This window comes from Melospiza melodia, chromosome 9, assembly GCF_035770615.1.
Source record: "Melospiza melodia melodia isolate bMelMel2 chromosome 9, bMelMel2.pri, whole genome shotgun sequence".
Taxonomy (NCBI): Eukaryota; Metazoa; Chordata; class Aves; order Passeriformes; family Passerellidae; genus Melospiza; species Melospiza melodia.
Genome location: NC_086202.1, coordinates 6,329,491 through 6,401,579, shown reverse-complemented (window position 1 = coordinate 6,401,579; position 72,089 = coordinate 6,329,491). Strand labels below are relative to the sequence as shown.

At 38.5% G+C, this 72,089-nt stretch overlaps 1 protein-coding gene across 1 annotated transcript; it reads right to left on the bottom strand.

Moving 5' to 3' along the window:
- Window positions 1-34,139: 34,139 nt before the first annotated feature.
- RAB11FIP2 (RAB11 family interacting protein 2) lies at window positions 34,140-66,572 on the bottom strand. Its single transcript, XM_063163124.1, has 5 exons — window positions 66,047-66,572; window positions 54,826-55,268; window positions 53,691-54,150; window positions 42,287-42,332; window positions 34,140-38,737 (listed from the first exon to the last, which is right to left on the bottom strand). The coding sequence occupies exons 1-5, from the start codon at window positions 66,397-66,399 to the stop codon at window positions 38,510-38,512; spliced, it is 1,530 nt and encodes a 509-aa protein (XP_063019194.1). The 5' UTR covers window positions 66,400-66,572; the 3' UTR covers window positions 34,140-38,509.
- Window positions 66,573-72,089: the final 5,517 nt, after the last annotated feature.

Genomic DNA, 72,089 nt, shown 5'->3' with positions numbered 1-72,089 from the left:
GTGTAATTAAAACTTCCATATAATATTTTTAACACTTTTTACTAATCCTTCAGCTTTGATTGGCTGTATTTCCACTGTGTTTAGGTGAGCTTTAATTTTTGTTCTTCCACAATGTGAAGCTAAATTCAGGACTAAACATAATTTCTATCATTTCCTCCTCTTGAACCTTCTTAGGAAATTAAAAGAGCATGAATATGGTATTCACCAACACACCCCCATTTGTGACACATGGAAACATCTTCCACTTGGAGCTGTCATGGCAGGACTTCCCATCATTGTGTAACAGCTGAAGGGGCAAGACAGCTGAAAAAGGGATTTTCACTGTCCTGTTTCATTACAACAGCTGGAATTTTATCTAAAATATCAAAGTATATTTTTGAACTTTAAAAAGTTCATACACTTCTAGTCAGAAAAAAAAAAAAAACAAAACAAAAACAACCCAAAACCACAAAACCAAATATATTTAAAGCTGTTGTTAAAATTTAAAATGAAGTTTTCCCTTGGATAGATCTAGACTTCTGGATTTTTAGAAGAGGTAAAACAGATGTAAATATATGGGAACCTGGTCTTCTAATAATGGAAAAAAAATTGTTTCCTTGTGAAAGAAAATGACTTTGGACACAAAGTTTGGCCAAAAGCGGGTATGGCCACTGTCCTGGGTGGGAGTTAGCAGTGACAGGACTGGCATTTCAATGATGTGTTTGAGTTTTGAAATCCCAGGATTTGAAATTCCAGGATTTCTCACATGGTGAAAATTCCATCCTCAGGGAAGTTTTGATATTTGTAGCCATGAGATGATGATCCTCAGACCTTTCTGATTAACTTGTTTCTGGGATTTAATTTCAATTGTATTGAAAGCAAGAAGCAGGGTCATATCACTCAGTCATTAAATCAGTTTTTATTCGCACCTTTAAACACCACATGGACAATATAAAGGAAAAAAAAAAAAAGATAAAAGTCAGCTTGTATTTTGAGACTTTGATTAGAGAAGCATAATTTTCCTTTCAGGATACTACAAGATGCTAGAAGGTTTCTCTGTGCCCCTCACAGTCAAACTGGATTTGTTACATGGAGGGTTATTCTTGAAGTGTTGCACCCTTGGCTCTCAGTCTCCATCTGAAATTACCAAAGAGAAAGGATTATCTTTCCTGTGGAACTCCTCTTAACTTGGCCCTGGGCACACAGCATTAGCAGGGCTGGAAACTGGGTGCTGGCTGGGGAAAGAGAAAGGGCTTCACCTATTTTAGACCTGGATATTACCTGGGGGTCATGAGATTACTGTGAGAAGGGGCAGAATGTATGAGTCTGGCAACAAAAAGAGGCATCAAGAGCTGAAAGAGAATATTTATGGGAAAAAAACCCCCATGTGATAGCAACAAATAAAGCAGACTGAAAGAAAGGGAGAAAGGACAGATAGGAAGAGCACAGGAACAACACACAACTGTCCCTTTGGAACGAGATGGGCCATGATTAGAGAGGCTCAGGTGTCATCTTGACCCCCAGAGAAAAGTCAGTGCAGGAGGAGGGCACAGGGAGGGAGGATGGAGGCACACAAAGGTGGGAGCCTCACCTGGGAGCACTCACCAGAGGGTGAACCCTGGGTCTGCTCTGGTACAACCCAGTGGGGACATTTCCAGGAGCCAGAGCACTGGGCTCTGCTCAGGGTGCTCCAGAGCCTCCTCTGACTGTGAGAAAGGGATTTCAGTGAGATTCCAGAGTCCTGCTGCAGCAGGGATGGGGATGGAAATCACCAGCTGGAGCTGATGCTGTGGCACCTGCATTTCAGGGCTCACCCACAGCCAGGGTGAACAATTTCCTCTGTGCCAGTGATGTTCTCATCAACCCTCAGTGCACTCTTTAGACAGTCTCATTTCTGGGTGTATTTATAGACATTCTCTTTCATGCTGTCTGCAGCATAATTCAAGTACTTTTGTTTCCTTTGTTTCTGACTCCACTTTTTTTCTGCCATCATTTAATAACACAGTTTTCTCTCAACATAAAAACACTGAGCTGCATATTTAAATGTGAAACACTGATCAAATAAATACACCTGGGAAAATGAGATGGGAGAAGAGTTTTGCAGTCCTTGTTACTTCCTACCAGCAGGCAGAGCTCTCTAGAATAAAGGCTCAAAATCTCTGCAAATATTCTACTATTAAACCCATCTCATTCTCCTGAATTTGGAGGAAATATTTCTGTTTTCTGCCATGGAAAAGACAATCTTCCATCAGGAAGGACTGTTTGCTGTCTGTTTACTTCTCCAGGAGGATTTTTGAGGGTAGCATGGCTGATTAATTGAAGCACACATTATTCACTGAACTAAAATAAAAGATTTCAGATGATTGAGGTGGAAGTGGTGAAGTGATTAAATAGACTGAGAGCTGTCAGCTCCATCAATTAGGATCAGCATCAGCCATAACCTTGAATCTCTTGGCTTTACTAGGTGCAACAATATCATGGGTCCTTCAAGATAATTTTTGGGGGGTTTTTTTGACATGAAGCATAATAAAAATACTTCAGAGACACTGCTTTGCAGTCCTGGGCAAACACATGCAAACAGTTTTTAAAGGGTTTGTTATTCCCCCATTAGGCTGTCAGAGCTCTCTAAGGATAAACACTGATTTATAAAATTTATTGCAACTCTGTATAATTTTCCCGAGAAGCCACAATAGGTCCCGCCGCTCCAGACAGCCACATCCATAATTTCCAAGAGAGCAGCCACATATCAGAAAATCATCTGAATGTTGGTAAATGTGTAAACGTACCACATATGTTTCTCAGTGCAGTAACTCAGCTGTTTCATTTCTCCCTTTTGCTCAATATTCAGCCCCTTGAGAGCTCCGACCCTGGCTCCACTTTGGCAGTTTCACACACATAAAAGTCTTCTTCGTGCAACTTTTGTGAGCCACCAGACAAAAATAAGATTATTTTTTTTTTGCTGATTTTTGTTTTTCTTTTTTTTTTTTTTTTTTTTTGCACTGCAAGGATAAATCAGAAAACCACAATTGTGTATGCAAAACATAATCAGGCCCAGCAGCACCCAGGAGGAAAATTTAGGATGTCTCTTTTCCTAAAGGATCTTCCCCTCTAAAATCTAAGGTCAGTTAGAATTAATCAGTTTAATAATTTCATCACACCTAACAGTTTTATTTTATGGAAACACTGAAGCCAAAGATTTCAGAATTATTTACAATAGCAGCACCTTTTTAGACCTGCCTAATATTTCTACACTGTCCCATCTTAAGAATTAAACATTTCAATTTAAGCACATTTTACAAGTGCTACTCAGACTGACCCTAATTTCTTTTTCACTATATTTTATTTATTGGTTGTTGACAGAGTAATCCAAATTTACTAATTGACACATTTAAAATAAGAACTGCTCCAGATCATTTTTTCAGGCCTGTGAACAGATTCCCAAAATTTTGCTTTGTAAAACATTCGAAGTCACAGGCAGTTGCCTCTCAATTCTTTTAATAACTTCAGAGCCCAAACTGAATGACAATCTGATTCTTTATGTATTGCTTGCTGAGTGATCCTCATTTGAGGATTGTTACTGGGCAGAAATTGTTTTCTTCACTTGGTTTATCCGTAGAAAGTAATTACAAAACAAAAGGGGAAAAAAAAGGAAAACGAAAAGGAAAATAATAATAATAATAATAATAATAATAATAATAATAATAATAATAATAATAATAATAATAATAATAATAATAATAGTAAAAACTCAATTATGAGGAATTATATAAATTATAGCAACAGTCTCTGGATGAGTCTGCAAAATTCAAAGGACAAGAGGAAAAGATGCAGCAAAGTCACCAAAGTAGTCCAGACATCAGATGCTGCCCAAAACAGGTTCTCACACAGAAATGGATGTAACTAAATCTCACAAGGAGTTGCACAGTTGCAGCAAATGAAAATTTTCTAGAAAAAATCGTGCAAATTGTGTAAAATTAATTATATCAGACTGTCCCAACAACTGTGAGAGCTCCCCATCTCCTGCTCACTGTGTGTTTTAATGAATTAAGCTCTGAGCTTATGCCAGTCCATGCACATCCAGCCCTTCTCCCTTTCCAGCATTAAAACCTTCCAAAAAGAGGTTGAGAATCAGGGATGCACACTGTCCTCACCTAGAGACCTCACTGTTTTACTGACTCCTTCCTTCAGTTTGCTGGGAATTTAATTGCAGGGAAAAAAATAGTAAGAAATTGACCCATGAAGAAAAGAAACCAACATGAAAAATACAGGGCCTGATTCCTGACACATCAAATTTCACTGCAAATTCAGGGGCACAAGGAATGTGTAAGAGCAGCAAAAAAGGTGAATTTCCTTCTGCTCCATGGGAGATTTATCTGCTGGTACATGCAATGCCTTGAAAAATTAGCGTACCAAGGGCTGCCTTCAAAAGGACAGTGCAAAAGTGAAGGAAAAGTCAAACTAACAAAAACTGCTGTGTAGGAGGTGGCTGAACACTTTTGCCATCCATCTGTTCACAAATAATTCCCCTTACCTGGGGGCATTTTCCTGTGCACCTCTCCTTGCCCTGCTCCTGCAGCCACTGTGAGCAGATCGCTGGGGAGGGGAAATCAGAGTGTTCCCCATCATGAGCAGAAATCAGAGAGGGTACAAAGTTTCACTCAGCTTTAGATTAGTCTAAATTAAAGAGAGTGGCCTGGGGAGGGGTCCCAGCCTGCGGGGCAACCTGATAGTGGAGCTAGAATCACAGTCTATCTATGTTCTAAATTGATGGCAATGAAAATAATACTCCCCAGACACAAAAGTACACTTGTTTTCAGATTAATGCATCCTGAATGTGAGCTTTTCATCTCCTTTCTGAATGACTTAACGTGTGCTCGTTCGCCTCGGCCAGAGGCTGAACTGCGGGTTCATTATTTGGAAACTGATTTGTGCTCAAGTCCATCAGGCCAGTGGCTTTGGAAGATGAAAACTGCTTTCCACAGGCTCTCATTTTGGGAAAAGCTGGTTGCCCTGGGCTGCCAAATGCATTCCCAATGAGCTCCTCCATGTGAAATGGAGACAGCAAATACCAAACTGCTGCCAGGCCTGATCCAAGGACCTCCAGTGGCTCCTTGTGAGGGCAAATGATGAGTATGAAAAACAATTCCCTGCATGTTCCCTCTTCTCAGAGAAGAGCATTCCTATCTGCCAGAACTGCCAGATCCCAGGCTCAGATCAATTAATTCCTGGAGTGCACTGTCAATTAATATGTGTAATGGATGATAATTTCACAAATGCTCTAGCTTCATTTTGTGTTTTCCAAACTGCTATTAGTACAGAATTACATTGTTCTTTGATTAATAAAGCAGCACATTTTTTTTTTGTGCTTTCAGATGTTGCCATTACAATAGTGCAACTCTGTATTTTTCTCACTTATCTATTGATAGAAGATGTAAGATAGAAGAAAGTTGTAAAATACATCTGACAAGATGTGTTCAAAGTTACTGTCCTTTCTGTAAATGAAGAATTATTACACTAATTCAGACACAAATGCTTTGCTAGATTTAGCTTCAGTTCAACTTGCAATGGAATGGGATGCTGAAAAAAAAAAATAGAAGTGGAATTGAAAAGACAAAAAACATCATCAGTTCATTCCAAAAGATAGATTTGGTACTGTCATAACATTTTCAGACATTCTGGCAACACCTGACTTTGCAAAGCGTTTCACTTCTGATAAATGATGTGTTCTGAGAGAGCACATGGTCTCTTAAAAGCTCCTCCAGTCAGATGTCATTTCACATTTCTCTTTAACAATAGACTATACAAATAATTGGGATTTAATTGCAATATGTTTTTCCCTGCTATTATAACCCTGCACGAGTGGCTGCATTAGTTTTGGCTGACAGAAACTCCCCCAGCACATCCGGAATCAGCTCCGTCAAACCAGACCTGCTGTCCCTGGCCTTGTTCATTCACATTCCTTGGTCAAGCCACCTTCTTTTCCCCAGCATTAGCTCATTATCTCCCTGCTATCTGTGCCTGTGGCTGTAACTCCATCCTGGACAACACTAACTCCCCATACTGAGAGCCAAAGGAAAGCCCCACAAGTTCTTTTTCAGAGCCCTGGACAAATGGCAGCTGATTCACTGATTCCTGCCCACCCAAAATGTTCTTTATACTCCATATTTTCCCTGCAAGTTCCACTCCTGGGTGTGCAAGATTGCTGTGCCATTTCCACAACCAGCTGGCTTTTGGAAATCCTGGCTTTTCAAACTCACAAGGTCACTTTGACACATGGAGAAAGCTCCTGAGTGATTTTTATTTTTCCCCTACAGTGATGATAGAGTAAATTGAAGATAATTTGAAGAACTGAGAAAAAAACTCTTTTTCAGTTTGTGAATTCTCCCTCCCACACTGGCATTGGTGTTCAGTCAAGGAGCTGAAATCTGGGCTTGCATCAGTGGAACCCTTGCTAGCAGAAAGAACATCATGCTGCAGGACAGGAACTCAATGGCACAATTCAAATTCCTTCACTGGTAAATCACAGAATATCATATTTTAGGATCCCAAACTCTTCACAAATAAATGAGCTTAGAATATTTTATGAAGTTTCTGTAAGCTATTAATTTATTGTGGTCTATTTAGTGATTGCCCTTTATTACAGGGCACATTTCACAGTTGTCTTGACTACAGAAAAACCAGGAAAAATAAACAGACCTATTTTCATGCATTCATAAATAGAGCAGATCTAAATTTAGCTTAATAAGAGCTGTTTATTCAAGTACTAAAATGCTTAGAATGGAACACTTATAACCTAATAATCACGTAAAACTGTAGACTTCAAGGTTGCCTTGGCACGGCTCTGGTTCACCGCTCACTTTTGACTTTGCAAAGTGAGGTAAATTCACTCTGTTTCTCATCTGTGTCGCTGAAACCCTCTGCCCAGAGCACAGGACCACATCTAAACCAAGGCTTTTATGCTAAAGGCAAAAATATGTAATACAAAATTAGCCAAAACTGGTGAAAAATAAACATAAACAAACCAAAACCACTTCATTTCCATTGGTATTTTAGCTCTGACTTGGGGAAAATGAAGGTGTGTATCTCCCTCTCTTTGTGGGATTTTTTTGTCTGCATTCCAGCATGGGCACTGGAGAGCCACTGTGAACTGAATGATCTTATCCAGTTAATTCTTTTAGACTTCATTTTAGCTAAATTTAAAATTAAAATTAGTCTCACAAATAAAAATGTTGGGATATTTGATTCACTGGAGCTTTTGAACACTGGTTAAATTTTAAAATCGATGCTGGTTAAACATGAATTATCATTTTACTTATGAATTACTTTTTAAAAATATTACAATATAGAAGAACTGTAGAGCTACACAGCCACCCACTAAAATGAGATTTCCCAATCTAATAATTATTTGACTGAGCTAATATTGAAACACTTAATAGCACTTAAACAAAAAATGTTCAAATTTCTTTAAAAAGTAGTACTCTGATCATGAGATTTAAATTATCATATTCATTAGAGAAATCCTGTGCTGCGAGCGAAACTGTAACATTGTAGTGAACCAAATTGACACACAGAAATATATTTGCCTTAAAAAGAAGATAGACACTAATGTGGGGTATATTGGCACATGGAAATATTCTCTGTCAGGGCTACTGTATTTTTTTTTTTTTTCCCAAGTTATCATTTAACTTTTCCCCCTTTATTTTTTAAATTGAAAATACAACATTTTGAAAGAATGAAATAGCAGCTTCAAACAGGAGCGGGCAGCGAAGAAACGCATCTTCATTTCCACCCAAACCAAAACACCGGACGTTTATTTTATTTTTTTTAGCCCGCAGACCAGAGCATCGAATTGATCCTACCTGGGAGACAGGTAAGGCAGAATAAAGGGCCTTTATGCTGGGATGGGCTCTGGAATTGCCTTGAACTTGCCAGCAGTTCAGGTGTGGCGTCCCCGCGGCCCCGGCCCCGCAGGAATGCCGCTCCCGCTCCGGCCTCGTGCGGCCCGTGTAGGCCCCGGCTCCATTTCACCGGAATAACCTGCCCATTCATCCACGGCCAGCTTCAAATTGTACTTTCTCTTAACACAACATTAACTCTCAAAGGGCTGGGAATTCAGTATTCTGTTCCCCGAGCTTGGATTCCAAGTCAGTCACTGAGAACATTATATGAGCAGTAATCCCATTAAATATATCATCTTGCAAATATCTAAATCCAGTTAATTAACTTGTATTGCAAAAGAACTCCAAGATATAGTTTTCACTGAGCGAACTTACATTTTAGGTTTCTAATTATGTCAAAAATAACTTTCCTATCTCCTTTTCACTCAAAAAAATAAAGTCAACTACCAATCCATAAGCATCAGCAAAACAGGTGTCACACAAAAGTTTTTAAAATCTGAATGTTCCTCATTAAACTCTATTTTTGTGGATAGATTTTATACTCTAGAATAGAGGACCCATAAATGTTGACAAAGACTGTCTAAGAAATTTGAAAACATTTTGTACTTATTAACTAAACAGGAACAAATGACTGGACAGGAGAAAACTGAGGTCATTTTGTTTGAATGCAGTATTGCAATTCCTCCACTTGGAAATCTGTTTACTAAAGGCTAGAACTGGAGTAAGTTTCCCAGATTTTTTTATTCTTTTAATGATTCTTGACAAGGTCCTTTTCTCTACATGCCAGGCAATGTTGCAACATCACTTAAACCAGTACTGCTTTATGTCCATAAATAAAGTCACACATGATTTTAAACAGAACTCCCACCAGTTTCAGGCATAAAGGACCAGGCCCTTTATTTTCAAGTTGTGGATAATGGCAAAGATTTAAAAAATGGGGCAGAAGGGATAAACCCTGCTGTCTTGAAAAGATTGACCACAACAAACGACATATTTTCCTATTAAAATAGAAAAGAGGATATTTTAGAAACAAATCAGCCACAGTATGTGGTTGGTGTATTATTAATTGAATTCTGCCCATATTAACAAGTATTACTACTTTTTTTCCTTCAAATTATTCCTATTATGATTTCTCTTATGAAAATAATGATTCATGTTTCAGACTGGGCTGTGTGAACATGAAACAAAAGCAGTATGGAGTAAAACTGAAAAGAATTCTGAATTATTTCCCTCCAGTTTATCAGTACTTCAGGTCACAGTCCACTCACCAATTATCCAGATGGTACCCAGTCTCAAAAGAGCTAATAACTATTTATTCATCAAAGAGAAGCTTCTGGGATTCACAAAACCTCTGTAGCCACATCCTCATTTTAAACTGCCATGAGCTGTAACATGGAGCTGCAGCGTTGCTGGCTGAGCATCACAAAAAGTCAGGGATGCATGAACAGTGTTATTTACCCCCCATTTTGTGGAAATTTATCTCCCTTCCTGGCTGCCCAATCTCCTTTTGCCTTTATGGGTTTGGCTGTTGTGGTTTCTGATCTGCTGGCCTTGCTCAATTCCTTCTGCTGGGAACTCTCATTTCTCCCAGCATTTAGGACCTCTGCCTCAGGGATAATTCAGAGCTCCAGGATTCCTTCCTCTAGGAACCTCTCCCTTTGATTTGATGAAAGGTTTCTAATTTTGGGTGTCCTGGAGCATCCAATGACTGGGGACTCTGATGGCAGAGCTCCAGCCTACCTAACCCTCTGAGTAACTCTGTACATGTGCAACCCAAAAGGTTCAAGTCCCCTTCCCTGGTTACCTTGAAGATGGCATGATTTTGTTCCAAACTGCCAGAACAGGCTATCTGCTCCTGAAGAACAAAACATGAGCTAAAACCCATCCAGAACAGTGAGAAATCCACGGTCTGCCCTGGACAGAGCAAGTTTTAGACAGGGATGCTGAGTCAACTTGGACCTGAGATCCAAAGTCTTGGACCATTTAGGCACTGATGAAAACATCAAAGAGAATCTAATCTTTAGCACCTCCAGCTGTAGCTGCTTGTGATTTTGTATCCATTTTGTATATGGGGAATGAACATCCAGTCCTCCGAAGTAAAGAGAAAGCCTTGAGGTTATGTTACAGCATCATCTGCGGATTGCAAGTTATAAAAAAATGCAAGTATTTTTCACCTCATTGATTAAACAGCTGCTTCATGATTTGAAAGTGACCTTGAACAGCTCTGCTGTCTGCAGCCCAGTGTTGTTATCTGCTCTTGGCTCCTTTCAATGATTTGGACAACTCAGTGCCAGAAACTTCACCTCACATTTTCCAGTCAAGCAACAATTAGATCCACCATAAGGCACATTTTCATTCCCTTTTGGCTACCTTGAGAAACACACATCATCATTCCTTCATCTTTGGCCTCTGACAAGAATGCACAGTAGCCAGGTAATTTATTGTTCAGTATTGTTTACTACTTGAATTTAAAACAAGCAAGAAAAACCCTTGTGAATTTTCCAGAAATATCGATGATATTATGACTTGACTATGAAATAAAATTTGTTCTTTCAGCTTGCCTAAATATCCAGCTGTGTTCCCAGTGAAAGGGTTAATACCTGTATTTTACCCTTTTTGGATCAAGTTGTTGAAAGAGGGAAAGCTTCATGCACCGCAGGAACCTGCACTAGCACCCTAATGACAGTATAATTAGAAGTATCATTGTGGTAATGATTCTTTTCATCTGGCAAGAGGCCTCCACTAAAAAAGATCTCTTATTCACTTCGTTTCACCTGCCCATTTGCTTACCTCTGCAGCACTCCTTTTCTAGGTCAGCACCAGAAGTTAATACTGGGTGTTTGACAAGGCTTCGGATTTTGTGCTCATCAAACTAATTAAAGAGAAACACATCCAAAGCCGAGTGAATTATTTTACTTTTTAAAAATGCTGCCCATTCATCTTGTTTAAAGATTTACCTGGCTCAGTGGGTTTGATTAATGAAAAGGACAATGGGGCTCTTGTCAGGGTAACCTGCAGTCACTTGGTTCAGGGTCAGCAGGTTGAGGGAGAGGCCTCCATGTCTATATTTAGTCTCTCTCTACTTTAAAAATCCAAAGAATTGAAACGTTGCTGATTTTATCATTATGCCACCGTTTGGAGGAAAAGACGAGAATTGCCTCGGTCTCAAACTCCATTCAACTTTTTTGTTTGTTTCAGTTAAATAGCACAGAGCAGGTTGTTCTGGCTGTGGATAGGTAGGATGGTTTTATGACAACACCAAAACCAAGTCTAAAAGTGGGGTATGGGATTCAAGTGAGCTTAAAATATAAATTCTTTTAAATTGCTACTGGGAAAAATTTACAATAATATATATGTTTTGCATAAACTCTGAAGGAACAAAGCAAAAACAAACCAAAAGGAGGAGATATTATTATTTTATTTTTTAAAAATGCTGCCTATTCATCTTGTTTAAAGATTTACCTGGCTCAGTGGGATATTTAAATGACAGTGAGGTTATAAAATAATCAGGAATGCCTTGATCCTGTGAACATTTTGATATACAATTAGCAATAGTATCACAAATACTCCTATTAATAGATTGGAGCTTTGATTCTGCCATAAATTGGAAACCAGATAAAAAGCCACGTTCCTATACTTCCAGAAACAGCAAAAACCATGATTTCTGCTAAAAGCCTGAGCGTTCCCCTTTGTTTCAAGGGAAGGATGCAGCTCCACCTGCCTGCCTGGCCTCTGGCTGTGTGTCCCTGTCCCTGCTCTCTGCTGATGGTTTGGCAGGGCGGAGTTTGCCCCTCTGCTCCCCACCTGCTGCTGGGAGCTGCTGCCTCCCCGTGCCACAGGCAGCCAGCAGGGATTATAATCTGCCCTCTAGTGATTCATACAGCTCACATTTGGCAACATTTAATGTTATTTATGCATTACATAATGACACCATCATTACATAATGGCTTCATTACGCAACAGTGGCTGCGCCTCCTGCTTTACACCTTTCCAAGAGGATCTTGAAGGCAATCAGTGGACTGAGCATCCAGCAGATTGCTGATAATGGTGGCTCGTGATCATTAATAACTCCTTCTAGTGATGGGTTTATAGGCACAGAAGACACAAATCATGCCTATCGTCCTGGGACAGCTCCTGTTGCACAAAGCCATCTGCAAGCACAGGCTGAGCTGGTGCAAAACATCATCCAGTTGCTTCACTCCTGTGCCTGGGGCCAGAGTTTTCAGTTGTGCTATTATTGAGCAATAATGCTTAGATCCTCTCCTGAGAGGCTGAGTGAGATTTCTCTGACCAATTTAATAGACCAGGGCTGAAACACACCTTGGCATCTTTGGCCACAAAGATGTTTGTGGTTTGGAGGGAAGGGAGTGGTCCCCAAGTTTTAGTCTTGCAAGTACTTTTTGACAACTAAAAGGCTTTGTAATGTGTTGCTGTACCTTGATTTTGAAAGTCTTTGAGGTTCTTTATTAGAATTAATTGCTCCGTGCCAGAAAAACCCAACAGGGCATCCTGGCAGAGATCTCCTGCCCCATGAAGAGCTTCCACTGTGATGCTGCTCATTCAGCTGGGCAGAACCAGCAGGTAAAGGCTCGTGGGGGCCTCAGTCCTTAGTTCTGTCTGTGATGGACACAGGCCCCTGAGTAGAAATAGAACAAATCCTTCAGGAGCACAACCAAAAGGAGCATTTTCCACTGCCACCTGCGCCCAGAGGAGCCGTGTGTGCTTTGGTCAGGTTCCATCTCCCCCAGTCAGCTCTGACTGCAGTGTCTCAGCACAGCTCTGCAAACCCACCCTCATTCAACAGGCACTTTTTATTCTTGAAAATAAAACACTTCTGGGCTGGCTTGATAATTTTATCATCCCTATCATCTGGGAAATGCATTCGGATAAAGGGGCATTTATTGAACTGTCTTTTATCACACAAGTATTTCTACCAAAGAAAGATTTCTGAGATTCAACTCTGTGTATTTAAAATGCAAAATTCAAAGAAGTTTTATTGCCAGACTTTCACTTCTCAATAATTATGTCTTAATTGTTCTGCAAGTTTACATTATAATTTGTCATACATTCTATGAATTAGCATTAAAAATCCACATTCCTTCTGCTTAATAAATTGAGAAGTTGTATTTTAAATGCTACTTTTTAAATGCTGCTTTTTAAATGCAGCCATGCTCTAGCATTCTCCCTTGGTTTTTTAAATAGGTAAACACTACACTGGGCTGTTTGCAAGGGAAAAAAGATTAAAGAGAGATGAGATTGTTGAGGGAAAGAAAAGTGTCATCTTTTCCACATAGCAAGTCAGATAGCAAATATAGACAGCTAAGTGAAAGGAGATCAGACACTGAACTCAATTTTTATTGTATTACATTTGAAATACCACTTCACTTCATTCCCATGAGAGAATTTCATGCAATCTTTCACACTGTACTTCTGCAAGAGCCATTTGCAACCTTCCTGCCTATGGCTTTTCAAGGCCTAAATTTCTAGCATAGGGAGGTAAATTTTTCCAGTATGTCATCAGTCAGAGTGCACCCACCCACTGAATCCTGAACATTTCCTGCAGCAGCTTTGAGATAAAGATTTCCTGATATCTGCAAGCCCTGTAAGAATAATGCTGTTTACAAATGACAAATTCTGGTGCCTGATATTCCAGGCAATGCAAAGTGTTCAAACTTCCTTCTTGACATAGTTCCATGTTTCCAGGTGTTAGGCTTTCCATTATTTAAAACAGGTAGGAAAGCAAGACAATAAATATTCATAAAATATTTAAGACATTCTCCAAAGGGCTGTTTGAGTTAACACAGGCCATAAAGCTCTCCCTTTTACTAGGTTTAAAAATGATAGTTATTTGAAGGAAATTATGTCACCACTTAAAATATTTTACCAGAAGAAGCTGCTTAGCAGCATATCTTTAAACCACCAAGAAAGAAATTCCAGAGTTTCCACTTGTCCACAGTCTCCTGACAATTCTTGTTGGTGTTGCAAAGCAATGCAGACAAAATAAGGAGTAATCTTCCCACTCTGGGTCAAGAACACCAAGGCCATTAACATTGTTTTTGCTTCACCCTGACATAAATAGATGTAACTTACCTGTATGGCTTTCCAACACCATCAAGGACTGCTCTCCTCTTGGTGGAGGAATCTTGCTATTTGTACATGTGCATTTTAGAATAGGATGAACAAATAAATGGCACCAAAATGCACTGCTATCCCTGTTTCTGACCTCTCAGGATAGGGTCAGGAATCAGCTACACTGCATAGGATATTAGCTAATTAAGAGGTGGAAATGGACATTCATTCTGTGTGGTACATTATAATGCATATTTTCTGAGCAGGGACAGTCTAAGAGAACCTCTTTTTGTGTTATTATAAAATACTCTAAGTTAGCAAATACATTGTGCAACAGAGCACATTTGCAGCATGTCTGTTGAATTATACCATCAAAATTGTTGGTGACACAGTGGTTGTGGCAGAGCTGATGGTTTGCCTTTCTGACTTTTGCTGGTTCCTTCAGCACAGCCATTCTGAAGGCCCCAGATGTTCAGTCTAACAACCCACAGGCCTTATTTTTGTTACAGGCCCCTCACTCTTCAGGACGGCTGTGCTTATTCCTGTAACGACAAAGTAGGTATTTCTTTCAATAACATTCACTTGCCATTAGAAAAATACCCTAATTATGAATTCAGAAGTGACAGATTGTGAGATTCAGTTTGCAAAGATGATGTCACTGGTGGGGAATTGGTGGGTAACCTCCAATTACCTCCTTGAATAAAGACATCAGTGTTGTATCTCGAGAAATAATGGCTAATGATATGTCTTCCAAAAGGAAATAGTGTTATTAATTACCTTACTGTGAACACACCACTTATTGACAGCTTTGAAGGCCATTCATCCAATTAAGTATAATGACTAAAAGCTTCATTTGGCCTTCATGGTTATACAGATGGGCTAAGAACAGAGAGCAAGATTCTGATTTCATTTATAACCTTCATAAATATTCAGAGAAAGTCACAAACACCCATGGAGCTCCCCTGGTTTCTATTGCTGTGATTAGAGTCAGACTGTGGCAGGTAATGATGGCATAGAAAGTGCTGTAAATTGATACCTCTAATACCTTGAAGACTTATTGTTGTGCAATAATACAATCTGTCATCTCTTCTGATTGTTACTAAGCACTTTGCTTCCAAGTACTTTCCTATCAACATTTAGAGGGTTTTGCTTTCCCCAGCTATCGTCCAGGCCTGCTTACATTTCAGTGACAGATGATTTAGGTGCAAACACCTCCCTGTATAAGTCACTGACGGCAATTTCCACATTTTTCCCCTCCCTCAGATAAATCTAACAATAATTTTAAACAAACCTTCATTCACATTATACTTTCCCTCATTTCTACAGATCAGCTTCTGACTGTGTTCACGCGCTGTTGTTAAGAGTAACGCAACTGGAGCCAACAGAATTTCTTTGGAGAACAGAATCTGGCCTCACGTATAAAGGATCATTTTCATGGACCCATCTAGGCATCTCTAAAGTCCTCATTAACGTGGCACTTTGCTGATTAATTATTCCAATGGGTGGCAGGACAAATCCCTGTGCACAGCAGAGCTCAGGTAACTGTGTCTGGGACAGCAGAGTGCCTGTTCATGTTCCTTCTGCCACCCCTGGCTTTTATCTTTGAGCAGCAACAGGCTGCTAATGACACGTGGTTATCATTTTCACATTTTGGAACATCAAAAATGCTGACAGACTAAGGTGGCAACAGTTTGCAAGCACTCAGGTAGAACATCAAAGACCTTACCAAAGGTTTAATACACACCAGCACCAGCAACAGTTTTAGATCTACCTGTACCACGGGTCTAATCTCTCAGAAATCTGATACTGATGCTCACATGACATCCAAGAATTGCTTTTTTTGTTAAGTGGAAAGCAACATTACAGCCCAATGGCAAAGTGTCTGCAAGTGCTTTGTTTCTATGCAACACTGAGGAGCCAAGAAAGTCACAACCTTGTAACAGCTGACATTGTAGAATAACTTAATGCTGCCAACAGGTCTTGAGAGAATGCAGAATTATATGTAAATATATCAAGTAAATGTTTTTAAGCAATAGGTCTTCACCTTGTGCAAACAAGTTGCAGCAGCAGTATTTATCAAAAGTGTGCCTGATGCAAAGAAGTCAGATTAATTGTTGATGCAGAAAAGCATTCAGTCTGCATTGCAATGAGTACAGGCACAGAAAAGGAATGTTTCTAGAAACCACCTCCTTCACAGGAACAACTGTGAATGAGGTAAACATGGTGGCAGCAATTTTAAGCATGATTTTAATGCCTTCTGCCCCTTTGCATTGGCTGTGTTCATAAGTATTGGGTACACTTAAAGCTGACATGAGGAAGGGAGAATAATTGCTACTAAGCAGGTCAGAAATGTGACCACTTTGTCGATAAATCTCACACAAGAAGGTACCAAATTGTGCAAAAACACACACTTGCATGAGTAGGCCTTGAAACCCATCAACTCAGGGACGAAATTCTTGTTTTGAGCTTGAAGCCAGTAGATATTAATCTATTTATGCTATGTTAAATTATTTCTACTACTAAGGTCTCATACTACTAATGCTGCCTGCAAGATGGGCAGAGGGTCCCAGGGACTGGCCCACTTTGCTATTCCTGGTTTTTCCTCAGAAGCTGCATCTGGCCCCAAAATTTCCAGGGCAGGGCAACCATTTCTGCCAGTAAGAAAATGGGATGTGGGGATGGAGAGTCAAAACACAAATAAGCCACAAAGGAAGCAGATGGAGCCAAGTGAGAGTCTGGATGTTGGAACCTTGCAGTGCTGCAGGGCTGGTTCCACAGCAGGGCTTTGCAACCAGCCTGGATGGAGATTCACACTCAGCTGTGGTGCCAGAACTCAGGGTTTGTTTGTCTGAGACATCCTCATTTATGAGAGCAGGACAGAATGTCTGCCCTGGAACCTTCTCTGAGATTTGAATCTAATTAAGCAAGGCCTGTCAAGTGACTTCAGTGCCACCACACCTTGTGCCAAACACCAGCAAAGCACAGTGGCTGCACAAGAGTGGTGAGACATCTTCCAGCGCTGTGTGCAGCTCCATGATGGATCTCTGACACCAAAACCAGCCAGGGACAAATGAGACATCCCCTTACCTCGGCTGGTTGACACTGAAAGCTGAAAAACAAGTCTGAGCTGCATGGCTGGCCCCCCAGGGCAGACAGAAATGTCCTGACCTCTCCATGTGTTATCCTCTTTCCACTCAGAGGAAACTGAGGAAAGCAACAATGGCATTTTTTTTGTGTCAGACAGCTTTTATAAAAAATCCTTTCCTTAGGATTTTTTCCTCCTGAGAAGCTGAGAGGCCTCAGGAACAAAATGTAAGCAATGGTTATCTGCTGCTGTGGAATGCAACAGGTGCATCTGGGATTGGTCTTGTGTGGTTGTTTCTAATTAGTGGCCAATCACAGTCAGCTGGCACGGACTGTCAGAGACACAAACCTTTGTCATCATTCTTTCCTTTCTATTCTTAGCCAGCCTTCTGATGAAACCATTTCTTCTATTCTTTCAGTATAGTTTTAATGTAATATATATCATAAAATAATAAATCAGCCTTCTGGAACATGGAGTCAGATCCTCGTCTCTTCCCTCAACATAAAACCCCTGTGAACACCGTCACAATTTTTTCAACACTTTGCCACCTTCAGCATTTCCTTCTCTGGTTCTCTTGTTTAATCCAGAGTAAAATAAAACCAATGAAACCATTCCTCATCTTAAATATCACTGGATGGCAAAGCTCACACTTGAACTGCCCTAAGCTGGGAGATGAAAATTTTAATCCCCTAGAGAAAACTTGAAAGGACAAGGTTGCTGTGCTCCATAACGCAGCAAAACTGTCTCTTGATCCTGAAATTGCTTACATGTCACTAGCTACACATAATGAGGACAAAAGCCCCCAAAAATCACTAGGGGAACCACTTTGAATGGATCATGTCACATAAAAAGAAAATCAAAACTTATTCACCAAGTGTAAACAAAAATATTTTCCAACAAGGTCTCTAGTTATGACAGCTACCATGATGAGTAAAATGAAAGAACATTGTGAATTAAAATCTAATTTCTCTACAGTATCTTAATACAGGGCCTCATTTTATAAACTTTTTAAATACTGAAATAGTAGTGCCAATTTCATGTTTTCTTTTTTTGTTATTAAAAGTAATCATAAATACAAGCTTTTTCAAGAGTAGAATTTATAGTTAGCAAATGCATGATGAAATTTAGGGCTGTCTCCACAGCACAAAAAGAAGAGTGTAATAACTGTTTACCTTCCACCGTCCACAGTATTAAGGCAAGTTTTATGTAGGCTTTCAATTTCCTAAACCAACTCACTATCAAAGTGCCTTTGTAGCAAAAAGGGATGGATTTGAAGAAAATATTTTAAGTGCCAATGTGCATGAAGAAGAAATCATTGATAACAGCAATGTTGCCAACCAAAAATTATTCAATTCAGTCTCTATGCACAAAGACCTTCATCTAAAAATAAAGTTAGAAGCAAAGCACAGGAGAAAGAATCACATTTCATGTTATACCAGTGCATGGCATATTTATCATCCATGGCAGGTGTTAAAGCGTGGCTGAAACAATAGTGTTGAAAATATATTCCAATAAATTATCTCCACTGCATCACTGAGGCAGAAATTAAAATGAAAAAAGAGAGGCAGAATTAAAAAATTTGTCAGAAACACATTAAAAATAAAATAAAATCAGTGTTGTGTTTAATGTTTTTTGCCCTGAGAAAATCTCCCAGTGGAGTCAATGAGACATTATCTTGGGAAGGGAGTACTGAGCTGGCCTTAACACATTAAAAGATAAATCATATGTAACTGATGCAAGTCGGGGGGAAAAAACGTTATGGGAAATGTTTATCTTTTCCAAATCTTTCTTGAGGGCAGTGTTAAAAAGAGGTTGATGTGATTGAAGCATAATGTCATTACTTGCCAGAGGAAATACAGGATGTTAAGATGCTGATTAACCTGCCTTCACAGCACAGGCACGGGGCCCTAAATTTGTATTGCATTAACTTTTTGTCTCCTGAAGTTCTCCAAGTGCAAACACACAGGGAAACTCAGAAGGTGCAGCCACTGCAGGCAGAGGGTGGGATGGGAGCTGTGGGACACATTGGAGCTCAGCTGAACTTTCTGCAAACACAAGGAGGGTCAGCTCCAGGAATTTCACTTAGATCCATGCTTAGCTAAAGGTAACTGAGGGCAAATTATGGCTCCTTCAGTCAGAGACTTCAGAGTAATATTGCTTCTGTCAGCATTGCTTGGGCTTGCACTGAACTTCTTGATGTGAAGAACAGAAGCTGATCCAAAACATGCACATTTGTAATCTGCTCTCTATGAACTCTGCGTATAAATTTTTTTTTTATGCTCCAGGATAGACCTACTGCTAAATAACTCATTTTCTGCTTTGTAGCTGACGCTTTTCTTTGGTTTACAAAACAAAGTTCTCTCCCTTGGTTGTCAGTGATTCTATTTCAGGCTGGGGCAGCACTCCTGGAATGCAGCAGAGCACGATTGGGTGCTGCACCTTTGCTCCATGCAGGGCAGAGTTTCACAGGAGCAGCACCCAAAGGTTTGAGGAGAGCCCAACTGCTCCAGCACAAAGCACCAGAGGCAAATACATGCTTGCCAGCTCATGCCTCTTGAAACTGTAAGAACAGGCTGTTCCAGACATATATCATGAGATTCCCAACCTTGCTGACACCTCAGTGCCTGTTGGAACACCAATGAATAGCATCATTACTCTTAAATTCGTTAATAAGCTCACTCACTCTCAGGTGAGTGAAAAGCTGTGAGCTTACCCACCTGCATTAGAGAGAGTCCATAACTCCTCCCAGCGCCAGGAAGAAACAAAAACATTATGGCAAAATTATATCAAATTTTTGATTAAGCAATGTTAAGAATAGAAGTTTATAAAGTCAAATGCTCCAAAACTGAGAAATAACAGAATTAGTGTTGCCTTATTATTTACATCTGATTTTTTTCCACAAGATGTACTGTGGAATTAGGAGCTGAAGTTACACTTCTTACCCCACCCCTCTAAGCTGGCAGGAGGAGATGAGCTTTAAAGATTCAATTCTCAGAGACATTTACAGGCTCTGGGCTGTCCCAGTGTTTCATGCTTAACTCTCTTTGTTACAACATCCACATGAGTTCAGTCGGTGCCTTTGCCTCAGCAGTGGATGAGGAAACTCAAAGCCCACAGTGGATGGATGGATGGATGGATGGATGGATGGATGGATGGATGGATGGATGGATGGATGGATGGATGGATGGATGGATGGATGGATGGATGGATGGATGAGGGATGGATGGATGGATAAACAGATTTTGCAGGGAAAGGAAAAAGGTGTGACACATATTTGAAGACTGCCACACTGGGAGAGCCAGGTGGCTCAGACTGCAGAGCACATTGGAGTTTTATTTTAGTTTTCCCAGTCCCCATGGCTATAACCTCTCCAAGACAGCTGGCAGTGTCCCTGCAGGCTTCTCTGCCCCTTGGACTTGCAGATTCTCACCACACCCATTTATAAACACCTGCTTGGGCACACCAGTGGCTCCTAATTAAGCCTTTTCAAGTTCTCCACTGCGGAGTCCCTGAGATCTGTGATGGAGATGATCACTTACAAACAAACCTGATCCTCTTCACAGGGACCTTCCAGAACAGAACAGCAGGGCCAGAGGATGATTTGTTAATTACATCCCCAGCCTGAAAGATGGTGGCTTTGACTCAGTTTTCCTTCCTCATTACAGCTTTCTGCATCATTGTGGCAAATCCCCAAAGCCATCACCTGCCAAAGGATGCAAGTGCAAAAAGCAAGAGAAGGATAAAATGCAGGCCCTGGGGCACAGGAGTGACTCCTCAGGTCATTCACCCATCTTTTCAATAGTGAGAAATCCTCAGTGTTTTAACCCAGCACCACCATCACCCTCTTGGGGTTCAGTCCCAGCTCTAACACTCAGCCAAAACAGCAGTGCCATTGCCTTTAGCACTCTTGAACACACTTCAGCATTCAGCAGCAGCTCTTGCAGCTGGGAGGCATCAAACATGATCATCCCTGCATTAGAGAGCTGGGATCCTGCCTTCACCAGCTCTGCACTTTGTGTGCTTTCTGCAGAGCTGGAAAAGCTTTAGCTACAAGGTGGAGTGTCCTTGTGCCCAGGACTACAACAGCCAGGGGAAAAAGGCTCCTCCTGGGAAGCAGATGGCTTGGACCCCAACACAGTCATGCAGAGAACCTGAATTTCTTACAGCTTGGCCAAGCCTTCTAATCACTAATGTGGTTTTTATCCTCCTCACATTCCCCTTTCCCTTCATTAAAATTAAATTTTTAAAAGGCCAGTATAATTTTAATTTTTATAAGGAAATACAGAATCGTCTTAATTAGAGAAGAGAGTCTAGCTGCATTACTATTTTGTGTTTGTGTAATCATACACAAAATAGTAATACACACACACATTGTTTTGGCCAAATCAATCAAAATACCAGCTTCAACATCTCATCTTGTCCTTAGATTAATTTGCATCAATCATCAGTCTGCAGTGTATTGCAAAAGCAATTTTCCACATATGCCAGTGAATGTAAGAAAACTCAATAACCACAAAGTGTGCGGTGCCAATGAAATATTTTTAAAGTGAATCTGGAGAAACAGAAGTGGTGTAATTTTCCAGCTACAGGGTGCATTTATGTCACTTGATTATCAAACCCTTTATTCCATTTGCTGTAACAAAGGTTCCAAAATTGGAGTGCACCCATGGGAGCACCATTTACAAGATTCATTCAGAGATGTATCAACAGTTCAAGTCCACGAGGTACAGGAGAACATTGTAGAACATTCACAGTTCATAAACCCCAATGTAACAACTGCCAAGCCCTATAATATCTTGCTTTCAGAAGAACAATTCACCCCTTTATACATCAAACAGCAATTTTCCTAACTGCAGTAATTTTATATGCAATGATAAATTCGTGTGGAAATTAACCTGATAGTTTCTCAGGAAATGTAATGCAAAGAAACTCCCCAAACTTACTGCACCTTTTTCAATATGCATGTATTATTTAAATACTCAACTATAATTGCATTTCTTTGGAAAAACTGGGTACCTGTGCTCTTGACACCAGCACAGGTCTTTTTCTCCCAGGATTAGTCTCAGTGTGGTTTGAAGGATTTACCATGACTACTTATAATCACTGGTTGAAAAACTGACAGGCAAAGTATTTTTCCAAGGAAAGTACTTTGTAGGGCTTAAGAAACATATATCTTGGTAATCGAATTCAGAAAGGGAATGCTCATACATGCAAAGAGAGGTCATTGTTGGCTGAAGTGTGACAGACCCAGTCTGCATTAATTTATAACGACTTGATGAAAATCCATGACTTCCCTGAATTTTGGGCTGACTCCTGACAATTGCAGATCCCAGCCAAATATAACAAGCTTTTACTACTGTGACTTTCAGGCTGACCCACTTGGGACAAAAAGCTTCACAAAAAGGGAGAGTGTAAAACTCAGCAGTTCTTCCTGTGGCTTGAACAGCTCCAAGGAATGGGACCAGCAGCAATTTGAACTCTGATTTGCATAAGACTTTGTGATATCTTGCAGCATCAAAATAAATCCTCAATTTTTTAATTACTTTAACTCTAAGTGCCCTAAGTCTTCCTTAGGAAAAAAAAATTAGTCCATCAAAATCAAGTTACAGTCCATTTCAGAAAGAGACAATTTTTACTGGACTTAAATGATTAAGGAATGCCCCAAAAGCTGGCTTGCATATCTTAAATTTCATATTCTTTGTTTTGTTTCCCACTTACCCACTGTAAATTGGGATGAGTAACAGAAGTAATTTAAAAATGTTAGATTTTTAGAAAAGTCTTCCAAAAATAGTTACATTTACTAAATTCACAATATTTGTAAAATTTAAAATTAGGAAATAGTCACACAAGTTTTTCTTTAACTTTAAAAAAGTTAAGTTACTAAGTTATTTGAAGTCCTGGCTAAATATCAGTATCAGTTAGTCAAAGTCTAATCCACATTTAAACAACACTATCCTTTTCTATTGTATAAAAATGCCTTCCTTTTACCTCAGTTTATTCCACTAGTTCTGATTAGTAATTAACTCATCCACAGCTGAGAAAAAAAAAAATCAAACAGGAACTACAAAATGGAAGAGATATTATTTTCTTCTTTCTGTCTGTGTATAACAATACAGTGTAAGAGGGAGAGATTTATCATCTCTAAAATTATGACAGATAAGGATGAATGTAAGTAAATTGATTCAATTTTCTAATTAAATACAATATTCACTTTGTTTAATAATTGAATTTAGATGAATTTATATTGTTTTCTTATATATCTAGCCTACCCAGGATAATTGATTTCAGTAGCATTAAGATTAATTCCTAGATTTTATAGCCACTGGAATTATAATTTATACATAAATGAGGATATAAACATAATCCAGCCCATAATAAATGCAAATAGAAACAAATCTATACAAGAGCCTAAATAATAAACACAAGATAAAATGTGGCCTATATATAAGCAAGTTATTGCAGCCTCAAAGGTGTTCTGCTTGTTTATCAATATTATTTCAATTACTTTTTTATTATTTTGGTTTAAATCAACTCAACATGGCTTGGTTTTTGCAGGCTGCATTGCAAGCCTCTGACAGCACATCTCCACTTTTACCAGATTGGACTGGAGGAACCTCAGTGCTCCCAGTGTGCTGAACTCCCCATTTTGCTTCTGTTTCTGGGGCAGAATTTTCCCTTTTTCCCTCCTTAACCTCATTATCTATCATACTTTAACTTTGTGCCATTCACACTTTGAATGTGAAGCATTTGTACTTCAAATTTGGGGATTGGTTCATAGAGCTCATTAATAATATTTCCATATAAATGTTATATGTCTATGATTTTTGCTCATCTTACACTACACCCAGAGCTTTAGGGAATACCAGAATATGATTGTCCAGCTTGCCTCCTGAATTTCCTCACTTGTGCTCAAACAGATCTTAGTTCAGTCAGCCCAGCTCCCTTTGTATCCTCTGACTCTTGGGTGAACACCAATTAAATGCTAACCGCACAACATTGTAATTATTTCCCAAATTCCCAATTATTATAATTTTTATCAGTCTAATATCACTAGGTCAATCAATAAATTCAATATTCCATGTTGTATTCTACAATTAAATCTATTTATAGGTCCCAGGTGACTTTTAATTGTTTTCTCCCTTATTGTTAATGAGAATGTTATTTGAAAATATACTTAGATAAAGTTTTATCCTTTTTACAAGTTTCCCTTTCTAACCCAAATTTTGAAGAATCATACAGGATTGTATTATTTTTTAATAAACTTGTTGTTGTCTTTATTGCTAATTTTGCTGCTAAATTTGCATGACTATTTTCCATCAGAATAAAAACCAGAAAACTCAATATTACCTGTTTTTATAGTCCATATTAGCTTGTATTAAAGCTTGCTTTTAGATTTCTGGAAGTAGTAGTCACTGATAACCTCAGCATAGAGACCATAGCTACTTTTATACATCTCTGGGAAGTTCTGCAAAGTTTGATTGGAGTTCATTATTGAGTTCATTATTATCAGCTGACTAGAAGATGACCTAATTCCATTCCCATTCCTGACAAACACAATCCTGTTAGCATAAATAGGTCATTGTAAGAGTGTAATGGATTTTACATTGTAACAGTATAAAGGTTTTTTTGTTGTTGCTTTTTGTTTGTTTGTACATCTTTAAAGTTGTTACCCCTGTGCAATTCTGCATTTTGAGATTAAAAAAAGAGAGCTGGTTATGTTCCTGTAAAGAAATTCTTTAATTAGCAGAGATTTCCTGGAAAGGTGATGTTGCCTGAGGGAAGCTGGACCAGCAGATCCAGCCTGAATTATCCTATGGTAGACATCCCATCCCAGTGAGTCACCAGATATTTTTAAAACTGACTGAGAATTCCTTTCCCTCGAGTGCTTTGGTAATGAAGAAATTATTCAGCTCTCTTGGTTAGACTTGCTAATGGTTTTATTGCACAAACTGCTCCTCTGCAGTGGGCATGAAGAAGAGAGATGCCCAAATTCAGCTTTTTCTCCCGTTCAGGGCTGTGTCCTTGTGATTTCTCTAAAGCCCCACCAGCCTGACTCCACACAAGCCCAGGGAGCAGAGGGAGGTGATTTTCACCTGGAAGATCCTGAAAGAGAAGGAAAAGCTGCTGCTGTAGGAACAGCTTAAAGCAGAGTCCCCTGCAAGCTGTGGAAGGCAGAGGAGATGTCTGAGGGGCTAAACAACATCCAGAGGCAAGAGAATATCCCAGAGGGTGGCAGAAAGAGTCAGGGTTTGAATTTACTTCCTTTCTTGATGATTCAATGGAATTCAAGCAATATATACAAATAAACTTTCCTTGCATAAGAAAAGGTGTTTGGTGCAGTAGAACTCTTGCAGAATGGACAGCAAATTCCCAGGCACCCAGATAATTGCACAGATGCACAAAGTTTTCCCTCCAGGTGCCTCAGCCCTGCTTGCTAGGAAGCATCACTGTCAAAAACGCTTGAACAACTCTTGTAGCAAATTTGTCAGTTTTGAAAGCCAGTTTCTGGGTTTTTTTTTGAAAGAGACATGTTCTGCAAAACAACACATCAGGTTTTTATCTCATCCTTAAGATATTTACAATAACTTACTATTTGTTCAAATGGCAAAAATCCCTTTTAATTAGATATATTTTCTGAAAAACTTCAGAGCTACACTAGTTTTATGAGTCATTTGCTAGAAAAGACTGAGGTTTTTAAGAGGATCCAGCTGTAACTTGCCCTGAGCACTGTATAAATTCTTCAGTAAGTACTTGTGTCTGAGTGATTGAAAAAAATACCCAGTAGTTTTGTTTATCAATGCAAAAACTTGTTTAAACATATTCAGAACTGTGTTTCTGCTTTTATTGAACATAATCTCTCTGTTTCTCTTATTAAGGATGCTTTCATACAAATGATCATAATTATGAAACCATGCACCTCAGAGTCACAGAGAGCTGGAGAGATGTAATGGGGGTGAGTTTTGATGTTTTCTGAAGTAGGAAGACTACAACATCTTTCTGCAGTGTTTTGCTTGGGGATAAGTTCTTTAAAAGCATAGCACATGATGTTCTTTCACCCTGAAGAAAAAAAATTAAAGAGCCTTTTTTGGCAAAATAACAACCATCCTAACTTCTACACAAATCATCCAAGTAAACTGAGTCTGATCTCTTCATTCCCAGCCTTGCTGGGAGTCACCACTTGGCCCCACTGTGTGCTTGTGCTTTCCAGTTATTGGAAGGAAAAGATAAATTAACAATGAGGGAAAGTTAAGATCTTCTAAAGAAACACCTCGGTGTGATGGTGCTTGGTTTAAATTTAAGAACACAAACAGTAAAATCTGCTCTGCTTTAGTGGGTCACTTGGTGTGCCTCAACTGGTTTATTTCTGGATTCAGAGGTGTTGTCTCCATGTTCTGCCTGTGCAAACCAATAAAATGCAACAAGGTGCCAAAAGTCTGGGTTTGCTGCCCTCACTGAAATGCACTCACTAAACATTCCTGGGATAAGAGTTTTCCTTTGCAGGCACTCAGCTCAAAAGCAAAGCTCTCACTCCAGATTGCATTGTCCTCTCTCGAGATAAAGGGAGAAACAAAAGAGAACCCCCCTGAAATTCCTGATATTTTTACCCAGGTAAGCTCCCAGGTCCCAGTGGAGACTCGAGGCTGTAACTCAACACATGATTTTGCATAATTGGGCCCATCTTAAATTGCTCTCTGCTCGTGTTGCTAACCCTGGCTCTGACCTTGGCTTTAATTTTTAACAGTTTACTTTGCTGAGGCTTCTCCCTCTCAGCTTCAGGGATGCTCAAAACAAGGACAGAGCAGCTAATAACTACAAAGTGGGCAAACAACAGAGCAATCATCAAACTTTTTTGTTCTCAGATACCATTTTTGACACCAGTGATATTAGGAACAGAGCAGGATTTAAATGTGCTTTGACATGGGAGATGATACCGGGGAAGATAAATGTTTTAAATCAAACTCTGTTTAAGATAAGCACAGCATACAAAGTAGCTACTTGACTCTTGATTTAAAAGTGCAGTTATTCTGATACATACTTAAATACACAGAACTGTCTCTGGAAAATAATTCCAATGAGCTATTATATGAGTAATGAAAACTCAACTCGCTTGGGCTGAATGCCATTTTATTTCTTATTATTCTTCAACTAATTTTTACAACTTCCCCAAGTTCATGCTCTGTACTGTTTTGAAGCCAAATACAGGTACAGGTGCACCAACAGGTAAAAGTGTTATCAAACAGCTGAAGGAAAAGCTTATATTCACAAGTGAAGCTGTAGCTGCTTAGCTGGGTGCCAGAAGAGGAAAAAGACTCAGAAAGCAACAGACTGATGCTATTGCCAGCTCACAGAAATCCTGGGCTACAAACACATTATATTTTGTGCAACTTTAATATCACACAAGCCAAAATATTTCGTTCCCGAGGACCAGGATTTATGTTTAGCCCTAAATTTTCCTCTTTGTCAGCAAAGCTAATTGCTACTTTGAAAACAGGTGGGATAAGGGTCCATTCCCCTGGGTCTAATATAGCCATTAAAACAGGGGCAAAGTGGGAATAACTCTAAATATGGAGATTTAGTAGCCTTTTAAGCTCTTTTTGACCTGGTATAATGCCAAATTTGTGTACTAAAGCCAAGGTTTGAAAAAAATAATTACATTTATTGAGGATTCCACAACTTTATACTTAGTAAGGGTCTGGAGACAAAAAAAAAGAAAGAATAAAAAGTTTTGCACAGAACTGAGCCTCCTGAGTTTTGCTGCTCAGGAGTAGTGGTCTGATAACAAGAGATTCATGTTTTTTAGCAGATATGCTGCCAGCTTTTCTCACAGGAAGCAACAGGGATTGTAACCTCCAGGGGCACATCAAAATAAACACATTTTATACCTGTGGGAAGCAGGGAGGTTCACTGTTCCACTAGCCTAAATAATTAATACCCAGCAGTTGAGGGAGCTGGCAGATTAGGAATTAGGGAGGAATTGTTCCCTGTGAGGGTGGTTGCCCATCCCTGCAGGCGTCCAAGGCCAGGTGTCCAGTGGAGGGTTGGAAGAAGATCTTGGAGGTCTTTCCAACCCCACCCACTCTGTGTTTCTATTATACAAGCTGACACCATGCACAGATAACAATATATTGCATATATATATATATTCTATTATACAAACTAATACAATGCACAGATAACAATAATCCAAGCGTTGTGCTGAGATCCTCTCCTGCTCAAAGTTTTTCAGACGCTGATTATGATGTCCAAGTGCCTGGCTAGCAATGAGAAAAAGATGAAATCCTGCATATTTTAGAATGTCATGATCTTAATTCTCAATGTGCTCTAATGAGAAAGCATTGCCTCCTAAAACACTTCAGAGAAAGCATCACTCTGTACCTGGGGCTGATGTGAGTGGTTATTCCAGCTGGCCAGCATCATGCCAGTGACTCTTCCCGAGCTAGACTGCCAGCTGCTTTGCATGGGGATTTATTCAATGGATTTATTTGTATGGAAAGGACACAAGAAACAGCACTCCTGGCAGAAGAGAACCATTGCACTGAAACATTTTAACAGTAATAATAACAACTCTGCTAACCTGACATCTCCCCTTTGTAACTGCATAACTCTCTGCTGATATGTCAGTCTTTGAACAACTCCATTAACCTTTGGTCTAAAATCCACAATTTTTTTTTTCCCAAGACAAGTCAAAGGTAGAATAAAATAAAGAAGAAGAGATTTAATTTTTTTTTTGTATTTGCTATTTTCCAAAGGCTTGTACTTGAAGCAATTTCCTTTGGAAGACAATTTGTGTGATTTTTTTTCTCCCAGGCACTAGGAAAATCTGAGAAACCTGTTACTGTTTGTGTTCACAGCATCCATTGCTCTCCTGAAGAGTGATGCTTTACTGCAGCCAGCCAGTTATTGCCTCCTGGAAGGAAGCAGTTATTGCTTCTCATTCCCTGCCCCTGGAAAACTCAACAAGCTCATTCTCCACCTTTTATTTTCTGAGAGAGCTGCTGCTCCCTTCTACAGCTGCCTTGCATATTAGCATTATCCATCTTCATTACAAACCCCTCCCCTCCCTCTAAAATTAACAATTCTCCTTCCAGCTCCCAATTGCTACAGACCATCATTGCTGAATGGTTTTCTCCAGCTATTTCTAAACATCTTAAAGTCTTGTGACTTTGAGAGATGCCATGACTGTGAGAGAGGCTTAGGTTTCTCACAGAACTCTCTTTTTTCCAATGCCAGCTTTTTCAAACATGCATTCAACCACAAAGCACAGCCTTCTCCTCAGTTACAGCAGCTGTTTTTTGCAAGTCTACATGATTCTGTGAAGGATTCAGGGAAATCCTCCTCATTCAGGTCCCCCCTTTATTCACATGAGCTACCTAAAACTAATGAATCAGAGCTGAATGTTCTCACAGTTCTGTGTCAGATGAGGAAGACACTGTGTGAATTTAACAAAGCACACCCTCAGATTTGGCAACTTTTCAAACAAGTCAGTGATGTCCCACATGACATGACCAGCCAATATTACCTTTCATTTTGAGTGCTCTCTGGCTAACACACTTCTGTGTAGTAAACCCAGACAGGAATTGCAAAGATCTGTGGGCTTGCAGACAAAGAACATCCTGAGCAACCCATCCTGATTAATATTTGAAATTCATCTGCTGCTTTGCTTCCTTTCCCCTAGCTCTAAAGCAACTTTCTGGTCTTAGGGGGACACATACCTCATTCAAGAAATCTGTTCTCACCTTGCCGTTTATTTCACTGTGGTTTGCTCTGTTTAGAACGTGGCTTTGAGTCATCCTTCCAAAGTTCAGGATAGTTTTCCAGTGAGCTCCTCAGAAAGTTGCTTTGATGCCGGTTTTGGCAGCCAGCTCTTGTCACATATTTCATTTGTTACTTTAGACCAAAGTCCCTGTCCAAACCAGCCCAAGAGCAGGGAAGAGGAGCAGCCTCCAAATACGGTCAGAGCTAAGCCAGTTTCTGGAGTAGTTTAACACATGGGCGTGCGTAAGAATGAGCAGAACTGGAATGAGTTTTAAATAAAGCTCTAAATAGACTGTGGTGAAATGTTCAGCACTTAAAACTAAACAGAAAATCCTGAAACAGATAAAAGAATAACCATGAGCCTGTCAGCAAACAGAGCTGTGCTGATCAACTCCAGCAATAAAATTCTGCTCAAACGCTCTGAAATCATATCCAATGAAACAAAGGTTAAGCAAAAGAGCCTTACTGAATATTTGGTTCATAAAGAGCTAATAAAGTTTATACCATTAACCAGAACAGAGGAGTTTTTTTCCAAAACAACTATATTGGACAATTATAATAAAAATACTTACCAGGAAAACTACTCTTCAGTATCCACCAACTGAATCTCAACTCAGATCACAAAATTCTTTTGCTTTTAATTAGGATTAGTTCATTTCTCCCCACTATTGATGGATGTTCCTTTCATCAGTCTCTCAAGTTCAAATTCACACTATTTCACTGTACTCTGTGTGTGGATTATGAGGCCAATTACAAGAGGGTCTCAAACAGCAGTCACATTAATCAGATGAAATGTTACATGCATTGTAGCCAAATATAATCTGGCCACTAAGAAAAAACATTCATAAAAGTTTTTAAATCTGAAAGTATCAGAAAATACCAAGTTCTCTATCTGGATCCTGGAAATAGGAAGTTTTCTATCTGGATCCTGGAAATAGGAACAAGCCTGGTATTCACCTGCCATCTACTTCACAAACACCAAAAAAGCCAAGACCACAGCTCACAAAGCATCCACATTTTGTAACTTGGTCCTTACAAGTAGTACCCAGAGCCTGCTGCAGACAGATTCCTACTCTCTTGTCCTTGAGTTATTAAGGGAAAAAAGTAAATTTGATGTTATCCTGTTGGATGAAGGAGTGCCTGAAGCTATGTACCCAAATTGAGCTGCACTGCAGTTCAACACAAAGGTTTCCACAAATTTTTAAGGAAAACCTTACTTCTCCCAGAGCTCACTTTGAACTTTTACACAACACAAAAGAGTCTATCAGATACTTTGGCTTCATGTACTTTGGAAAAGAATAATTTGAAGTCTCACAATATATCCTTACAATTTAAAATAGGTAACTGTGGTCTCTTTTGAATCATAACTATAAAATACTGGAGCCCATATCTATAAAGGAATTAAAACTATAAATTGCATGAACCCTTCAAATTGTTTCTTGTTATAGAAGTTTAATTATTTAGTTTAAAATAGCATGTAAAAACTCCTTAAAATAGCATATTTAAAATGCTTATCCAAATGCAATTGCTATGCACAAGGCAAGACTTTTCTTTATAAAAAGCCCTGACATTTTGTATTTTGTGCTCCAGTGTTCCTTAAAAATAAGAACTAAGTAATCTACAATTAGCAAAATATAAGCATATTTAAGCTATGAATTATAAGTTAATGAAATAAGCTGCTTTAATGGGAAAACATTTTATTAGGAAATGGAAAATACTCATAGCTGGAGAGTCAGCAGTTGCTTTTAAAGGATGCAATTAAGCTGCCATTATTTTGGCAAAGCTCTGGTCTCAAAGAGGCAGATTTTCCTAATGCATTGTACAAGTCCTTGGCAAATTACACAGTATTCATTAAATTTAAATGGAGACCCTTGATGTCTCCTGTAAAGATGTCCCAGGGAGTCAATTTTCAGGGAATTCATAATGTGAGCAGCAAGTTATCGGAGAAGGAGACACTCAGCACCTCGGCAGGCCCCAGATGAATGATTTAGAGCAGGTGACGTGACACATTTTGGCCACTCCACAGCACCCTGAGCCAGACACCCACCTCAAGCAGCAGCAGAGGAAACCTGGCCAGCCACATGCTGCATAGCCCAAGTTTCCTCAGACACTTCCTAACTTTCCTAGGAATGTGGTTTGTTCAGTCCCTGAGTTTAACACCAAGTGTCAGCAGGGCTGAAAAAGCAGAAGTGACAGCACTGCTCCTGCCCAACACCTGTCCCACACCTAAAACCTTGAGAATTCATCCCTCTGATAAACTCCCACTTTTTTGGAGGTTTTCACCCTGTCAATAATCTTGTTAGTAAGGGATGCTGTGTTACCTCTTCCTATCAACATAACCTGACCCATGCTGGGCAAATGATCCCTTAAAATCAGACACCCAGCCCTACCAACCTTTTATTGTTGTTGGGTTTTTTGGATCCCAGCAATGGAATCTCCCCAGTGTTTCTTTGACTCATTCCCTGCATGTCACACAGCAGACACTGTTTGGGCTGAAACAAACAAAACACATCCCACAAAGTTTCTCCCCTTTTTAGTATTCAGCTTCATTTAAACGTTGCATGGCCCTAAAACCTTTTTAAGCTGCTTACTTTTAAAGTATAAACATGTCAGTGTTTAGCCACGGAGGGTATTTTTCTGTCCTAAATCATCATCCATTTATCAAAGACTGATCTACATTACTAAATGCTGTAAAAACACATTATAAATACATTGCAATAATCCCCATGTAATAGCCACTGGCTCCCAGCACTGAAAATACTGATATTTATATAAACATTACACAATCAATGCCACACAGTTTCCAGGCTGGGCTGCACTCAGTGTGGTAGCCTTCTCTCATATTTACTCAATAAGTAGTACAGAAAAAACAGCTTCCATTAGCAGATAGTCTTATTTCTATCTCTTATAAAATGGTACTATTACAAAACAAGCCAACAAAACAATCAAAATTCTAATTAATTAATCCAGAAAAAGAGATGTGTTTTTTAATCATCATTATTTATAACTTTACAACATGCCCAGTGTTACACAAAAGGGCAAAATATCCCAAGTGAGCTGCAGCCAGAACTTGCACAACACTCCCATAAAAACAAATCAAAAGAGGGAAATGAAATCCTGATTTTTATTCTGTGGTTCCATAAAAATATAACTTCAATAAGTACAACTGGAGAGAGAATTGTCCTTAATGATACTTCTAGTATCTAATTTCAGTAATTCTTTAACTGCTAAACTATATTTAAAATAACCTTGAAAACCTTTATTAGAGGGTTGAGATAGTTAGTAATGACAACTGCAAAGACAGCTTCATGCTGGGGAAACTGGAAGCTGTTTAATCCAGTTGGGCTCCCACATCATCAATAGGATTGTGGCTGGTGTCAGCTAACAAACATTATGCCTCTGAGGGAGGGAAATGGTGTGGCTCCCTTTCCAAAGGGGCACAGGAGCTGAGATTAGTTACCAGATGTGAATTACAGATGGAAACTGGTATTTTACAGGCAGTGTGGTGCCTTCCCCTCCTGTCCTCAGTCCTCACACACCAGGGCAGTTCAAATCCTGTGAGCCACGGGCAGACACAACTGATGGGATCTGTGGAAGTCAATGGACAGCTCACAAACTGGCTGTGATTTCCCACAACCACCAAATCTCATGGACACCTCTAAGAGAAGAACCCTTTCTAAGTCCAGATGTATTGACAAAGGTCCTGCTCACATGGCAAATTACCTGGGAGGAATCACATTCCTGTGGAATTCAAAGCTCCAAGAAACTGGGTGGAAGATTCACAAGGTTCCTCTCCCATACCAGGACCTTCTCCATACCTCTTCACCATCCAGAAACCTGCTGTTGTTAGGGCACACACTTTGCTGTTTTGCTGCTTCATGGAAAAGGAGAAAATACTTGTGGGTGATGGGGGAGGATGCTCCAGTTTTCTGTTATTTTGGCTGGGTTTTTATTCTGTCAAGTATTGAGAGAAATATGTGTCATGTTCTCCATATCAGAATTTGCACAGTGTTTGTTCTCGTGCTAAATGCTGCTCTGGCCTGCAGAGCCAAAGATCTCCTGGTAATATTTACACAGCCATGGCATCAGAGGAATAGTGCATTTAAAGGAATTGCAGATACCATATGATAAAAAGACATACACAATTTAAGAATACACAATTTTTTCCACTAATTCAAAGTTCTGGATACTACTGAAGAGATTTCCCTTAATGGCTACCCTGCAAACATCTGGGATATTCATTCAGAGCTGCCCCTAAGGAAATATCCCTCTGTGGTCTGAGAGCCTTAACACCATGGAGTTTAGGAGCCACATGCTTTGCATAACACAGATTAATGTCACAATTCAATAAATACTGCAGTAGTGCATTGTGGTGCTTTATTAGTGTTAGACATGCAATATTTATTTAATGAACAGAAATTAAAATATTAAGATAACATTTTCATCAAATTAAAGGATCTGAAGTTGCAATAATGGAACAAAAATAAAGTTTTTCATGCATTCTAAGTTTATAGTTCTCACAAGTGCATATAGTTATGATTCTGTACCATTATTAAATGTAGACAAACTACCATTGATGCACAAGACAAAATAAAACCCTTAAGTTATAAGTAGAGATCCTATCCTTTACAGACTTCCTATATAACCTGGATCTTCAGCTTTTTATAATACACTGTAATACATCTGGAAGCTTCTAAGATGAATAGGAATGGCTCAACCACTTGTAACATACAGTGGTTTCCTCAATGTAGAAATTATAAAAGATAAAGCAAATGCCCACCATGCTTCAGGAGACTGTGACCTTTTCAACAGAAACAAATCTTAAACCCCTTCATAAACAGATTAAAGTGCTACCTATTGCATATTAAATACTTCCAGTGACTGTATTGAAATTTTAAAGTTACAAATCCCTGAAAATAGGGTTTCCTACTGAAAGTGCTGACAGACCCTTAAATGTAGCATCATGAACACAGCAGAGCTATAATCCTTCAGCAAGTACTTCAAAGAAGGGCAAGTTAGTCAACATGCTCTAAATTCACCATTGTAAAAGCCCAGCTAACACCTCTATCATATCTACAACAGCAATGGTACAAAGAGCAGAAAAGCATCAGCTCACTTTACATACTTGATGTAGGACAATAATCTTTCTTTAAAGCTGGAAGCATAAATAAACCCCCAGTGCAGCAGTAAACACATTAAGACAGCAGTTCTGTTTGTTTTAAGATGCATCCAATAAAGGGCATCCTGTACAGAAAGAAATGCAGGCTAGTATCTAATGAGCATGATTTTCATCAGGTCCCCAAATCATGAAACCTTTCTAAATACAAGGCAGCATTTCCACAGCTGGAAAATTACAAATAGTTCTTGACACAGAGCCAACAGCAATAAATGCAGTTATAATCTAGAGAGAATGCTACATTCATTAGGAGGTGGAAAACCAAGCTAAACTTAAAATACAGCAGCAAGAGGTAACATACATAAATATTAAACATCTTTCTTGAATGGCTGAAAGTTTACATTTCTGACTTAAAACATTAAAGTATGGCCTTCATATTTGTCCTTTTAAGTAAGCAAAATACACGGCAGAGCTGTTTCAAAGGATAATTTCAAAATATAGTGCATGCATGGATGAACTATTATGCTAATTTAGGAGAGAAAATATCAAAGTAATGTGGAGATGTTCAAAATTTTCATCCCTATATTTTAAAGGGCAAGAAAGACTGACCACAAGTGGCAAGTTTTTATGGGTTTAAAATGATCTGCAAGAAAGTCTACAATTTTATCCTATGGGAAAAACAGAACTTCCTTTGTTTTCAACATACAAATTACTCTGTATGAGAAGTTTTCATTTGAAAGCTGCATGGATCAAAAATACATGTAGGGTAAAGATGCTTTTAAAAAATAATCTCAGAATATAGGAAAATGTTAATATTTTCCTTCAAAGCAGAAAATGAAGTGTATGTAATCTTTCAAGAATTGCTCCAAAAGTAGCCTGTATTTTTACCTATAAACTCTATAAAAATATCTTCATAATTTTAATGTCCCATTCTGCCTCTCAGTAACTTTACCTTTTTCTAAATTGCATTTGTTGTTCTCTCCTCTTTCTTGACAAATTGTTAGAAACAAAAGGTGCTTTTATTCACTCAGAGATCAGATAAAGACTAGATAGCACATTCAAAGCTTCACTAAATTTCTTCACTAATGCACAAAAATTGATCTTTTCGCTACCTTTAATCTGCTTATCATTCTTGGTATGCAAATATGTCAAATGATCTGCTTTTAGTCAATTATGCAGTTTGATATTCTACATTTACATTCTAAAAGAAGTGATTTCAGAGGTGCTAAATATAGTAGAGTTTCATTTTAATAATTATAAGTTGGCTTGCATGTGAGAAGTCACTGGAGCACATTCTCTGGTTAGTGCAGTTGTTAATCCTCACTGGTGGGGATGGTTTAAGCACTGTGGATACTAGAGATGGTCTCATACCTGTTAGTTGAAAATGAGTGTGGAATTCAAAACTATTGCAGAACAATTCCCCACCAACAACAGGAGAAAACCACTGGCTGCAGCCAAGCATTTGAAAATGTTTAAGAACTTTTATGGAAATACTGAGTAACTGAAACACATCCTGGTGTAATTAGAAAATGAAAATCTAATTGAGTGTAAACCTCAACTTCTACCAGCAAGCATACCATGAACTAGTACATGACCTTTGGCACTTTGAATATATTACAACAAATTTACAGTCATCGAGATCCTAAGTGGGTGAAAAGAACATTCACGTGGTTTCTGAGGTACCAAACTTGATACATCCTCAGGCTGACCAAAGAGAGATTGCCTGGTGTAGGATGGATTTCTGCACTGCAAAACACAAATGCAGAGCTCTACAGCTGGGCAGGGCTGGCACCTCTCAGGATCCATCCAGGCACAGGGATCCACACCAAGGGATCCCACGCCTGGGCTGGGAACTCTGGCTGCACACATTTTAGGGACAGTGCTAAATGGGGATTGGGAGGTAGTTGCTAAATAAAAGAAGAAAATAAAGGAGAAAAAGCCAAAAATAAGTAAATGAAATCTGAGAGGATTTGTACAAAGAAGGTTTTTTTTGTAACTAGAATACTTCTGTGCTGTCCTACAATACTAATGACATCAAAAGCAGTCAGACAGAACTTTCTCAACCCTTCCATATTTAAGTAGTATTCAAGATATTACCAATTTCTGCAGTTTTAAAAATGAAAAAGTATTAAAATCTTTTACATCAATAACAACAACAACAAATTGGAATTTAATTTCAAGTTTTTTTGGTCATCTCAGCAGCAGCCATGCCATGGTGCTGTAAAAAAACCCAACAGATCAGGTGCAGAAAGAAAGACAATTATCTTAAATCCAAATCTAAAATATTCTCTGTACATGTTTTCAATAACATTTTACTGTTTCACAGCAACAGAAAGTCCAAGTAAGACTCCTATTAAGGAAATTAAAGTTAAAATCTATTCATCTTAATATTTTGAGGGTTCCCCTACAGTATTTTCCCATTATACCTTCATCACTATATTTTTCCAATTCACTGTATAACAGGTACCTTTTCATACATCATTTTACAAACAATTATTAAATGATCAGGAAGATATTTACTACATTCTTCTTTCATTTTTCTCAGTGAGAACTGACTTTCAGAACTATTTACATGGAATACAGACATTTTTAATGAAAAGCCTAAGTACTCTAGATGTGTTTAAGCAACAGGGCCTATTTCTAAAGGCATATACTTCATTGTCATAAGATTTAAAAAGTTAAGACACATATATAATGTAAAACTCAACCTTAAATTGATTTATCGTGTCTATTTAAGTCAGCATCTCCATTTCTGCTACATTTTCACGGCAGTAGACTTTGACTGAACAGAAGTATTCATTTCTTTATTCCATACTTGAGTTCTCCAGTACCTCTGACTCTGTGAACACTGTTCAAAGTACTTTTAACACATGAAAAGGCATGCAGTAACTTCATACAAAAAGATCCTCAAAACAACCTTATGTCATGAGCTCACTACCAAAGTTCACTCATTATACACAAAATTCAGCATTTAAGTGTAAAATAACTGGTTCCAGTGTGCCAAGACAGAAATGGCACGGGGGTTTTTTTGACATTGTTATATAAAAAAGCACATTGTATAGAATACAGCATTTACTCTGCAAGGATCGATTGTGCATCACTGTTTTCCTCTAATATGTGCAGGACTACATTCCATTGCAACAAACCACACTTAGGTTTAGTAGAGTACTACACTGGATTGAAAACAGTGGTCTTGATGGCATGCTGTAAAAAAAAGAACAATATATTTGCCTAATACCAATAATCATTCAAGAAAACATTCATAACAGCGCAGGCTTCTCTGTTGAAACTGCCACATGGTGAACACTAAGCTATTATATAAACTGCATGGACATATTTATTATGTATCATTAACTCTATTTTAAGTATTCTGTACCTTAATGTAATTTCAAAAAGAAAGAAAAAAGATACCTAAGTAATCTAACATAAAACAACTTTTGGCAGCCCCTGCTAGTGTTTGGATTTTTAAAAAAAAGGAAAAACCCACGCCATTGTCCCTCCTCCCCATTTTGCTGGAATTTCTTAGGAGAAAAGGAATGAAGAGAAGACAAAATATTAAAGTGTGATCTCCTTCCACTAATGCATTCAGCAGAAAGCAGCACTGTCTCAGCTTTTGGAGAATTTGCCAGCTTTGCGAGAGGGTTCGTATGGCACTCTGAGAATGCTGGGGGTCTCCTCCATCACTCGCACCAGCAGATTGTCAATGTAATCCTCCAGCTCTCGGATGTGGCTGTCCTTCTTCTTCAGCTGCTCCTTGTGTTTCACCAGCTCCTGCAGCACCTCCTCGTAAGTGAGGTTTCGGTATCCTGCAGTGGCATCAAAAGGATTTCCTTCCTGCAGGTAAGTGGGGGGAAAACACCAGATTTCATTAAGCGGTTCAGAGTCTCCAGAAAATTAATTGGTATTGCTTTTTGTGTTTCTCATGTGCATCTCTTGATGTGAAAAGCAATTTTTTCACCAACACCTGTTTGCTGCAGTGCTTTTCCCTCCAGACAACTGGAGATGGGCTGCCCAGCTGGTTGAACATTTCCCACTCTGTCATCTCAGAGAAAAATCTCAGTGAGGTGGACACACAGAGTTAGTGACGGTATGAGCAGTGAGCACAACAGCTGGCAGGTTCATTTTGGGAAACCAACCCCCTTAACTATGGAATAACAAGAGAAGAGCCCTGAGAATTCAACTCCTACTGTAACTTCTCTGAGTATTTTCCTCTGGAGAGCATCACAGCAAAGCATTTACTCAGCTCTACATGACATCAGCCCTCATCTGTCTTTCACATAAATATTTGTAGTCACCAGTGGTTCTCCAGGCCTTGGCTTCTGAATCACATAATAAAACTTTCAATTTTAAATTGCAGGTGAAGGCAAAAGGTTACATCTTACTTGCACTAGAGCACTTAAGGCAGAAATAAATGTGTACCTATAAAAGACCTTGCTTTGTTTAAAGCAGGAGAGGCCCAGAATTAAGCAGTAGGGAAAACAGAATTTTTTCTGCAATGATTTCTGATGACTCAGTAAGTGCAGATATTAAAGATGGAAAAATTAGTCATCTTAAAAAGGACAACATGTTATCCTAAAGACTGTAAACGTGAATGTCTTCTTGTGTGTTGGTTTACAGAAGTATCAGCACTGTTAGACATGTTAAGCAGTATGCTTCATCTCATTCAGAAATGAAAACATTTAGAAGATATGGAACCTACAAAGTCCAGCACTTCTAACAGGGCACACAAGGCAGATTTTGTTTACAGTAGAAGCATGTCATTAAAAATTACAAAGCTTGCACAGCTAAGAAGCACACCACATAATAGTCATACTCATTCCTTTTCCATGCCCCATTCTTTTCTTTCCATACAGCTCCATATTTGCACATTGGCACATGTCGACCCATTAAAATATGCAGCTGGGCAAAGTTTTCAAAGGAGCCTAATTAAAAGTGATGGTGCCCTGCAAATAGGCTGAAGTGTGACAGATCAGCTCTCTCCATCAATTATACTCTAACAGTAGCTCTCAAAAATATGCTTTTAAGGGTTTCTCTCTGCACTTGAGACATTAAATGTCACATTTATGGATGCATATTCAGTATTTTAAATGCACCAAGTTAAGGGATTGTAAGTAATCAGTAACTGCCACTTTATTAAAATGGCTAACCTGATGAAATTTATAAATTGGTTCGCAATCCATTTTCAACAAGTATAGAAGAGAAAGTAACTTCACTTTGTTGTCATATTCTTGGCACATTTTCTTCTACAAGAAGGAAGTAAAACTTTCTCTTTATTAAATTTTATTCTCTTTACTAAATTTTTCTCCATACTCGAGAAAACAGCATTAAAACTTATATGCCTGAAATACAGGGTTTGCCTAATTTTCTGATTTGGCAAAGGAACAGGAATAAAGTAGTGCAATGATGACTTTAATTATGCAATCAAGTTTACTGGAAAATTGCGTGTAATATATTTGCTTTAGAGATGTTTATCATGCACATGCTCCATACATGTCTTAATTATGCAAGAAAATTCTAGCAGAACTATGCTAGCATTTAGAAATTAATATTGGTAAAATTAAGATTTGGTATGTTCAGCTTGAGACAGTAGGTAATATTTAAATTTATAAGGAACACTTATTTATTTACAAAAATAGACACCACCATTTTAATGCTTAAGAATAATATTATAATCAATTTTTTAAGGGGAAAAAAAGAGTTCTAAACAAGCCATGCAAAGAATGATTATCTCATCTACAAATCCCTGTTGGGGTACACACTGCCAGTCACAGGAAAGGGCAGATAAAATGAATCCTGGCAATCCCTGATCATCTCCTCATTGTTCTAATGAGGAATTCTGCTCTGGGAATGTCATCTAAGCTACTTTCACATCTTTTGTCCTACTTACTTCATCTTCCTTTCAGTTCTTAATTAGGCCTTAAAGAGCTCATGCTGCCCTTTCAACTGGCTACTGCTCCCATTTGAACACTGCCTTCAGAGACAGGTGTTGGCATCAGAGGAGAAGACACACAAACATAATTACTAAATAATATGCACAAGGAAGAAATGTAATAACTTGGCGAGGGCTAATATTACAGAATCTAATAATAAATTACTTCAAACACCTTAGAAAGCAATCCTGAATATTTAAAAGGAAATTCAAATGGTTTCATTCAAAACTATGGTTGAGATAGAGTTTCTTCCCCACCTAATTTGTATTTTGCATTAAATGAGCACCACCTCATAATCCTATAACAGACATTTAGGATGGCTGGTATTCCAAAGGAAAAATCATCAAGGATTTCTTTTATCACCTTTAAATCCTTTAAATAAAACAATCCACATCTTATTTCTTAAAAGAATTAAACCAATGCTTTTACCAGCAATAAATTACATGATTTGCAGTAGTACATTTGCAAGCACATAGAAACTGTAATTATGGTTACTTTACAGACAATGGCTGCTAAGTTAAATCAATTTTTTGATGTCTCTTTTTGTCAGAGATTAAGTAACTGCCTGGTAGAATTCAGTTTACTATCTGATCAAAGGCAGCCTTCAAATACTCTGACATCTCCCACCAGCTACTTACATTATAAAAACTTGGGCATTTACAATAACATCAAATGTTATTACAAATCATTTACATAAACCAGCAGAAAACAAACAGTACAAAGTCATATTTGCTTGTGAAACTTGTTTTCTATATATTTTAGAGATTGAAAACAAACCCACTTTTAAAGATGTCATCTATTCACAGAACAAATTCTAGTAAGACCACATTTTCCTTCAAACAAAGACACTGTCCAGGCAATCTGTGGATTATTTTTTGTTTTTTCTTAGTACACAATTTATTCCCAGTACTTTTAGAAACAAGAGCGTTTTGAATTATACCTGCTAGCATTTATATTTTTTAGTGTTTTCATCTGTTCATTTATTATGTGCATTTTTAATCCTACAACATATCAAGTTATAATTTAAATTTTGATCTGCCTTCTAGAGACTGTCCTCAAGTCTGTGATTATAGTGATGGTAAGCTCCAGTCTGGTCAATTAATAAATCACTGCCTAATGCAGAGTTCCTCACCTGACCATTACTTCTCTAGAGTCATCTAAACCACTCCTAAATTCAGGTTTTGGGGTTTTTTTACCTTTTGTGCAAAGAACTAAATATTGCCCTCTTCATGATGTCACAGCTAAACCCCACACTGAGTGCAAAACTCTTCTTTATTTCCAAATTTACATTAAGCCTGTGCTTTTCTACTTAGGTTTTCTGGATATGTCAACAAAAGAAAAATAAAAACCTCAACATTTCCATGTAAGAGGTTAAAAAAGAACAAAAGCTTATAAGCTTATACAAGTATCAATTAGCTGGCATTTTCTGATGGCTTTCCATTTCATAACTCACCGTTTTTTTCCTGAGATCCTCAGAGCCAGAAGGATTCACATTAAAACTGTGGGGAAAAAAACATACCAAACAAATATTAGCAGGGCACACTTATTTGGCCAAAACATCTGCTAGAACACAGCACTGAATTAGACACCACAGTTTGAATGCATAAGAATAATCTTATTATATAATATATATATATATATTATATATAATAATCTTACACAGCTACAAAGTATTTAATATAGTTTATTTTCTCGATTTTTTAAACTTAGGAAAAGAAAATATTAGAAATTAAAGGAAATTTGAATATTTTCTTTGTTCACAATTCTTGCATTTTTTTGTATTCTTTTTGTCATCAAATTTGAATAACTAATGAAGAAATGCAAGAAAGGCAATTATGGATTTGGCTTCCTTATCTCTCCTCTTATCTCTAGACTTAGCTTGAGCTTCTAAGCATGGAGTGCTACTTTAAATGAAATATCCTAGAAAGAGGTCCTTGGGATGAGATTGATAAAATCCAACAACCAAACCCTACAGACTAACACATATTCCCAGCTTTCATGGCAGCTCCTAGAGGACAAAGCTCCTAGAAGACAAAATTCCAGTGAGATCAACAGCTTAGGGCTAAAAAGCCATCTTCTCTAAGCTACATTTATTTGGTACTTAAAACTGAGTAAATAATCTATTATTTTATAAACCTAGTGATTATTATGCATAACCAGAAAGGAAAACTCTTTCATAATGTTGTTGATACTGATAAAAACAGCCACTGTCTAAATGTCAGGCTTAAGAAACTGTCCACACAGGCTGGTGTAATTATTAGCAAGTATCTTCAAAAATCAGGGATGCTGTGTTCTTATGTACTTGCTACAGCAGGTCTGGAGATAAAACATTCCCAAAAAATGTGTCCAAAATCTAGATATGGCTGACAAATATTATTTACTTGGTAGCACCACAGCAGGCACATTCTTTCACAACACAGAATCTGTTTAGTTAGACTGCATGTACTGGCTTTGAGGGTGATGTGTGACTGAGAGCTACAAAAAACATATATATACATATACTTTTTTTTTTTTAAATTGTGAAGATTTTTTTGTATTAGGGAACATCTATTTTGTGACTGTTATCTGAATTTATAAACCACGTATTTCATGGTGTAGAAGTGGAAGGGCAAAAAATTTACGAACTAAAAATATGTAATATATATATATATATATATATTTGTGAACTAAAATATGTAAAATATATATATTTTACATTAATCTAATTTTTTTAATTTTTTTTTTTTTAAAGCAGGCAAACTTTTGCTCAGAAATAAATCCTGTAAACCATCTGAGGGTATTTGACAGAGACTGGATTAGAGGAACAGTCCCAAGCAGACACCCAGAGGTGTCACTAAGCCTGGGTAATTCCACCTGTGTGGAACAGCAATCCCCAGCATTCTGCCCTGTTTGCTGAGACCCCTTTGGAATGAGGAGCCTTTTCCACAGGGCATTGTCTGCCCAGCCAAAGGCAGGGTCCCTCCCTCCCTCCCAGCCTCCTTTCAGCCCCACTCTGATGTGTCAAACACATGATGAACTCGCTCCATTCATGGCTGCCTTCCGTGATCCCAGCACAAAAAAAATGAGTTAACTGAACTGGATCGAATTAGCTTGGTGAAAAGCAAGAATGTCTCTATTTAACGAAGTGTGGCGTTAATTTGGGATATCTTTCTTTTGGGACTGTTTCCTCGTGTTAGACAAGATATAGAATAATGCAGCCTGACTGCTCAACTGGGGGGCTTTCTGAAAGGTTAAAAAAGCAGGATTTTCACTGCCTTCAATGACTTTTTAGTTTCTGTGAAATAAGTTCTGGGACTCTTTTTTGTAGTGGTAGCTTAAAATGAAAGCAGCAGTTCTGACTATGAGAAGCTGCATTTCAAAATTAGAACTATAAATCACTGGCAATATGGACTAGTTGTTTGGGGTTTTTTTAAGCAGTAAAAAACCTGCAATAATTTCTGCAAAATTGTGAACTTCATAACTGCAATTTCAAAAGAGAACATCTGCGTATTTTGCAAGAAGAAATTTGAATACACTTGCAAAAACAAAAATGAAAAGCTATTAAAATATTCCCCAATAAAAATCCAAATGCTATGAGGGCTCTTACTCATACTTTAAGGAGATTCATAGAAAATATACTGCTTTTGGAGGAAGAAGCAGGTGCTGAGATTGCATATAATAACATTTTTCTAAATCAAAGTGTCTGCTAAGTAAGGTGGGAGCTCATTAGCCTTGCTGAGCCCTGCAAAGTTCCCTGCCAGTGCCCCAGCCCAAGGTGAGTGTGAGCAGATGCAGATTCCCACCACTGCACCCCTATTTCACTGTCTGAGGGGCAGGTAACACCTCAAAAGAACATCCTATACAATTATCAATGCAAACAGTTGGTGGAGTTGTCTGTTTGGTGTATTGAAATTCACGAAAGCATTTATTTTTTAATTTAAATTTCATCACAATAATAGACACCTAAAGTTACCACCTCACTCAATTACTGGCAATAATTGTATAAAACAAACCTATAGGACTGCAGCCCATGCTGTACAAGCAGCACAAGCTTCCTTTGGGCAGCCTAAAAGCATTCTGAAATCATTGATCTGAATAGTTATAAAAAATAACATTGTTTTGAAATCGATGATCTGAACAATTATAAAAAATAACATTGTTTTCTCCTGTGTTACACTCACAGTTCATAGTGACAGTGTTAGTTATAATCCAGTCTCTGGGGTTTTTTCCCAGAGTTTGATAAACTGGCAGGGAACTCCTGCTATGGGAGAAGTTCCCATGTACACAGCTTGGGGAAAAAAAGTATCTTTTGGGTTTTTGTAGAGTGAGGATTACTGTGAGGAGTGATAGTGAAAAACTGGCACTGTGGGATTCGATAATTATTGTTTGTCAATTATGCCCAAACAAAATTTGCTCAGTTTACAAGTAAAAAAAGATATTTCTTTTCTAACACATGGACTTTTCATGTGCCTTCAGGTGATGCCTCATACTGATTTTCAACAGTTTGTCTCTTACCAGTAACAAATTTTCATTCTCTCTGATCACCTTCAAGGAGCTACTAGCAGGGAGGTAAATCCTGCCAGCACAGATTACAAATCAGCTGCAGTAGGATCATGGAAGTGACACTGAGCCCCCAACTTGCACATCCCCTCTACCCTTCTCTAGGCAGAACAGATTTCTCCAACCCAGCACAACCAGTCCTGTCCCCCATTTCACCCAGCTGAGAATTCAATTAGTGTCCCTGACAGTTACTTCATATAACAGACATTTTTACCAGATTAAATCATAGCCATTATTTTATTGTTCCATATTATTTTACAGCTTTGGACATAACTTTCTTTTTACATTTTTCTCTAATAGTAAAGTTTGTTTGAATTTCTGGGGTTTCATTGGCTTAGATTTCAGTTTTAGCTCATCTGAGCTGAGAACCCTTTTCTATTGTCCTGCTCCTGAGGGGAGAAAGGGATGAGAAATAAAAATAATATAAACTAATAATGGAGACAGACATACTGCAGGGCTGATTCTGTAGAGTGGTCTGGGTTGCTATTTCATAATCATAGCAAGCATATTATTTTGTACTGCAGCGTCATTTTCTCTATTTAAAAACATTTCATTAGAACTAATTGAAACTTTTTTTTGATAAAACTTTTTTATGGTAATTAAATACTTCCATTTCATGTTGATAATTAACAGTTTGTATAGGAAGAATACAGTGGAGTTGAGTTCAGGATGTGTCACAAGCTCAGGTTTATGGCTGCATCTTACAACTTTATTGAAATTTAATAGCAGTTAAAAATTCAAACATCAGGTCTGGTGGCTGCATAAATATTTAGCTTCTGAATGCCTAGAGATTAAAACAATCTTCATCAAATCTTTCCTAAAACTGATTTAAACATTTTAGTGCCATTTAGTCTGACAACATAATGAATGGGAATCAGACTCCTAAATTTGCTCCATGGAAAGAGTATTTTCTTAAGGACCAAAAGCTTTTCACTTACCTTTTGCTATTCCTATTAGTTACACGATAGTAGTAACTAATCTAATAGTAGTGTATACTATTAGAAATTAAAATTAGGATATTTAAATTAATCATTACTATTCAAAGTATTAAAATTTATGTTAACTTAACATTCTGTAAAACATCTATTATACCAATGAGGTAAGTATGAGCTTTCAGTTTCTTTCCTTTAATATGGAATGTCTGCATACAGGTAATTAGCAAAGCTTTGCCATACTCATTTTTCACTAGAGTTGAAATTCCTATTCCTATCCCACTTCTTGGTCTTTGGACTGATTCTGATTTCAGTGCTTATGCATTTTTCTTTGGATTCTCACAACATATATCAAAATCTTGAAATATTAGGATGCCATTTAAGTTATTGCTATTGCACAAGGAAATAAAAAAAAAGAAAACCAAAACCAAAAGAAATGAATAAAATCAGATACAGTTAATGAAATTCAGAAACTTAGCCTTCCATAGAATATCAGCCTGCTGTGCCTGGCAATGCAGAGCTCACTTTATATTCTGAGAAGGAATGACTGTCTTGTCTGGCAGCTAAACAAGTACAGAAAAAGCATATTACCATCTATTTTGCAATTAGATTCTGGGGAACATCACTTAACACATTTCACTGTATAAATTGCTCTGCTGTCAAGCCATGTCCTGTGGCCTTTTGGAGTTTGGGTAACCCCAGGAGGACACAAAAAAAGGATCAGGTTTTGTGGCTCTCACTACCTCTTCTTGATTACTTAGAATTCTAAGTATATAAATATTTCTCCTCTTACTAGGAGTTGGGCTACAGCAAATAACTTTTTTTTCTCAAGAGACCACTAAAGAACTGTTAGACTAAAAGTTGTGCCAGGATTTCCACTGGAAGACCCTATTATTAGAGATCTCTAAGTCAACAACAAACAAATCAAACAATACTAAAATTATATTTTACACTGAAACCTACAGATCCATTTTTGAATTATTAAAAGAGTAGAACTAATCCTTAGTTCTTATAATGAAATAGAAAAAAAAAAGTGCATTGCTTTTACATAGCTTCTGCATTTATTAATAAAGGAACAATAGAACAAATTATTCTTTTTTAAAATGAAATACAACAGGCAGTGCATTTTCCCTTGGGAAAGATAATATGCCTCATGCATCCTCTCAAAAAAGATTTCACATGCCCTAATGTGCACCAAGAGACATTGCAAGCTTGAAAAAATCTTGTCATGCAGCCAGCAGGATGAACTTTCCTAACAGTATTCCTAAAACAGTCAACTCATTAGGAGTGACTGAGTGCTGGTGAGGAGCCTGCAAAAGTCAAGATTAATACCAAGTATTTCTACAATATCCCTCAAAGAGTTGATGGCTCCAGCCCACCTTAGTCATGTCCCAAATGCTGTGACCACTCCTTTGCAGGAGCTTTGCAAAAGATTTCATTATTCTCTTATCACATGCAGTGATCTTTCAAATCAGATGATAACAGTCCTGGCAGGACAGACTAAGAATCGCTGCAGGACTTCTGCTTGTTTTGTAAATTCACTTTACCTCTCATACCATCAATGTATTTCTCTTGTTGAAATAATGTTCCACTGACACACTGAATTAACAAATGTTAATGGTCTGGAGTACAATTAAAGCACTGTCCTAGTCCATCAATATTTTACCTAGACTGAAGATCACAGGTGACTAAAGTCTAGTCAAATTTCAGTAGAGAACTGAAAAAAAATATTCATTTCAAGAAAAGCAATGCAGAAGTACACTGTTCTTAAAATAAGACATGCTAACACTAACAGAGGAAACAAAATTTTGAAAATACCATCGTTCACCTGATGTCATTTTTTTAATAACCAAGAAATAAATGTGCTAAAATGTCTTAACAGACGTTATTGCTTTAGCAAGTACAGCAATATCTAGAGAGCAACATTTTTGAAAAAGGCATGTGAAAAGCAGAGTGAATTGCATTGTACACTGAATTTCCTATTTGGCAGAGAAATACACAGCCACTACAATCCTTTGCTCTCATCAGGCAACTTTTGGGGTTCATTCCAATGGAGCTGTCGCCAGTAACTCTGCAAGACTGAAACCATTTAACAGTGACTTTGATTGTGCTGAAGTTATTGCACTAATAACTCACCCTCACTGTGGTTTGGGATAACAGGTTTTACTTTAGAACTTCTTCAGCTCACTCGAGACTGGCACCTGCTCTACTGTCACAGCTCAAGTGAGAAGCAGGAACCCAGAGGAACACCAGGATGTTGCAAAAGCTTCTGTAAACACCTGACCATCACACATTCAAAATGTTACAGATATCAGCTGTGCTTCAGACTTAGCAATTTAATATTATCCAAACCCATCACTGTTATCAAAAGCCTCCTGTTTTCATGGCACCTCACTCGTTTTTTAACAAATCTAATAATGGCCATATCAAAATGCAAAGCCATTGCTTATTTCAAACATTGCCTCCATTGGGAAAAACAAAACTGCAGTCCCTGATTTGTTTGGAACATGTGACATTGAGGAGACAGGCAGCTCTAACAGCCACATATGATGAAGGTGGGAGAGAGGCTCAAGAAAATCACCACATTCAGAAACTACAAGCAGAAAGATGCAAAAGAATTGAAGGATTGGGCTGCTGTTTTCTTTTTGAGTTGCAAATTTGAACAATTGCTGAAGCAGTAAGAAAATACAGAAAAAAATTAAGTAATATTTTCATAATTTATGCTGCAATTCACCAGTGATTAACATTATAAATATGAGCATTATGTGTAATTGTAACAGTGAATCCTAGTATCTCACAATTTCCTTTCTCCTCCACTATTCCATCTTCCACATTTTTAAGAATGTAACACACTTATTGCCAGAACTTGAGATAAAGTGTAAACTGTATGTAGACACAAGCTTTATCTTCTTTTCTATGAAGTATAACAATAGTTAGGTCACGGAAATGCTACTTTAGAAGGGGTTTTTTTAATGCCTCTCTCTTGTATACATACAAGAGAGTATTTATACTCTCTTGTATGTACATACATGTGTATATACATACACATGTATATACATACAAGATCTATATGTATATACACTATCTATACATATATCTATATATACACTATATATACATATATACACTATATATACATATATCTACTTGTGTATATGTGTATATATATATATACATGTATATACATACATGTATATACATACATATATACACAAGATATCTATATATAAACTATACATGTGTATATAGAGACACAGACATTATTTATGTATATGTATATATTTTAAAAATATATAATGTTTAGTAGAAAGCTCCCAAACACTTACCAATCCAGTTTCCCAGATCTGGAATTTGATCTGACCAGTAACAACCTGTCAGCTTTAAATATTGGACTATTTGTCTCCCTGTGTCCAGTGGCTGAGATCTTGTTAATTACCTAAACTCCCTTTCTGTAGGTCTTGTTAATTACCCGTCTCCTGTCTCAGAGGACCTTGTTAATAACTTGTACAATCTCTCTAAAAAGGTCCTAATAACACATTAAAATTAAAGATGCTTTTCTTTTAGCACTTGTCAAGTGGTGTAAATTGAGAAATTTTCACATCGGTTTATTAGCCTGTAGTGTGGTGTCATGTATTTTCCTAAACAAAAACAATTTCAGATAAACGATGCACAAGCTTTGGTTATGGCACAAAACAATCTTTGTTTTCCAGGAGCACCCTCAGTTTCTTTAACTGTGTTCAACACAAAAGCCACGTGGCTTCTGACTGCAAATTAACCTCCTGAGGGCCACAACAGCAGTAATTGTAAGAATGAGTGCAATTTAAGGCAATACTGGGTAAAAGTTTCAAAACAGAGCATTAAGAAGTACAAAACCAAAATCATTATTGGTAAATGCTGGCCAAGAGCACTAGACATTGTTTGCTTAAAAATTCTTTGTTGGCTGTATGATACAAAACTTCTGGAATGAACAGATTTTGTAGTATTTGCAAAACCAACATTTTTGGTTTTGCTGTGAGACTCCTGTATTTTTAAATAGTCAAGAAATCAGCTGATAAATATCTCGATGCCTACAACAGACAATGGAAACCTCAATCTTAACACTTAGTAACACTGTGATATCATATCTACAAAAACACTTTAAAAATACTCATTTATCCACTCAGCATTTGCAGGAGGCAAAGCATCATCCCTATTTTACAGTTTTAGCCAAAATCAGAGAACAGCTTTGCCAGATCAGAGATTAATAGAAATTAGGGGTCCATATTTTTGATTTCCATATTTGTGATTTCCTGTCAATAAGTATTATATACAAACCAAACAGGTTTTTGCTTTGCTTCTGCAAAATACTTCTAAAACCTTCATGAAACAACAATAATAAATAATAGCAATTAAAACAATTCAAATAATCCTGGCATACTTGCTTTGTAAAATAAAAATCCTACAAGTGTTGCTGAACCACTTCTATAATTCTTGGATCAGCAGCAAAGCAACACGTGGAAGATGTACTTATCTTCATTTGTTTAATTAGTAAGTAGGAGTAATTAGTGGCAGAGCATGCAGCCAGCCAGCCAAGCACTGCAGGATGGGCTGGTGAGGGGCTGTTCAGCAGCTCACCCAGCTGATGCCATGAGCTGCTGTCCTCCACTTTGTTACTGCTCACTCAAAATTACCAACCACAATTAATTAGGATGGACTTAAGCCTGACCCAAAGTTCACCCAAGTCACTGGAAAGCTTCCCCCTAAGGTTACAGATGTGGCTGCACCAGCACTGAGAATGTGCCAGTCACACCACAAACATGAAGGAGCTGGGTTTGGTGGATTTTTTTGAGGGAGCAATGCTATAGGTTGGGTTTTTTCCTTCCATTTTTCCTTGTGTCCAGCCTGGTCCCACAGATTGGGTGTTTTATGGCTCCAGTGTGCTCCTAGAATACATCCTCCAGTGGGATTTCCTCAGCTCAGGATGCTCCATCACCCAAACCAAGGCTTAGCCAAGTGGGGTTAAATGGGAGATCCACCTGCAAAGCAGACACCTGGTCCACAACAGAACACTAATTTTGGACACACCCTAATAAAAAAGTACTGCCTGGTTTACTTGCACAAATGGGATTCATCCAAAAGAGCTTAATAGCACAGTGAGTAAATAAGAAACAACCCAAAGACTAAATTCCCTGCCTACACTTTCTGCATACTAAATTTGTTACCCAGCTTCATTTATTTTGGGCACATATTCATACAAATTCTTTCTTCAGTATCACTAGTTCAAAAAATTAAAAATGGACTCCATCCGAGCAATCCTCCACAGATAAAAGGTAAACTTAAACTGTAAACTTATTAAATATGCACATTTTGTATTAGTTTCTACTTCAAAAGAAAATAATTCTATAAGATACATTTGGAAGAAAGTAAACTAAGTCTAAAAGGTTCACACAGAACATCATAATAGAACATAGAAAAAAAAAGAGCTTCTAACTTAACTTAGTGCATGCTAGATATTATGCCATAATTGCTGTTTCACAAAAAAAGGTCAGAATGTTTACTGTTTTTGGCTTTTTGAAAATAAAATAATATCTATTTGTCTTATCAAAAGTTTATGTTTACATAAAAGTCAAGAACCAGTAAAAGGGACTGTCATACAAAGACAGAAACAAATGACTAGAGTCCTTCTGAATGGGCACTGTGATGAGCTTTTTAATTACAAAACAAAGAAAACAAGTCCATCATGATTACCATTAAGTTTTATATTTATCAAGATCTGCTGCATTCAAGAACTTCAAAAGATTTCACTAGTTATATCTAGCATCTCCCTGAATACAGCGTTTCATTTAAAAAAATTAAATGCTATGCAATTTTAATTGTTATTTGAATTATTTCTATTTAAAGGAACTTACTAGAATGAAAGTTTAACTTCTGACAAACCAAGCTACAACATAACCTTATGCTAATCCAGAGAAATACTTCATTAAATAAAAAATATTCTAAGACTGTGTATAAACACGTCATTTAAGACACTAGGAACTGACTGGACTCATAGAAGGCTCTAAGCAGATAATTTGTTGAGCTCAGATGAGCTTCTAGCAACAAATTCTTTTCTACAGCAGTTCCATCTCAGTTCATTTCCCTAATTCACATCCATGATTAGTTTTGTTAAGAAAATGATTTTAAGTTTAAATCTGGAGTGTACGCATTCTAACCCATGGGACACAATAAGATCCCTCTCTTCTAAGAGAACAAGACAACAAAAACCTTTTTTTTCTTTTAAGAAACTACTCATGTCATTAATTAAGGAATTAATACACAGGAAAAGGTGAATCTTCTAGAACTATGTTTTCCATTTAAAACAGTGATTGATTTTACAGCCTTTAGATTCCAGTTTGAAGCATTTTAATTTCAAATGCATTTTCTACCAAATTTAAGTCATTACACAGAAATGAATGATTACCTTGAAAAAGCAAGGACTGCTAATTCCTGTCATTTATATACAAAAAAAATAAAGAATGCAAAGGAATGAAAGTTAATTAACTTCTTAAACATTTATCTATTGTGAACAGTGTATGTGGGTGGCAGTGTACATAAATATATACATATATATATTTATGCATGTATAAAGAGAGACAGGCAGCCAAGATTATCTTTCTCACTAGTATCAGAACCCAGGAAGGAAACTAAAAGTGAGTTACACTTTTTCTTAAGGAAAACAAGTAAAGCATTGATACACAAACAAAGATTAAAATGGATTATTTAAATCAAAGTTCCTTATCAGCCCTGTAATTTAATTCATTCTGCTCAAGACATAAACTGCTGCCTCGTGCAGCAATTTCAATGCATAGAACCCAGCAAAGCTGCAGTGAGCCAAATGAATTCAGGTGAGATAAGAGTTCATGTGGGTGCTCTCCCATTTAGAAACAGAATGTTCTTTAATTCTTGTACTCTAACATATAGAACCTAAATACTCCTTTGTTTTTCCCCCCCAAATAGTGACATCCACAGGATTTCTTTTCACTAATCCCATTTGCACCACTTTTATTTAGTCAGTTTTCTCTTCCCCTTACACTTGAAACCTTTCCCTCTCCAAACCTGACTTAGGGCAATGTAATAAATTAGCAACAAATGTTCAGGCAAAGCAGAAGACTTCAGGGAGAGCCCATTCTGAAGCACAAACAAGGTCTTCCACAAACACCCAAAAACCTTCACAGCACATATTAGTAATAAAAGTCACTTCCAAACAAAGCAGGAAACGATCAAATTATATAAAAAGTTTGTAACATAAAAACAGAAAAGCACTGATATAAACATGTATAAAGCACAAAGATTGTGTTCCTCAATACTCCACATTTTCATTTATATAACATGTTCAAGATATCAGATTGAAATACAGCAAAAACCTACCTTGAAGATGGCAACATGCTTGTAGGCTTGAAGTTTGCCATGAACGGATTAGTGGAATCATAATCAAAACTCTCCTGAGGAGCTTCCCCAAACGCACTCGGTGATTTCAAGTCACTAGAACTCTCTGATCCCCCATTGCTAAGTTTATCTGACCTCTTGCTATCTTTTTTTCCAGTCACTCTTTCAAAAAGGCTAACTTTCTCTTTTTTCTCTTTTTTAATTTCTTTTCTGATCTCGACAGGTTTGGAGAACAGACTTATGTTTTGATCCCACGTTGCTGGGCTTTCTTCAAATGGATTCTTCTGTCTTGGCAGTGTAGCAAATTTTTGGGGTAATGAAGCACTCACATTAAATGGGTCATTTTGTGCTTCAAGTGCAGTTTCATCAACTGTGCTGTCAAGTTGGCTCATTTTAGAAGTATCAACACTTAATGTCCTTCTGTGTGGAGATTTTAGACTCCCTGCAAACAATCTGTCATTAGTATATTATCAATGAGACACTATATCACAGTTTATGACATGCAGAAAACCCATTTTAGCTTAGATCTAGAAGCTTTGCAACTGAGCCTCAGTTCAAAACACTGGTGATTAACTAAGCTATTAAAAAAAAATAACAGCTGTGGCCTTGATTTCATGTTTCAGAAATGTTTATGGATAGGCACCACAGGAAATTTTTGCTTCCTGCATGAAAATGAAGTTCTACAGAGAAGACAGCTATGACTGCTGTGCCATTCTAGAGACAATAGCATGATGTTGCGTAATAACTTTGAGCAATTCAAAGTATTTTCAGCTCTTTGTATAAATCAGGTTTAAAATTTGGTGATAGTTTTTGACCTTTTAATTAGACTTATTTCTCACGAGATGCTATTTTGCCTAGAGTCCCCTCTGGAATGCAATATACTCTCAGATGAGGACAAAATAAGAGACAATGCTAAACTTTCATACATCATGAGCGATGTAAGTTATTTGTTATGCTCAGAAATAAAAATTATGAGTTACCAGCAATTAAAGAAAAAATAGGCCAGCGATATTTCTTAACATTTTGGCCTTGTATGTGCTTCATAAACTGAAGCAACAGATTGTGAATGCTCTAACAGCAGTGAGCTGTAATTTTAATGGTCAGGAGTGTTACTTACCCCCTTCATCAACAGAGCCAAAGGACTCCAGCTGGCGCCTGAAAAGATGGGTGTAGCCAACGGTGCTGGATTTCATCTTCTCTGAGGAGACGTGGGGTCCTGTCAGGTCTGACATGGAGTGAGCTGAGGACAGCCTCTGAGGGCCCAAGAGGAAAGGTTTTTTTGGTTTTGATTTCATTTGCACTTCACCACTACACACCTCTAGATTTGCATCAGGTGTGTGAGTGCTTGGGATGATTGCAGAGGATGTATCTGAAAACGTCCCATCGTTCTTCCGACCCTTCATTTTGTCTTTTAGTTTAGCAAATGGGGATTTGGTTTTGTCCTTCACTGACAAATCAAACATACTTGCTGTCATGTTATTCCTCATAAACTGAATGTTGACATTGATTTCTCCTCTGTCTTTTGTTCTCTTCCCTTGTCTGGATTCTAGGGGAAACCACCTTAAAGGAGAAAGAGAGCAAATTAACTTGTGTTTTTCTATCATTACACTCCTGTTAGTTGGTTAATGCATGTGGTTAGAACAATTAAAAGAATGAAAACCCAAATCCTATATCAAAGATTCAATCATTCCTGCACTGAAAAACTTCATTTATATTTGTTTTCAAAGACAACTTCTTTGCTTATATTTGTTTTCAGCAAAAACTTCTTAGTTTATATTTGTTTCAAAACTAAATAACCAAGCAAGAGGAAGGTCTTTACAGTGATCACCTGTTTCAAAATCAAAATCAACTCTGGAAGCTGACAAAACATCACCAAAGTTAAGGGCTTCCATCTGCTTATGAAGGAGAATTTGTACTTAATTATAAATACAGATACATTTTCTTTTTTTTTTTTTTTTTTATAGCCTTCAAGAGTCCTTTAGTAGTGATGTATATTAATGTATTCTACGTGGCACCTACTTGATCTAGTAACCTTTTCTCCTTAGATTTTGCTCAGGTTTACACACTAGCAAACATTTTCCCCTCTTTCCTTCCTTCTAAGCACTGGTTAAGATTTATGACAACTGCAGCAATGCTGGCTAAGAAATATCTGAGAGCCCTGAGCAGTCAGCCACCATTTCAATTCTGCAACTGCCTCCCCTCTGGACGCTGACAGAAACTGCACAGGCACAAGTGAGCACGTAGGTGTATCCAGCAGCATCCTCTCTTTTGCAGGTCACCAGCAGGATTAACTTCAGAAATATTTCCTTTGGAACCATGACATAAATCCCCACTGCTTGAAAAGAGATCAAAGGTGTGATCATCTGTTTCAAAAAGCCAAGTGTGCTTCTTTGCCAGGTCCAGCAAAAGCTTTATCATTATCCAAGTGTCTTATTCCTTCCCTATCGTGCTCCATTGTCCCATGGAAGCATCTGCAGAATTATGGCTCAATCTTCCCTCCACAGCTTCACCTAAATGAATGACCAACACACAATCCCTTCTCCACAACCATCACCAAGAGTCTTTCCCTATTTCAAAAGGTCACAAGGGCACATTTCAGACCCACCGGCTCCAAAGAAGTGCTTTAAAACCCATTTTCAGGAGAAATCCATGCACACAGACTAACACAACAGTGCCTGACCACCAGTAACTTTTGAATTGGAGAGACTAAGAAATTAAATTGCCTATTAACACAGACACAAAATGGATTATACAGTTATACATACATTATTCAATCCTGTCAAATATAGAAAAAAAAAGGTCAGGAAAGCAGAAAAATAACGCTCAATTTATTTTCACATTTCATAAATATATTTTAAAGGTGACTGCTGTAATCAAGTTTTCAGGCAGAGATCACATGTTTTCAGTTGAGAAAATACTTCCAAAAGTGACATAACAAAAGGATAAGGAATATTATTATGCCCCTTTTTTATGTTGCTTTGTGATATTCACAAGATTTTATACTTCATACCAAGCAAAATAATTCATCAGACCTCCTCTGTTCTTGCAATGAACAATATAAATCCAGACCAGTAGACTCAGAAGCTCAAACCAGGTGAAAGATAATTAAATCATTAGGAAAATAGCTTTTCTTCTCTCGTGAGGTAACTTCATTTATATACTTTAAATGAAATACAAAACCTGGAATATGTGTCTGAAGAAGATGGATTGTTTTTCCTTTTAGTTAATAATGCTTCAATTCTTTGGTAACCGATTCCAGAAACACTTTAAGTCTCCTATAGAGTTGTTACAGAAAACAAAAACAGAACCAAAAGTCAATGGTCTTTGTGCTAACATAATGTTGCAAAAACTGGAAGACAAGATAGCCTACTTTCATTAAAACTCTTCTTAAAAAGTAAATATGTTCACATATTCCCTTAAAGAATAGAAACAGTACACAGCCATAATGAGTAAGCCTCAGACAGCTCCTGGGCAGATAAAAAACCCAAACAAAAACCATCCTGGGCCTGAGAGAGTCCTCCCACAGCTCCTCAGCCACACACTAAATATACACACCAGCAAAAATAAGGCTCATGAGTGGTTTGAGAAATGTAGGAGGCAGAAAGGACTTCACTTTTGGACACTTAAATTTAATATCCCAGCCTACACTGTAACAAAACATTCCTTTTTTCCCTCTCCTCACAGGGTTCAAACATTAACACTATATCTCTGATAAAACTGGTGAATTTTTCTATGCTTCTGCTTCCAAATGATCAAAACCTTAAGTTTATCCATGACACCTAACTTGTTTTAGAACAAGTACATGACATAAATTCTTAATCTTTTGCTATGGGAAAGAAGGTATTTTATTTTAAAAATTTATTTAACAATTATTGCTGTTCTTATCACCAATCAACAATGCTGTGTCATTACCAGCACTCACCTGCTAAGGGCAAATGAACTATTTTGACATTTACCTCTTCTTAAAAAGAAGCCCACAACTAAGACCTTGCCTTCATAGCTTCTACATTTCTTTTCAAAGTATATCTGGAAGAACTTGACATTAAAAATAAGTTCAGGTGGGAACACAAAGAAACTCTCCTTTCCCTAGGAAGACAACAGCAGGTCCTGCTGGAACCAGGTTCAACACTGCTACTGATTCCAACAGAATTTAATCATAAACTCTTTTGCTCCAAATTTCCTCTGGTCTTCAATTGAATTTCTATTTGAATAATGTTTGCTGGATCAAATCTCTGTATAAAAGACAGATATTTAATTTTCAGAGGCATTTCAAGGAGGTTTCTTTGTTACCTTGGAGAGTTTATCTTGTTTTACTTATAATGAAGGTTCCATATGCTTCAGCTCATAACAAGACAATATGAGAAGCAGACTCAAATCATGATTTTCTTCAAAATTCAAAGGCAACTAATTACTTTTTTAAACAGATGAGAACAAATGCAGGCAATGCATTTATGGGGAGCTGCACGTGAATGAGCAACTAAGACCATAAATGTTTCTTATTAGAATCTGTTTCGACAACACATGGGCGTGAGCAGCAAATAGAAAAAACAGCTCTAGAGAGGAGAGAAAAAAGAATGGGGAAATGAAGTCCACTGTTTTCAGACAGCAACATTTGGGTCCTAAAACACTAAATTCCACTATACTACTGCCAATTTAAAAAATTGAAATGTATTATAAAAGCCAATAAAACTTGCTATTTTGGTTTTGTTTACAGTACTTTTAGCCACAATAAATGCTCCATTTGTCAGGCTGCCATGAGCTTATTCTATAGAAAGCCTGTACAAAGTAGGAAAATAGCCAATAACATACATGAACAAAACAGGGTGGCTTTTATGAGAGCAGATGCCCTTTTACTTAATAACCAAATATTACATCCAGTCTTGCAGACAGTCTTTATTTAAACAGACCTTGTACAAAGTCTGGCAAATTTTCCCAACTTCAAAGGAAGCCCTGTTGCCTTTGGAATCACATTCATTCTTCTTGCTCTCACCTTCAAATGTTCTGTAGGGCAATGTCCTCCATACACCCTCTAATTTCAACTTTTTCCCGATGGCTTCCATCAGAACAACCCTTGCTTCTTTCTCTCACCTGTTTTTCAGGGCTTTGCCAGTCTTGCACAGATTTCTGCTAATTTTTACTTTTAAGTATTCTATAAATTGCCCCTCTGCATGCTGACAATTTTCTTGAATGTGCAAAGAGAAGCTCAAGGTGCAAGGCTAAATAAGAAAAATCCTGCTGACCAGGCAGCCCTGGAAAGCTAAACCCCTATGAAGCAGCATGCCTACTTTCTACCCATGACAAGATCAGTTTATTCTGGCCACACCTACAACTAGGGGTGGAAAAAGCAAACTCTCCTAACTGGAGCAGTCCTACCAGTAATGAACCCTCACCTTGGGGAAGACACACAGGAAGGGTGAAGGAGAAAACTGAAATAAGCTACTATAAATGAGGAAGTTACAAAACCCTGGCCTGTCTATTTAATTTAAATAACTAGTGATTTACAGGCTTTCAGCTGGTTTTGTCCTTACCTTTTCTGATTTTATCTGTCCTCCAAATCTGCCTCAGAATGTGACACTTCCAAGTCTTATCCCTCGCTCTCCTTTGAAGAAGCATCACTCAGCCTGTTCTGCTCACCATGTAACAGTGAGCAGGATGGGCTGACAGCACGGGTAAGAAAAAGCACTACCTAATTTCAATTACATTTTAATTACACACTTTGACAGCCTCCAAAACCACTGGGTAACTTATCTACCAGTTTCAACAGGAATTAAGTGTTCCAGCCAGCACATTCATCCTGTGCATGACAGATGATCTCCCAACTCTGTCTTCTGGACAGTGCCAAAGATGGAAAGTATTGAAGGAATTTTCCCATCTTTCTGCTTCTCAAATACACCCCTCTGCCTTCAGTCTACCAGTTGAGCTGATCTAGTTTTGCTTTGCTGAAAAACCCAAAGAATTTTACAAAATCTTTATTTCAATTCACAAATTACTGAAGAAATTTTGCAAAAAGCCACATAATCATCACAGCATTCACCAAAGCTTCTGACCTTGATTTTACAGGCAAAAATCAGCATCCTGATCTGCTACACATTTAATGACAATTTTCTATACAGGCAGATACTTCTAAGTTTACCCCTTTAAAAGACCATCAGAATCTCAATGACAGAACATGTCCATCAGCTGTCACAAAAACAAAGTTGATGTGTACTGTTAAGCTAGATACACTGAAGAAACTTGCTTCACAAAAGCCCACTAACATAAATATCCACAGCTAATTGATAAAAAACAACATCCAAAGCCCAGAACTGTCTGACATTTCCATTTAGCAGAGTATGCACTTTGAAAAATGCAGAAGTATGTTTTGTGATAAATCATTCTAATACCATACTAAGAGGCTGCCCCAAAAGTCAGCAAGTAGGAAAATTAAGGCAAGGGGCTGAGCACAGACTACACTGTGGATGAAGGGAAATTAAGAAGAAAACAAATTATTTATTAAAACAAGTGATGACACTCACAAAGATGAACACGCTTACTTTCTGGAAGCCAACTGAAATGAGATATTGAAAGCAGTTTAAATAAACACTACAGAGTGACATTGTAACACCACAAAACATATGGGAACTGACAGCTATCACAACACCCTCACTATGGGGTTTGCTACCATCAACTGGAATCAAAGTCATTAAAGTGGTCTTAGTTTACTTTTTATTTTGGCTAAAGGCTATGTGTGAATACTTCTGTGTTAGAAACAAACTAAATGAAGGTACGAGAATTAAGGCCAGTTATTGGAGTATGTGTGCACAGAAAATGGAGAAGCATTTCAATCCAGATGGCAGACTCTGACTCAGAGTTATGACTTATTGAGAGGATGTGCATGGATTTATTATCAAAATGTAAATGCTGGGAATATTATTAAATAATTTGAAAATATCACTGTAAGTCCATAAAGCTACAACTGGGCAAAGCTTTGTTTTCTCCCATAACCATCTTTCTCTTTTGTTCCTCACTACTGACATTCCTTATGTTCTTATTTCATTTCATGAGTCGTACCACAAGACAACCCATACAGAATCTCCAGGCTGCTCTTTATTTCTGTGCCTTTAACAAATTTCCAAGTTACTACTCTTCCCGCTTTTGCTTTGAGTGGAACAAGATTTTTCTCTTGCTTTAACCCCAATAAAGCCATTTTCTGTTACACCCTGCCATTTCCACCACTACTGAAGCTCATCCCTTCATTTTTCTTGTTTAAACTAAATTTAAGACTAAACATGAGTAAATAATAGTGTGTTATGTTTTGTAGAAGTATTATTAAAATGGTTGCCACTCATTAACAAGCACTGAGCCCATATATTATCTATTCACTAATTGTCTGCTTGTTCATAATTCCAGATGTATTTGAAGCCTCCCTCTTGTTATGCTGCTACAGATGAGAAAGGACAGAGCAGAGGCAGTTGAAGAGAGTTTATATCCAAGACAGAAGCTGCCAAGAAAGAATTCACATTAATTTGGAAAAAGTCACTCCATTTGCATATCTTCCAGGAAGCTCAGCAGCACTAATGTCAGTGCACACCACACAGGGGTACTGATCATGGTCAACCATGAGTTCTTTTTGTTTGCTTGCTGAGAAGCTGGTTTTGACTCTTTTTTATTATCAATAGAAGTTGGGAAGTATCTTTGGAAAAGGCCAAATTCCTTCACTGTATTATGCCCAAGCAAGCATTTTTTTAAACAGTGCTGCAATTTGTGTGTGAGTGGAGGGGAGTGATGTTGAGGTATTATAGACCCCAGGGAGAAGAAGAACTAAATCACAAATAAAAGATGTCTCCTCCACCATGTCCATAAGAAATAACAACTCTACAAAATCACCTGCCTTCTCAAATTTATAGCGTTCCAAACAAGTGTCACATCTTAAATCAGACAAACATGCAATAAAATGAGACGTCCAGGAAAGCTCATGAAGGAATAGACAATAAACAGAGTGGAATTAGAGAGTAACAAAGATGAAGCAAAAGCAGAGGAAATAAATAACACTGGGAAAGTTAAGAGTCACTGTAAAAAAAACAACTGAAAAATAATTCAGTAAATTAGGACATGTCAGAAAATTAGTATTTTTTTTATTTCATGGTAACTCAAAAATTTGTTTTGATGCTATGCAATCAGATTGCGAGCAGCATTAAGGCAACTGTGAATTATAACTGAATGGAAATTATTACAAAAAAGCATATATGCTTTAAAAATATGTTCATTGATCATAATTTACATTTCAATGGAAGAGTAGAAGAGGTATATTTATTTTGCAAGAGCAGACAGAAACAATTGCCATGTATTTCTTAGGATGAATTAAAAAACCCCGTGTGATGTTACTGCAAAAAATAAAAGCCATGTCAGAAATGTAACATTTGAAAACTTATGCTAAATACACTTCTATTAAAGTTTTTCCAAAGCTTTTTGAAGTGTTAAAAAACCTCAGTCAAATCTTTCAGCATCTGCAGCCTAGTTTTCAGCTCTGGAAAAAAGAGCAGAAGTAAAAAGTCCCAGTCCATTTCCAACTACAGCTGAGATGGCAGAGACACAAATTTACCAACTTTCACAGTACAATGGGCATTTCTGCACCAGGAAAGAAAGAAAATGGACTGGGATCCTGCAGATGCTTTGGATGAAGTCTCTGGAAGAGATCTAGAGAGGGACCATCTGAGCTGCATCTGGACCTAACTGTTCCAGCAATTTTTAAGAATTTGAAAAATCGTCAGTTTCAGAAAGCAAAAGGACATCTACGATGCTGTGTACAAAATTTTCCCTATCAAGTTGTAGTAAAGAGACTACACTGTTTCATTAATTCTTGAGCCAGAGCAAGTTTCTTAGAACACAAGACAAATCCCATCATGAGGCCTCTGCCTGAAAACTTTACTGCAGGGAGTATTTGTCTTAAGATGTGACAAGTAACATAAAAAGCTCCACAGAAAAAAAAATAATTATTTTTCCCTAACATAATGTTCCTGAGTCTGCAATGATTTTTGAAATTTATTTCTTCCAAATTATAAAACATTAAATTAAAAAAATATGTAAAAAGCCAAATGTCACACACCCCATGGTCTTCCTAAGAATTCAGAATCAGCTGGTAGCCTTCACTTCTCATACCTCCTTACGAAAAAAGCACTAGGGAATTGCTGACAGGGTTCAGCATTGTGCAGAATATTAAATATCTTTTTTGCAATACCCTGGTGACTCTTGAGTCTGTCTCTTACAGCACCATATGTACAGCTGTGTTGGAAAGAGGAAGCTATTAAATATATTAAAAAGTAGAAATATTACCAATAGACACTTCATCAAATAACTGGATCTCATTCATCCCCAAACAAAGCAAGAAATGTTAAGGTTACATCAACATAAGAAAATAACTCTGGATTTAATAACAGCACAAGCCTGTTGAACATATTTGAAAGTAAAAACATTGCTTAATAAAACAGATTAGTGTTTCTGAAACAATGAATATAGCTTTCAACCATCAGAATGTAACAAAGACATTGGACTTGGTTTTGAAAGGTGCTGGGTGTCTCAGTCCCCACACCACACTCACAGTTAGAAGGTCTTCAGGTCCAAATATATTACCCTTAGTTTACTGCCAACACAGGAATAGGAATATTTTCTATCAAAAAGGATTTAATAAAGAGGGGGGAAAAGAGCATTTTGTTTGAGATTGCATTCGTAAATCTATCCTTGAAAGTTTGCCCTTGTCCCACACACACACACAAATATTGCATCCACATCTCCAGTGAGTGCTTCAAGCAGACAGCCACGATCCACCCACATGGCACGAGGGCACACAACCACAAAAACTTCTCAAAAACATCTAAACTTAAGAATTAAGTTACTTTTTTTTTTGGAAGTGAGTTTTAGAAAGGACATTTTTGAGGTTTCTTTAGGTAAAGACACCAAGGGCAAAACTGGACTTTTCAGTGGCTCCTTCCTTGTAAGAATTTAAATCAACGTTACGCGAGAACGCACGGCCAAAAATCCCACTTGCCGCCCAGCCGCACTTTTACACTTACATAAGACTTTTACAAGTGTGGCTGCTCGGCCCTAGAAGCCTAACACCCATCAACTTTTAATAAGATTTGCAATCTTAAATGCTCAAGCAACTTGTGAAGAAAGGACTCAGGCTGTTTGCAAAGCCTCCCCCACAGGCCCCCGTCTCGCGCAGCAGAGCTCCCGGTGACTTCAGCGCTGCTCTGAAGGAGGAACTGCTCCACAGCCACATAGCAGGAGTGCCTCTCTCCCACTTCAGAGGAAGAAATGATAAATTAAAGAGCACCTATGGAGCCCTGCTAAGCATAGCTTCCTATAAAAACACTGCAGATCTGAATGTTTGTTTAACTATCACAAGGACTGTGTTACTTAGCCCACTTAAAAATTTCTGGAATAATTTTGCAAGACTGACCCCAGTACTACTTTTGCTAAACCTGGTGCAGGAGCCTATGTTTCCTCTTCTTTGTTACTCACAGTAATAATGGAATAATTTACATCTTTTACTCCAGCTTCTGGACACATATTTCTATCTAGATTTACAGTCTTTACTTTTTGTAGCGTTCCTCCCTCATTCATTCACCTTGTTTTTCACCTTGTTGCTAGGTGTTGCAACTAAGGCAGCTGACTACTGACTTGCAAGATAATTACAACTAATGAGTCAAGAATTTTTAAGATACATGTCTAAAGAGCAGTGAAACTTCTTGAATCAAGTGTTAACAGAAATTAAGACCCTAAGGCTACAGGCATCACCATGTATTGCATCAAGATAACTGGTTTATCCATAAAAAGGTAAGGAATTAAAAAGTGTAATACTCCAGGCAATGAACCCACAAAAAGATTCTGCACAGACTTCTTTCCTGTCATATGGTTTGTGAACATACTGTCTTGCAAAAAATTCAGTTTACATAAACAAACACCAGGGCAAAGAGACTTGGACTTGTCTTTGGTGCTCTTCAACCTCAGCCATGCATTTAAGTAGGACCAGCTTTTGAGGTGGTTTCAGCAGAAGCAGTTGTCTGACCAAGAAGCCCTGCTTAAGGATTTCCATTTCCAACTGCCAATGCTGCTGGAGGTCCAACCCTGGCACAGTCACAGACAGACAAGCAACACCAGTCTTTAGTGGCTTGGATGCCAAGCCCAGCACCTCACCACAGAGCCACCATCACTATGGATACCAGACTTTAACTTCAACAGCTGAGATTTGGGCACAGGAGCCTTTGTACTCTTCTGAAGAGACACCAGAGGAGGAAAGGCACCGGGAGCAGGAACTTTTTAACCGCTGCAGACAGATCTGTCAGCGTCCATGTCACTGCCAACACAGAGCTCACTTGGAGGTCTCCAAGCTGTTCTGGTTCAATTTCTGTGGGACAAGCATATCCACACCAAACCCAAAGCATGGAGTCACAGGCATGCCTACTCTCATACCTACAGTCTGAGTTACACACACACATGGAGGACAAATTACACTGGTGCCAAACACCTTTGTGCAACCATGTCCTGCCTAGGAATTATAACAACTTTACACATTTAATTGAAAAACTCATAGAATTAGATAAGTACAGTTCAACTTCATAAATTGCTATGATACCTTTTTTTTTATAAATTCCATTTTTTGCATTCCAGTGCCTGAACTTCTGGGCAAACACTATTTTATTTGACAAAGGCTTATGTAGGTAGTGATGGAAGCTACCAAAAGAGCTGAAATTTCTCTTCAGTCCTCTCAGCTGAGGCCTGCTGTACAGTGCAGCCTGTGGGATCATGGCCTAAGATTAATCAGGACCAGCAAAGCACTGTGCTGTTGTGGTAAGCCTTCATTAAGTCACAGTTCATTGACCACTAAAACATAAATATAAAATATTTAAAGACACGTGGTTGAAGCAACTGAAGGAAAACAATTTTAAAGAGAACCACACCAGGTTTCAGGGCATCTGAGTCTCACGCATGGTTCAAACTGAGGTAGGAGATGAATGGGGGGGGTATGGCCCTGTGCACAACAAAGAAAAATGCTTAGATAAACAGTCTGTAATGAGTTCATGTTACACACAAGAGTTTGTCAGAAAAGTTAATGTTATTGACAGTCCTTCCCTGTGCACAGTAAGCACTTTGATTACAGTAAACTTCTCTGGAAGAGGTCAGGCCACAATGACATAACTGTATAGGTTAAGAGATTTGAACACAGAATCAATGACAGAAATGTACTAATTTCATTCCGAAGTACTTACGTTCATAGTAAGGCCACTATTTCCCACCCTCCCCAAGCGCTACTGTCCAAGGAATACAAATAATAATGAAAAAAACCAACCATCACTTACTCTGTTTTCCGCCTTTGCTTGTCTTCAAATATATCATTCAGACTTATGGCTACCTGTCCCAAAAACCTGTCCAGCCCCACCAGCGACCTGTGCATGACAATCAGGTACAGGATGTATTTTTCGGGATTCTCCTGCATGAGTAGTCCAGGGAGCTCGAAGGAGGCCTCTTCTTTCCAGATGGGATCCAGAGTCTTCTCAGCCACCGAGGTGGAGTACTTCTCCTTGCCCAGCTGGATGATGGTGTAGGCATCGTTGCTGCCATTTTTACCTTTTGGCTTCAGACCTTTGGCTTGAAGGACCGTAACTTGCACGTGAGTTGGGAACCACTTTTGGGCTTGCTCCGCCAACATCATCTCTGAGGATCGCAGCAGCAGCAATAACAACAAACGCAAAGTCTGTCAGTCCTCGAGGGACTGCGTAAGGGCACTTACGGCGGAGACACCTGTCAGGGGCTCGGCTGGTCCTTCCCCTAGCGCTGCTGGCCGCGGGTGGCCCTCACCAGCCCGCGGGTCCCCCCCTTCCCCGGCAGCCCCACCTGCGGCTCCATGGCCGGGGGCTGCAGGTCCCGCCGCAGCCCCGGCCCCGCCGCCCTCCCGCGCCCGGCCTGGCCCTGCCCGCCGCTGCCGCCGGCCCGGCCCCGCGCCGCCCCCAGGGCATCCCCCGGGCAGGGCCGCTCCGCCGCGGGGCCCCGCAGGCCGGCGGCGGCCTCCCCCTGCCCGTCCCGGCTCGCTGCCGGCGGCGGTTCGGTGCCGGCGGGGGGCTCGGTGCCGGGCTGCCCTCCCTGCCTCCGTCAGTCCGCCCGTCCCCGCCGCGGCCGCCTCAGCCTCTCGCCGCGCTGCCCCCCCGCCGCCGCCCGGCCTGACGGGCCGGCTCCGCCGCTTCCGCCTTCCCCATGCTGCGGGCGGCGGCGGGCAGAGGGCAGAGGGCAGGGTTCGCCCCCTCCCTCTCCTCCCCTCGCCGCCGTTCCCGGCCGCCCGGGCAGCGCTGCCCGGCGCCCCGAGCACCCCCGCTGCCCGCGGGCAGGGCCGGAGAGGCCGCGGCTCCCCCGGGCGTGACGGAGCGCTGGGCTCCCGGGGCCGCCTCCCGGCTGGGAGCCCCGGCCCGTTAATTAATTCTGCGCTATTTTTGTTTCTGGAGCGGGCAGAGAGCTTTGCAGGAGCTGTGGAGAGGAGGGTACTTGGCTAAAGGCGTCTATTGTTGTTATTTTTATTCAGTATTAGGGGCTCGGGGGTGGCCACGGAGCCAGCCGGGAGTGGTGCTGCTCTGGAACCCATCCTGCTGCCAAGCGCTTCGGAAACGTCTTTATTTTTCAGCCCCATCCACCCGCCCTGGAATATCTGTTGGAATTAAATGAGAGAGTGAATATTACAAAATAGAAAAATATTAATAAAAATATTATACAAGTTGTTTTGAGGACACATAATTTTGCTTATGGTACACCTGGAGACTGTACGTGTTTGCATGCGCACCTGTAAGTGAAGTCATGGGTATTAACGTTGTTTCTACCAAAAAAAAAAAAATTAAAAAAATCAGAGTTGCAAGTTGTATCCCATCCCTGCAAGCCATAAAAAGCAGGGAAACCAACAGCCAGGTCAGATAATACTTCACCCACCATCCCTCACTCATGAGTCCCCGGTCCATGGCTCACAAGTTACTGAGCAAAGAAACCTTGGGAGATGTTCCTATACCGCTGAGACCTTCTGGAAATTAAAAACTTAACACTTAAGGCCATTAGGGAGAGTAAAGTATGATGCTACCCAAAAATACCTAATGCCAAGCAAGTTATTTTCCATCTTGTTATTGTCTTTTTCTAAGGCGGGATCACCAGTGTACACCCAGTCATTAGCCTGAGCCCAGCTCATGTCATCTCTATACACAATTTTAATAAATATTTCATTGATGCTCAGTTTTTGGCTGGCAATGATAGCTGTCTGCATGCTGTGATAGTTAACATAGTGCTGGCACTTCTTTTCTCTTCCACATTGTATCTGATTTTTCTTGATAGGAAAATAGATGGTCCAGTTGGAAATGGTAACTTCAATACATGTCCTGGGAGCATATATTTAGGCAAAAATGTATAAATGGATCATTTAGGATAGTAGTTTCTGAAAGCATTACAAATGCTGTGGTTGTCTGCCTTGCTTTGTGATGCTGAGATACTAATGGTCAATTAAGGCTGCAGGTCAAATATAAATATATGAATATTTATTTATATTTAATTATAAATAAATGTTTATATATTTATGAACATATATGAATATTTATATTTATATTCTATAAAGAAATATATATTTATATTTATTTATATTTATTTGGGATAAATCACCATCCTCTCACTTGAAAACCCCTTCCCCTACTCTGCAGCTGTCATTCTTCCACATCCTCCAGTATCTTTCCCAAAAGTTCCACAGTGAAGCTCCCAGGAGGAGCTGCTGTGCTTGGGGAGAGTTGCAGTATTTTGGGCTGGAAGAGCCAGAAGCAATTATGGTGCCAGTGCTCGGCAGGAGATTTAGGCCATGGGGGAAAGCCACGGGGTTCTTCTTGGAAACCAGAGAGACTCATGTACATCAGAATATTTCTGAAATTAATTTTACCACATACAAATTCTCTTTTAGTAGAATAATCTTCATTGCAGTAAGTAAAAACCAAGCATGATGAACTCATCAAATCAAAACAAGAAATGAATTTTAGGTAGGCAGAATGTATTTATTTAATAGAAATTTAAGTCAAACATTATGTCCTGCATGCTGCGTCTTAGGAAAACTTTAGTGAATTTTTACAAGAGGCAAGTTTTGTGCGTTTTCCTTGCCTTTTATTGGCATTCTCTAATTTCTTGTTATTGTCTCTTTCTTAGCAGGAGCTGACTGGAATACATGTGCACACAGCTGAACAGGGGAAGGTGGAAGAACTTTTGTACTGCTGCAGACCATATATCAATGCAATACCCAATCTGCCTTTCCTGCTTTCAAAAATAAACAGATTATTAGTCCTCTACTCCTTATGTGCAATCTGGCATGTGAGAAGAGGAGTGTGAACCTTTCCCCTTTCTCATGTTTCTCCTCTCTGCTCAGCTGGTGGAGCAGGCACTGGGGAGATGCCCCCTCAACTCCTCCACCCCTGTGCTTGAAGAGAATTCTGCTCAAAGGTGCACCAGATATATTTTATTCCCTCTTACACCCCTCTGGGGTCAAGCTGAAAGCTGGCCTTTTGATTTTGTCCTCTTTGGAATAGGGTAATTGTCATCTTCTGGAATGTAGCGTGGGATATAAATGACAAAATATCTCAGAGAAATAATGATATCTCCAGCAGCACAGTGTCCCCTGGCACTATGTTAGAGCATTAATCCAAAAATGACTCAGATTTTCATTCACTGAGCCACCCCAACTGCTCAGTGCCTGTATGCACTGTAGGTTTTGCTTGTCACTGTCCATGATTTAGTGAACATTACATTAGAAAATCCATTTTATTTCCTATGCACCATTTTGGTTACAGAACTGTACCATTCCTTCAGTGCACCATAGATATCCACTGTTATTCTGTAATAATAATCTTTTACACTCGCTGTCACTGCTTTATCATGCTTTCTGTCCAAATCCACTCACTCTGAGGATGTCTCATCGTGAATTTCTAGTCCTTCATTTAGTTTAGAGGATTTTGAGCTCAAAATATTGTATTTGGAGCTTGCAGTCAAATGTAGCTCCTTTGTACTACACTGTGGTATAAGGGATTTCTCCCTGTGGATGGTAGGTGGTTCCTGTTGTGTTCTGTGCCCTGCCCCTTTTCCCTCTTCTGCCACCCTCTGTGTAGCTTTGGAGAAAGATGAGAAAAGCAAGCCCAGAATTCTTGCTGACGAAGAAAAAGCCATCAAAGCTGGAATATGTGGCCTCAGAAAATTGTTTCTGCGTTTCTAATTTGAAATAGATATCCTGTGTTCCTGGTGGATACTCCAACACCCCATCTCCTTGTAGACAGCGATGAGAGTGAGTTTAAAAATCAATTGTTAATTTTAATACAGACCCCTAAAGCTCATCTGTGCCATCTTTCTCTATTACATGTTCTTCCAGTCATTTCTGACCCAGGACATCAACACTGTTGTTTTTTTTTTTTTGTTTTTTGTTTTTTGTTTTTTTGTTTTTTGTTTTTTTTTTTTTTTAAGAGGGAATTCCAAGAAATATGGTGGATTTTTTCTATGTCAGTAATTTGTAATTCCCTCTCATTTCTTCCTCCTGAACCTACAGTACATCTGATTAAACATGAGCCTTGATATTCTGGCTCCCCTTTCAAAAGGAAATGCAAGTGCCTGTGCCACTGCGACAATTCCATATTCTGCTTCTTATTTCCAGTTGTGTACTTGCTAAAGAGGATCAGAGCAGTTGTGTTTACACTGGTAAACTGTAGCAGGTAATTTGGTGATTTAATTTCTCCCTGATTTCTGCTTATGAAGTAGGAAACATTTTGTTGTTTTTTTTCTTATGAAAATGCTATCTCCTCTTTGAAATTATTTGCTGAATAATTCTTAGTTGGCAGATTGCAGGCGTTGTGTTTGCTTTGAACGTTACATTGCTGTGAGGAACAGGCTGGTTTTGTCTTGACATGTGACAAGCTTCTGCTTCCTGCCTTGCTGAACAACTTTCAGTAGCTGTTGCAACTGTCCAGAATGTTTTCTGGAAAGACTGTGCAATTTTTGAGACTGAACATTGTTGCCTGTTAGCTTTATCTTAGCTGTCGTTATTTTTTCAATTAGTGACTTCTTCAGGAATTCACTAGAATTAATTGACTGCAGAAATCAAATAGCTGGGCTCAAACTGCTGTGAATTGGAAAGTTTTTGTCAAGCTACTGGTTTTGTCTGCTCCCTTGGTTTGAGAAGAATTAATTATGCTGGAAGTATTTCGATGTAATTATTGAAATCTAGAAGAATATTAATGGATTTTCTATTCTGGTCCCAAATTTTGCAACCCAAAATGTTCAAGGTTTGCTGAGGCTGGGTCAGTTAGCCACTGTCCTGCTCTGAGTGATTTCTTTTACCTTTCACATTCACTGTTGTGGAACATCTCAGAAGGAGAAGACCTTTGGCCTCAAAGTTGAATTTTCTCTGGTAGGTTTTGAAAGCCCTACAGAGACCTCAGTGGTCCTCAGCTCTCAGGTGCTGCCACTGCCATTTCTTCTCTCCAGCCATCTGTGGGTTTATCTGCTTGGAATGCAGTTTGTGTCTGCCCTGCCTCACTCTTCACCTCTCTTTCTTGCATTAATGCAAGGAATGGGATGATACAAGAACCAGCAAAGGAAATGTGTCTCTGAAAAGGGGAGTGGGGGCTTGAAATCAGGCAAATGCCACAGAATTGTCCATTGTTCTGATAGAAATCCAGTACTTTCCACCGGAAGTCTGGAGGCATGGATATGGAAGTCCTGTGTGCAATATCAGACTTCAAATAAATGCCAGGTACCACTAAGAGTGTTGGAAGCATCATCTTTTTTTGTTCATTTTTAGCTGAACATGTTTCACAGCCTTTCAACACTCTCATCCATTGTGAAGTTCAAAGAGGCTTAAATGCTGTAAAGCAGTCATCAAATACTATAATTAAACTTGCCAGTCGCCCAGGTTTGACCCAAACTGCCTGTGTCTCAAGATGTTAGTCAGCTGTCTGCGTTAGATTTCAGTTCAGCCTTTTAAAAACATGAAAACACCTCGTTCTCAGCAGCTTCTGCACAAACCATTGTGCTCTTCTGTCAAAGCTTCCCCGTCATGCAAACTCCAGCGCTTCCAACCTGACATGGCCATGGGGTACATCCTGCCCCACACCTGGTAGAACTCAGAATGTCATCAGCAATACCTCCACAGGGGACAGCACCAGGGACACAAAACTCTTTCAAAACTAACCTCTAAATGCCAAATTCAGATTTGCACTTGGCTCACCTAAACTTCATGGAAACCTCCAAACTGACCATTGGAGAAGTACCTGTTCAAAAATCACAGAAACACAAACTGAGGCTCAAAACGAATAGTTAAATTAGAGATGGAAATTGTCTATATGGCATCTATTT

What these genes read in the sequence shown, in the direction of transcription:
- RAB11FIP2 (XM_063163124.1), bottom strand. Translation starts at nt 66,399, where the DNA reads ATGATGTTGGCGGAGCAAGCCCAAAAGTGGTTCCCAACTCACGTGCAA. An exon ending in TGGCTCTGTTGATGAAGGGG is followed by an intron (nt 54,151 to 54,825) that starts GTAAGTAACACT and finishes GATTGTTTGCAG; the next exon opens with GGAGTCTAAAATCTCCACAC. An exon ending in AGGATCTCAGGAAAAAAACG is followed by an intron (nt 38,738 to 42,286) that starts GTGAGTTATGAA and finishes ACTTACCTGCAG; the next exon opens with GAAGGAAATCCTTTTGATGC.